This window comes from Scyliorhinus torazame, chromosome 22 (genome assembly GCF_047496885.1).
Source record: "Scyliorhinus torazame isolate Kashiwa2021f chromosome 22, sScyTor2.1, whole genome shotgun sequence".
Taxonomy (NCBI): domain Eukaryota; kingdom Metazoa; phylum Chordata; class Chondrichthyes; order Carcharhiniformes; family Scyliorhinidae; genus Scyliorhinus; species Scyliorhinus torazame.
The window spans coordinates 82,393,673-82,465,761 of NC_092728.1; the positions used below are offsets into that span (position 1 = coordinate 82,393,673).

Consider the following 72,089-nt stretch of genomic DNA (forward strand, 5'->3'; position numbering starts at 1 on the left):
GGATGAGTGTGTGGGGGGGAGTGAAGTGTGTCTTTGCGGCTGCAGCTTGTCAGCCTCCCGAGTGTCACTCACAAATCCGGTGAATCCGGCGCCGTTTCTGATTGGAATCGATTGTGGTCCACGTGGCGCCGTTTTAGCCACTTGACAATCGCGGAATTGGTCGGCACTAGTTTTGCTGCCACAAATCCTGCCCCTGCGTCAACACTTAGTCTCAGGAACGGTTAATCCCGCTTCTTGTCTCACTTCATAACATAACTTAAATTGAACAACATGGGTGACATCACATCTTCTTGTATCACAGTTTAAAAAGCAATGTTATATTCCCCCTTAAATGTAGAACTACAGTGTAAATACGCCAGGAAGTTTGATTTGGCTTGGTGATTTGTAAATCCAACAACTTTGGCTCAACACCAATACGCTCTTAAATTAGGAGACCTGGATACAAAGTATCACATGATATTCAAAGCACTGAAATGGGCCACTCATCCCAAAAGTTCCATTCTGATATCTATGCTCCACATGGGCCTCCCCCTACCCTTCATACCTTTCCCCTTCATCTAGCTTCCCCTTTAAATATATCTCCACTATTCATCTCAACTACTGCCTGCGGCAGTGAGTTCAACATTCCAATCACTCGCTTGGAAAAGAGGTCCATCATGAATTCCTTGTAGGACTCATTAGCGTCCAGTGTTTGTAGCTCTTAGTTCTGGTCTCCCAACAAGTGGGAATTGTGGTGGTATGTATTAGGGGTAATGTTGTACCTGTGAAGCCGAGAGGCTATTGGCTGACAGGTCCCGAGCCCTGTTTGGATCTGCCGACTTCTGGCTCCGCCCTGAAGGCGGAGTATAAGAGCCCGAGCTTCTCCCCGCAGCCTCATTCTGTTGCTGAGCTGCTGGGGACAAGTCTCGCTTAATAAAACCTAGATCGACTTCATCGCCTCTCGTCTCGCGTAAGTCATTGTGCGCTACAATTTATTAAGCGAGCTTAAAAGACTATGGAGCTCCGGATCGCCCCGGAATGCCTGCGGATCAGCCCTCACGCAGCGAATTCGGCAGCCGTATTCAAACACTGGCAAGCATGCTTTGAAGGCTACCTCCAAACGGCCTCTGGCCGGATCATGGAAGAGCAGAAAATGCAGGTCCTGCATTCGAGGGTAAGCCCGGAGATTTACTCGCTTATAGAAGATGCAGAGGATTTCCCGACGGCGCTTGCATTGCTGAAGGGCATCTACGTTCGGCCCGTAAACCAGGTCTACGCGCGCCACCAACTCGCGACGAGGCGGCAAATTCCCGGAGAATCGCTCGAGGAGTTCTACGGCGCGCCTCTAATTTTGGGACGAGGCTGCAACTGCCCGCCGGTGAACGCGATCGAACACACGGACCTGCTAATTCGTGATGCATTCGTGGCAGGTATGAACTATCCCCAAATCCATCAGAGACTTTTAGAAAGAGAGTCGCTAGGACTCTCAGAGGCACGGGCCCTTGCAGCCTCCCTTGATGTGGCCTCCCAAAACGCCCGCGCCTACGGCCCCGACCGCGCGGCAGCCCCTTGGGCTCCGTGGACCCCCGTCGCGACCAACTCCCCGGCACCCCCCCGGCAAGCTTGCGCGGTTAAAGCACCAGACCATCCCGGGGGGGCCCGCTGCTATTTTTGCAGACAAATGAAACACCCCCGGCAGCGCTGCCCGGCCCGCGCAGCTACTTGTCAAAGCTGCGGCAAAAAGGGCCATTTCGCGGCAGTGTGCCGGTCCCGGGGGGGTTGCCGCAATCCCCGGAGAAGAACGAGGACAACAGATCCTGAACACCCCCCAGCGCCCCATGTGCGACCCGCGGGCGCTGCCATTTTGGGACCCGGGCACCACGAGGGGAGGATGGGCGCCGCCATCTTGTGACCCCCCCAGCCACGTGCGATTCATGGGGGCGGCCATTTTGTCCACCCCCCGGCTGCGTGCGATTCACGGACACCACCATCTTGGTTGACAACAAAGGACCCCAGCGTCGACGGCTCCACGGGGTCCAAAGAAGACGCGCGACACTACTACCATGACTGGCTTCGGTGACACTGGATCAATCGCAGCCCCGGACGCTCCAGTCGACGACAACAACGGTGCTGGTCAACGGATACGAGACGCCGTGCCTGATCGGCTCCGGGAGCACTGAAAGTTTTATTCACCCAGACACGGTAAAACGCTGTTTTCTGACCATCCATCCAAGCACGCAAAAGATTTCCCTAGCTGCAGGATCCCACTCAGTGGAGATCAAAGGGTTCTGCATCGCAAACCTAACGGTGCAAGGGAGGGAGTTTAAAAACTACAGGCTCTATGTCCTGCCCCAACTCTGCGCGCCCACACTACTGGGATTAGACTTCCAATGTAACCTTCAGAGCCTAACATTCCAATTCGGCGGCCCAATACCCCCACTCACTATCTGCGGCCTCGCAACTCTCAAGGTTGAACCGCCGTCCTTGTTTGCAAACCTCACCCCGGATTGCAAACCCGTCGCCACTAGGAGCAGACGGTACAGCGCCCAGGACCGGACATTTATTCGGTCTGAAGTCCAGTGGTTGCTGAAGGAAGGCATAATCCAGACCAGCAATAGTCCCTGGAGAGCCCAGGTGGTAGTCGTGAAGACCGAGGAGAAGCAAAGGATGGTCGTAGACTATAGTCAGACCATCAACAGGTACACGCAGCTAGATGCGTACCCTCTCCCCCTCATATCCGACATGGTCAATCGGATTGCTCAGTATAAGGTCTTTTCCACCGTGGACCTCAAGTCCGCCTACCACCAGCTCCCCATCCGCCCAGATGACCGCAAGTACACCGCCTTCGAGGCAGACGGGCGGCTATACCACTTCCTAAGGGTCCCATTTGGCGTCACGAACGGGGTCTCGGTCTTCCAACGGGAGATGGACCGAATGGTTGACCAGCACGGGTTGCAGGCCATGTTCCCGCATCTCGACAACGTAACCATCTGCGGCCACGATCAGCAGGACCACGACGCCAACCTCCAAAAGTTCCTCCAGACCGCTAACGCCCTGAACCTCACATATAACGAGGAAAAATGCGTTTTTAGCACAAACTGTTTGGCCATCCTGGGATACGTAGTGCGCAATGGAGTAATAGGCCCCGACCCCGAACGCATGCGCCCCCTTATGGAATTTCCCCTCCCCCACTGCTCCAAAGCCCTGAAACGTTGCCTAGGCTTCTTCTCATATTACGCCCAATGGGTCCCCCAGTACGCAGACAAGGCCCGCCCGCTAATACAGTCCACTACCTTCCCCCTGTCGACAGAGGCTCGCCAGGCCTTCAGCCGCATCAAAGCGGATATCGCAAAGGCCACGATGCGCGCCATCGACGAGTCCCTCCCCTTCCAGGTCGAGAGCGACGCATCCGATGTAGCTCTGGCGGCCACCCTTAACCAAGCGGGCAGACCTGTGGCCTTTTTCTCCCGGACCGTCCACGCCTCAGATATCCGCCACTCCTCAGTGGAAAAGGAAGCCCAAGCCATAGTGGAAGCTGTGCGACATTGGAGGCATTACCTGGCCGGCAGGAGATTCACTCTCCTCACCGACCAACGGTCGGCAGCCTTTATGTTCGATAATGCACAGCGGGGCAAAATTAAGAATGACAAGATCTTAAGGTGGAGGATCGAACTCTCCGCCTACAATTATGAGATCTTGTATCGTCCCGGAAAGCTGAACGAGCCGTCCGGTGCCCTATCCTGCGGCACCTGTGCCAACGCACAAATAGACCGCCTCCAAGCCCTCCACGAGGACCTCTGCCACCCGGGGGTCACTCGATTCGACCATTTCGTAAAGTCCCGCAACCTCCCCTACTCTGTGGAGGAGGTCCGTACAGTCACCAGGAGCTGCCACATCTGCGCAGAGTGCAAACCGCACTTTTTCAGGCAGGATAGAGCCTGATCAAGGCTTCCCGCCCCTTTGAACGCCTCAGTTTGGATTTCAAAGGGCCCCTCCCCTCCACCGACCGCAACGCGTACTTCCTGAACGTGGTGGACGAGTACTCCCGTTTCCCCTTCGCCATCCGCTGCCCCGACATGACAGCGGCCACAGTCATTAAAGCCCTTGGCACCATATTCACACTGTTCGGTTTCCCTGCGTATATCCATAGCGACAGGGGGTCCTCCTTCATGAGTGACGAGCTGCGCCAGTTCCTGCTCAGCAAGGGCATAGCTTCGAGCAGGAAGACCAGCTACAACCCCCGGGGGAACGGGCAAGTAGAGAGGGAGAACTGCACGGTCTGGAAGACCGACCTACTGGCCCTACGGTCCAGGGACCTCCCAGTTTCCCGGGGGCAGGAGGTCCTCCCGGACGCCCTCCACTCCATCCGGTCGCTGCTGTGTACCACCACTAACCAAACGCCTCATGAGCGCCTCCTTGTCTTCCCCAGGAAGTCCTCCTCCGGAACGTCGCTGCCGACCTGGCTGGCGGCCCCAGGACCCATCTTGCTCCGGAAACATGTGCGGGCGCACAAATCGTTGGTCGAGAGGGTCCACCTTCTCCACGCGAACCCGCAGTACGCCGGCGTACCCCGACGGCCGACAGGACACGGTCTCCCTGCGGGACCTGGCGCCCGCCGGCAACACACACACACCCCCGACACTGATCACCCCCTCCCTGCCACCGGCGCACCCCACGACCGCCCCCTTCCCGGGGGGATCGGTCCTCCTCCCGTGCCCGCCCAGGAGTAAAACAGGAACAAACAGCGAAACGCTCCCGGAGATGACAACGCCGGAGCAAGCACCTGCACCACCACCGGGGCTGAGGCAATTGACGAGAAAGACCAGACCGCCCGCTCGACTCGTGGAATCCGCATGACACCAAGAAAAGCAAGAATGTTGTTGTAACAAAATTTGTTTTTGCTCGTATTGTAAATAGTTCTCACAAACTTGTACATAGCCCAGTGTAGGGCTAAAGCTGTATTAACACAGTCCGAAATTTGTTCCAGGGCCAGCCTTGTAAACCCTTACCACCATGCGAACCACCACCCCGCCGGGTTCTTTTTTAACAAGGGGTGAATGTGGTGGTATGCATTAGGGGTAATGTGGTACCTGTGAAGCCGAGAGGCTATTGGCTGACAGGTCCCGGGTCCTGGTTGGATCTGCCGACTTCTGGCTCCGCCCTGAAGGCGGAGTATAAGAGCCCGAGCTTCTCCCCGCAGCCTCATTCTGTTGCTGAGCTGCTGGGGACAAGTCTCGCTTAATAAAGCCTAGATCGACTTCATCGCTTCTCGTCTCGCGTAAGTCATTGTGCGCTACAGGAATTCTAAGCCAACCCGATCACAATCTTAAAGAGCTCGATCACTCTTCTCGATTCTAGTGGAAAGAGTGCCAGCTGTTCAGTCTTTCCTGAGAGGTGAAACCTCACAGCTTGATAAAACGGTCAAACTAATAAGGGTACCAATGAGATTGAAAAAGTGATCAGGGGAATAAAAATCAAGAAATAATGAGGTGTTGCCTGGCAGAGCTTTAAAAGGCAAAATTTAAAAAAAGGAAACCCACAGTTTTGCAAATAAAATAACCATTGGCGTTTAATGTCAAAGAAAAGGTTTGCACACAATTGATTGTTATGGGTGACAAGGTGGTTAGTACTGCTGTCTCGCAGCACCAGGGACCTGGGTTCAATTCCGGCCTTGGGGGATTGTCTGTGTGGAGTTTACACTTTCTCCCAGTGTCAGCATGGTGTTCTCCGGGTGCTCTGGTGTCCTCCCACAGTCCCAAGCTTAGTTTAGGGGGATTGGACATGCTAAATTGCCCCTTGATGTCCAGAAATGTTAGGTGGGGTTATGGGGGTTGGGCGGGCTGGGGTGGGTGGGCTGCAACAGGGTGCTCTTTCGGAGGGTGGGTACAGACCTAATGGGCCAAATGGCCTCCTTCTGCACTTTAGTGACTGTAAATAAATTATGGGCGCGATTTATAAAATTTAAAAAACATTTTTAAATATTTTTCCAATTAAGGGGCAATTTAACGTGGCCAACCCACCTACCCTGCACATCTTTTGGGTTGTGGAGGTGGGCCCCATGCATACATGGGGAGAATGTGCAAATTCCACACATACAGTGACCCGGGTTGTGATGACCCAGATCCTCTGTGCCGTGAGGCAGCAGTGCTAACCATTGTGCCACCGTGCCGCCCTCCGGGCGCAATTTAACTGGAAAAAAAATCTATGTCCGGTTTTGGCCACTTTTAGCGGGGTGTTTTCTCGTTGGTTGGAGTGTCAAGAAACACCCCGCTACTCAACGGTACATTGCCATTTTTTTGGCCTCGGGGAGTTTCTCTCCACTGAGGCCACACTTAGATTCATTTCCTGTAGGCGCGCCCAGCAGGAAACGCACCTCGCTGTGACCATTTTGGGGTAATTGGTCAGTCAGTGAGAGGGGATCATGTGAGGTGACAACAAACTCTCTTTTGTGTCTTGTGTGACTGCTTTTCTCCAGGCCAGACAGAACAGAATAAGTAAAGAGCCTGAGTGGGCAGGCTCCATCTCTATCTCTCTCTCCATCCATCCTGCAAGCTTAAGTCTTGCATGTTGTTTAACCAGCTACCCATCATGGGATACAGCTACTGACTCCAAGAGACCAGATGGATATCGTCTGTCAGCATCTTTAAGTTGTCCTGACACAGTTTTCGGATACTCCATTGAGCCCAGTCTGAGACCACCCAAGGCATCAATCTACCAGATCCATATACAACTGATTACTTTTTACTCTCAAAACTAATTAACCTACCTCCTTCTTTGTAACTTACTCATGTGTGTTTGCGAACTCTTGAATGCATGCGTGTGAGAGAATTAGAGCATTTTTATTTAGATTGCATGTTAACGACTATAAATACCATTCTCTTTCCTACTAAAAACTTACAGATGTGCTTGCATGCATCTTTTACAGTCACAGCACTTAAAACAGTTAAACATTTACTGAATTGGCAAGGATATTTTTGTTTAATCTGTTGTAGTTAAATGAGGGGTGGAAATAGGAAGGAGCCATTCTACCACCTCATATAATCATAGAATCCTTACAGTGCAGAAGGAGACCATTCAGCCCATTGAGTCTGCACCGACCCTCTGAAGGAGCACCCTACCTTGGCCCATGACCCCACCCTACCCCTGTAACCCCACCTAGCATTTTGTAGACACTAACGGACAATCTAGCATGTCCAGGTCACCTAACCTGCACATCTTTGGACCGTGGGAGGAAACCCACGCAGACATAGGGAGAAAGTGCAAACTCCACGCAAACCCCCAAGGCTGGAATTGAACCCCAGTACCTGCCGCCGTGAGGCAGAAGGGCCACCCACTGTGCCGCCAGGATATCTCACTGACTGTAACAGATAAGTATTAGCCAGGGGAGTGAGGATTTAAGAAACAAACATCCTATGAAAGGTGTATAATTTTCTTGACATGGAACTTGTTTCAAATAATCTTTTATTAAAACCACAAATATTACTAACTACTCAGGTAGTTGGATCAAACATAGTACCTGCAGACTATTACACTGCCATTTCTCTTTATTTGAAGGTAAATGAAAGGCAAGGACATTGTTAGTTTATGTCAATGATGAATTCTGCAATATATCTCTCGTATTTCAATCTTAGGGGCAGTCTTGATACAACCAGGTAACAGACAAACCAATAGCTAGCCTGTATAATGCTTGCTGCCTGAAGTCCTGTATAATGCCTGTATAATGCTTGCTGCCTGAAGTCCTGGGTGCTGCACTTAGCTCTGAAATCCATTCAGTCCTCTCACACCAATCTATTGTAATTTATGGCTGTTGGGGCAAATGGAAACATTATGGAGGAGCAGAGTCACGCCACAGTGACCTGATAGCCTATAACAACATTCACTGTTTGTCTTCAGGGAAACACTGAGAAGAAAAGCACTGGCGCGTGTTGTTATAGTAAATGCTTTAAAACAGCAGTGCTCAATGGTCAGGAAGCACACTGAACGATTTCTCCTTTTAGATACAACCGATAATATACATTGCAGAAAAATACATTGATAATTGCCACACAATGTAAGGATATTTTATCATTACCATCAAATTGTTCCACCCAACACATCTGATAAAAGTTTGCCAGGTTTGTGTTTTTTAAATTTATTTTACCTGTCCTCCCAATCAACACTGGGACGCTGCTTACATCCGTGACCCGGTGAGTAAATTAACTTTTCAAAACTATATACTTACATTACCAGGATAGTAATGGCTGTAAAATGCCAAGTCTGTAGAAAATGATCAGAGGGTAAGAATGTTACTTGAAACAATGAGGCGACTAACTATCTAATGTGTAATATATTGCAAGACAGACCCTCAGCGCATGACTGAGGTCTCCCGAGTAGAAAGAATGCCCACAAGTGCCCAGCGATTCATGATTCAATTCTCCACTGCACTCCAAGTATTTGAATTTGTCACATATTTTCTTTGTATTCTGCAGTCCAGCAATGATGAGTTATATTTTGGATTGTGATGCCGCAGTTACGATGCAAGGCAACGCGTGCATAATTCTGGCACATGGATGTTGTGGAGAAGCAGCTGTGAATGATAGAGACAATCAGATTGGCAAAGGAGGCAGGAGGGCATGGTCCGCAAGGCCCGACAGCCTCAGGGTAGTATCACATTCACAGGAGTCCCGGGAAGGCTTAAACACACAGGCAAAGAAAAACAAGGCCGCAACGTGGCCTGCAGTGCATCGTGCCAAGCCGGGAACAGCGAAGATGCTGATACCAATCCTGGTCGGCTTCTAACTGCCCGGTTCAATGTGCCCCGAGGGGGCGGAGGGGGCTCGTATTCCACAAGCCCCATGGGGAGATAAATCGGGTCATTCACGTGGGTCTCATGAGGTTTATTATAGGTCAGATAGATGCTGCTGCTAGGACAACAGAGTTGTCTAAGATGCATGCAAATTATGTATCATTCTATAGTCCAATCTAACTCTGCAAAGACGAATTTGAATCCATTTTCGAAAAGGCACATTTCTATAAATTTCTCCCATTAAAAACTATTTTTCTTTAATTGTGAGCTGCGTCATTGCTGAACAGTTGGATCAATAACAATGCATCTTGCTGTTGGCTTTATTGTGAACAGTATCCATGAACTACAGTGGGATGACTATGTGAGGTTCTTGATTGGTACTCTTGTCAATCCAGGATTCCCGGAGACATTCCACTCAAATGTCAGATCAAGACCCAGAAGAGGTGCAAAGCCTTTTCTTGTCAGCTTGGATCTTGTATGTCTCTCTTGTGGAGACCGTGAACCGGATTCAAATTGAATTTGTTTTTGGAGCAAGGAATGTGATGGATTAAGGGTTTGCCTTGTCCACTCTGCACATTGGCTTTGCAACAAGGGGTTTACAAAATGTAAAACATACCTCCCCAAACTCCCACCTCTACTGGGATTTGTCCTGCCTCTGTAAAACCTCTTGGCATGGTTTTTACGTTAATAAATCAATCACCTAAGATGTGTGGGGTCGGTGGATTAGTCATGCTAAATTGCCCCTTAGTGGCAATGGGTTGGGTGGGGTTGTGGGCAAGTGAGCCTAGGCAGGGTGCACTTTCAGAGGGCTGGCACAGGCTCGATGGGCCAAATGGCCTCCTTCTGCATAGTCGGGATTCTATGATTGTCTGAGTCAATATTGTGCTGTACATCTCCTGTTACTGCCTCATGCTCAACCCTTCTAAACCCTCAACACTTTTGAATCTACCCTCTTGAAGACTTGCGATTTATAAACTTTAATGTCAGCATAGGAGCCAAGAGTTTTATGGTTTGACCAGTTTATTATGGGCCTGTATTTCTGCCAAATATAGTTAGAGTATTCAGCCAATCTGGAAATCATTCACCCATTTGCACCATCTTACCCATCTGAAAAAGCTCCCCACAGCCTGACAATGCTCAGTTTAGAGTTTAAACCACTGATGGAATTTTTTTTAAAATTTAGAGTACCCAATTATTTTTTCCAATTAAGGGACAATTCACCTACCCTGCACATCATTGGGTTGTGGGGGTGAAGCCCACGCAGATACGGGGAGAATGTGCAAACTCCACATGGACAGTGACCCAGGGCCGGGATTCGAACCAAGGTCCTCAGTGTCGTAGGAAGCAGTGCTAACCACTGTGCCACGTGCCACCCTCAACCACTGATAGAATTTGTATTATTCTGAAGGCCACAGATTTGTCTCACCTGCGCAATGTGTGCCCCAGGTAGAGAGAGGAGTATATTACATAACCCACTTTTCTTTAGCCACGGCTGTCCTTAGCGCAGTTGAGGCTGTACTGTCTGTAAACCATCATCCCCTCTCTGCCCTTCCATTTTCTCAATTCTCCATTTAACCAAGACAATGGAATGGGCTGAGTCCTGACCTTCTCCATATCGAGTGACGTTGATCTTGGTAACACCTCTCTTTTTCCCTCTGTGTTTGTCTGTCTTGTGTGTGTGTGTGTGTATATAGAGGGTGGGGCGAGTTTACGTGGGGAGGGGGTTAAGAATTAGGGTTAACCTATTGTATCTGCTGCATATTTAATGATAGTTCTTGTTATTAATAAAATTAATTATGTGTAAATTTACAAACCTGGTGACTGTAGTTATTGGGCATCCAAGGGGTTTGTGTGTTTTCTAATAATTGTTTATTAATTTCAATTGTGTTGGGACTTTGGGCCAAGTGGGGCTGGAATTGACTGTGCAGTAGCCCAGGGGGTGGTAACAAAATGACTGGATAGTGCGTTTTTGTGATGTTGATTGAGGAATAATTATTCAACAGGACACTGGGAGAATTCTTCCCTCCCCTCTTTCCACTCGTGCCATGGGACATCTCATCCTACAGAAGGGCAGCGCTTCCTCAGAATTTCATCGAGGTGGCAGCCTAGGATATGGGCTTAAGTGTCTGGATGTTGGAGTGGAAGCCACAATCCTCTGACTCAGCGTTGAGACACTGAAAAACAAAATCACGTGACACAATCTGACATGAAAGTGTGGCCAAAAGTTGTAACAACATCAGGTAAGATTTCTGATTAGAGATGGTGGCACGCACAAGAGTTTTTCCATATGTGAGAGATGCATAAAATGATCTCTAATTTTCCTGGCCTGTCTGCGCTTCTTCACGGTAACAATATGAAATCCCAAATTTCTCCTGTAAGGAGTTAAAAGCTTGCTTTGATATCCTCCAAAGACAGTAAGAGTATTACGCCTATAGTCGAATCGCTTTACACAAAATATATTTTAATTCTACCATCAGCATAAATATTGCATCTTTAACAATTGTTTGCTGGAATAATTATTACAATATTATTTAAGACTAATTGGATTTCCTTCTGAAACTTCTTGATGTTGGATGGGATTGCATCATCTATGCTGATAACAGATTCAGTGTGTCGTTGTCATTGTCAGTAGAAAATCAGAGCTTCCTGCAGTCAGGAGAGTATCATTAGGAGAAAATTGACAACTGTGGACAATATCCAACTCACACTATGAAAAGAAAGAAAAAAAAGATAATCAATCTTCAAAGTTGAAAGTTCACTGGTCAGATCAGAGTTGAGTGCTAGCGTAATTAGAAACACACCTGTTCTGTACAGATTTCCTGATTCAAGATTAACTTATTTTGGAGATGGGGGGGAAGGAAAATGAGAATTATTAAATATTGATGATTCTATCGTAACACAGTCTCAAAGCAAGAAACCAGATTACATTTCAAAGGTTTTCCCAAAAATTCATTTGTAATCAGTTTAAACTGGCCTTTAAATATCCAGGGGAGTGAAACTGCTCATATCAACTAGACACAATGAAGATTTTCAGGTGTATCACCTTAAGGATCTTCTTGCATTCCCCATCTTCACAATCCCACACACGAATCTAGGAGAACAGATGAGAATGAGTCGCCTGGCAGGCTCTGGAAAACTAGAATTCCAGTTTAAATGAATCCCTTCCTCATTCACCGTTTCATCTCCTGCCGCTGTCACCAGCAGAATTGAATCCAGAGAGAACGACAGGGCCATCACCCGACCTGTGTGCTCCTTCAGAAGGAAGATCAGGCGCCCATTTCTCGAATCCCACACACGTACAGTCTTATCCCAGGAACCCGAAGCCTGTGAAACATAGAACATAGAACATAGAAAATACAGCACAGAACAGGCCCTTCGGCCCACGATGTTGTGCCGAACCTTTGTCCTAGATTAATCATAGATTATCATTGAATTTACAGTGCAGAAGGAGGCCACTCGGCCCCCCGAGTCCGCACCAGCCCCCGGAAAGAGCACCCCACCCAAACTCAACACCTCCACCCAACACCAAGGGCAATTTGGACATTAAGGGCAATTTATCATTGGCCAATTCACCTAACCCGCACATCTTTGGACTGTGGGAGGAAACCGGAGCACCCGGAGGAAACCCACGCAGACACGGGGAGGACGTGCAGACTCCGCACAGACAATGACCCAAGCCGGAATCGAACCTGGGACCATGGATCTGTGAAGCAATTGTGCTATCCACAATGCTACCGTGCTGCCCTTAAGAACAAATAAATCTACACTATATCATTTTCCCATAATCCATGTACCTATCCAACAGCTGCATGAAGGTCCCTAATGTTTCCGACTCAACTACTTCCACAGGCAGTGCATTCCATGCCCCCACTACTCTCTGGGTAAAGAACCTACCTCTGATATCCCTCCTATATCTTCCACCTTTCACCTTAAATTTATGTCCCCTTGTAATGGTGTGTACCACCTGGGGAAAAAGTCTCTGACTGTCTACTCTATCTATTCCCCTGATCATCTTATAAACCTCTATCAAGTCGCCCCTCATCCTTCTCCGCTCTAATGAGAAAAGGCCTAGCACCCTCAACCTTTCCTCGTAAGACCTACTCTCCATTCCAGGCAACATCCTGGTAAATCTTCTTTGCACCTTTTCCAGAGCTTCCACATCCTTCCTAAAATGAGGCGACCAGAACTGTACACAGTACTCCAAATGTGGCCTTACCAACGTTTTGTACAGCTGCATCATCACCTCACGGCTCTTAAATTCAATCCCTCTGTTAATGAACGCGAGCACACCATAGGCCTTCTTCACAACTCTATCCACTTGAGTGGCAACTTTCAAAGATGTATGAACATAGACCCCAAGGTCTCTCTGCTCCTCCACAATGCCAAGAACTCTACCGTTAACCCTGTATTCCGCATTCATATTTGTCCTTCCAAAATGGACAACCTCACACTTTTCAGGGTTAAACTCCATCTGCCACTTCTCAGCCCAGCTCTGCATCCTACCTATGTCTCTTTGCAGCCGACAACTGCCCTCCTTACTATCCACAACTCCACCAATCTTCGTATCGTCTGCAAATTTACTGACCCACCCTTCAACTCCCTCATCCAAGTCATTAATGAAAATCACAAACAGCAGAGGACCCAGAACTGATCCCTGCGGTACACCACTGGTAACTGGGATCCAGGCTGAATATTTGCCATCCACCACCACTCTCTGACTTCTATCGGTTAGCCAGTACGTTATCCAACTGGCCAAATTTCCCACTATCCCATGCCTCCTTACTTTGTGCAGAAGCCTACCATGGGGAACTTTATCAAATGCCTTACTAAAATCCATGTACACTACATCCACTGCTTTACCTTCATCCACATGCTTGGTCACCTCCTCAAAGAATTCAATAAGATTTGTAATGCAAGACCTACCCCTCACAAATCCGTGCTGACTATCCCTAATCAAGCAGTGTCTTTCCAGATGCTCAGAAATCCTATCCTTCAGTACCCTTTCCATTACTTTGCCTACCACCGAAGTAAGACTAACTGGCCTGTAATTCCCAGGGTTATCCCTAGTTCCTTTTTTGAACAGGGGCACGACATTCGCCACTCTCCAATCCCCTGGTACCACCCCTGTTGACAGTGAGGACGAAAAGATAATTGCCAACGGCTCTGCAATTTCATCTCTTGCTTCCCATAGAATCCTTGGATATATCCCGTCAGGCCCGGGGGACTTGTCTATCCTCAAGTTTTTCAAATGCCCAACACATCTTCCTTCCTAACAAGTATTTCCTCGAGCTTACCAATCTGTTTCACACTGTCCTCTCCAACAATACCGCCCCTCTCATTTGTAAATACAGAAGAAAAGTACTCATTCAAGACCTCTCCTATCTCTTCAGACTCAATACACAATCTCCCGCTACTGTCCTTGATCGGACCTACCCTCACAATCAGAGAAACTTGCATCAGGCAGAACTGGTCTTGTGAATACTAATTTGTTTATTCAAATTGACAAATAATGTTTTGGATGTTGTAATATGATTTTCTAGTGATTCTCTTAAAAAAGAAGCACCCCACTGATTGCAGAGATTAAGTTTACCAGGGCGAACAAATCAGAGGCAATCAGCCACGAGTGTGCCGTGAATCACGGGGGCGGGAAAAAAAATGTTGCGAAAAGAGGTTCGATATTCGGTGAGTTTTCCCGCCGATTCTCACCTGAACCGACACTTTGAGAAAAAAAATGTTCAGATTCCGGGACCTATTTGGGAACGCTACAATTCACTGCAAGGTGAGTGAGGTTACGTTCACACCACAGATCTCTCAGCGAGGCTTCAATGTCAACAGCGAATGTCCTTCCTTCACTGCTGACCACAAAATCAATGTTCTAGTCCCTGTGCGTTAACATCGCATCACAGACTAATCCAGTGACAAGGCCTGTCCATTCTCCCAGTTTCTATTTCATTTCACCATTCAGCTTACCAGCATTCCAAATCTAGAAAACGCCACACAGCTCACATTGCCCTCGTGGCCACGCAAAACTAAATTTCTTCGAACCTTCCGTAATCTCCACACCCTGATTGTATAATCCCAGGATCCGGTGGCCTGTACAACGAGAACAACAGCTGATTCAGGGGAATCTCTAAGACCATTAAAAAACAGATCACAAATATTACCATTCTGTCTTTCAGGTGCATTTTTCAATGTATCGAATTGTATCCTTTTTCCTGTTTCAATATATTTGCTTTTGTCGCCTGCCAGTTCCCTGCCTGGATCTGGGGCGTCATTCTCCGACCCCCCGCCGGGGTCGGAGAATGGCCGTTGGCCGCCGTGAATCCCGCCCCCGCCCCCGCCGAAGTCTCCGAAGGGAGGAAAAGTCGGCGGGGGCGTTAATGGCGCCGCTGCCGCGGAGAATGTCACGGGTCTGCGCAAGGCAGCCGATTTCGGCCTGCCGATATTCTCCTTCCGGATGGGCCGAAGTCCCGTCGGCGTGATGACCGTTCACTGTCGACATGAATCAAACCTCCTTTTCATCGGCGTGACCCGGTGCTCCAGGCTCACGCCGACCAGCGAGGAGGTGAGTGACGGCCTGGGGGGTTGGCTCTGGGCAGGAAATGGCGTGGCCGCAGACTGATTGCGTGAGGAGAGGTGTGTCTCGGCTTGTGTGTGTGTGTGTGTGGCGGGGGGTGGGGGGGGTGGTTAGAGTAGGCTGGGCTCCGGGGGAGTGCCGGGAGGGGGTCCGTGCTGGGGTGGAGGTTGTGGGGGGGTCCGTGCCGGGGTGGAGGTTGGGGGCTGGGGGGGGGTCCGTGCTGGGGTGGAGGTTGGGGGTTGGGGGAGGGCGTCCGTGCCGGGGTGGAGGTTGGGTGGGGGGTCCGTGCTGGGGTGAGGTTGGGGGTTGGGGAGGGGGTCCGTGCCGGGGTAGAGGTTGGGGGGGGGGTCCGTGCTGGGGTGGAGGTTGGGGAGGGGGTCCGTGCTGGGGTGGAGGTTGGGGGGGGGGTCCGTGCCGGGGTGGAGGTTGGGGTTGGGGGGGGTCCGTGCTGGGGTGGAGGTTGGGGGTTGGGGAGGGGGGTCCGTGCCGGGGTGGAGGTTGGGGGGGGTCCGTGCTGGGGTGGAGGTTGGGGGTTGGGGAGGGGGTCCGTGCCGGGGTGGAGGTTGAGGGGGGGTCCGTGCTGGGGTGGAGGTTGGGGAGGGGGTCCGTGCTGGGGTGGAGGTTGGGGGGGGGTCCGTGCCGGGGTGGAGGTTGGGGGTTGGGGGGGGTCCGTGCCGGGGTGGAGGTTGGGGGGGGGGTCCGTGCTGGGTGGAGGTTGGGGGGGGGGGGTCCGTGCCGGGGTGGAGGTTGGGGGTTGGGGGGGGGTCCGTGCTGGGGTGGAGGTTAGGGGAGGGGGTCCGTGCCGGGGTGGGTGATGGGAGGGCAAATGAGTTGGTCCACCTCGCCAGGTGCCAGCCTCCAACAGTTGGACCCATGCTAATGTCTATGTTGCCCTGGATGAGGAGGAGGAGGAGGAGGAGGAAGAGCGTGCCAGAGAGGCGGCGCAGGCTGCCGCAGAGGGGCAGGCGGCAGCCGCCCAGGCTGGAGGGACACCTGACCGACAGGACGAGGAGGGGGAGGAGGACGTCGCGGCCCCACGGCAACGGAGGCACCCGAGGGCGCCCCGTGTGTACCGGCCCCCGGCAGTCATACCAGGACCTCACGGACCGGGAATGCAGGAGGAGACTCCGGATGAGCCGGGAAACCGTGGCACACATCTGCCACCTGCTGGCACACCTGTCACCGCGTGGCACTGGCGGGGGACACCCTCTCCCCGTGTCCGTCAAGGTTACGGTGGCCCTGAACTTTTATGCAACGGGGTCATTCCAGGCACCGAGTGGGGACCTGTCCGGCATATCGCAGACATCGGTGCATCGGTGCATCCGGGCAGTGACAGATGCCCTTTATGCCATGGCGCACCGCTACATCCGCTTCCCCGTGGACCGGGCCAGCCAAGGTGCCCGGGCCGTGGGCTTCTCTGCCGTTGCCGGGTTCCCCATGGCCCAGAGCGCGATCGATGGGATGCACGTCGCCGTGCGGCCACCTGCAGAGAACAGGGCCGTGTTCACTAATAGGAAGGGGACCTATTCAATGAACGTACAGATGGTCTGCGACCACCGCATGATGATCCTGCACGTCTGCGCCCATCACCCAGGCAGTGTACACGACTCATTCGTGTTGTCGCGGTCATCCATCCCCGGCATGTACGAGGGACGCCATCCCCGGCTGAGGGGCTGGTTGCTGGGCGACAGGGGCTACCCATTGCGATCGTGGCTGATGACGCCTATACGGAGGCCACGCAATGAGGCGGAGAACCGCTACAATGATGCCCATGTAGCGACAAGGGGAGTGATCGAGAGGTGCTTTGGCGTGCTGAAGATGCGTTTCAGGTGCCTGGACCTCTCTGGGGGCGCCCCTCCAGTATCGGTCAGATAGGGGTCGGCCGCATCATTGTGGTGTGCTGCGTCCTGCACAACATAGCCCAGCAGAGGGGCGATGTGCTGCAGGCAGAGGAGGGCGGAGTGGAGGAGCAGCAGGAAGAGGCCCAGTCCTCCCCAGATGAGGGGGATGGGGGCAATGGTCAGGGCAGACGGGGTAGACACAGGCGGGTGGCTGTCCACCGTTACCGGCTGGCCCAGCGGGCACGGGACAGACTGATAGACGCCCGCTTCACTGACTAGATGGGCGTGGGAATCGGGTAGTATGGCCACAGACCGCACACCATGACAACAGCCGACCACCCACACCCCCCACCCATCCACCCACCCAGCACCCTCACCCCCCTCCCCAACCCCACACACCCCACCCGCATGCACCCCCCCCCCCCCCCCCCCCCCCCCCCATTGCCGATCCACCTGCGGCACAACGGACCGGGCTCACACAGTTGCGGGTGGACGCGTGTCTATCGCAGGCCATGGAGGATGATGACAACCCACCTCCGATGAGCTCCTGGCTCTACATCGTTGGACTATGTCTGACCCATGGCCACAGTACCACCATCCACCCGGACCATCCCTGCATGCGGCTGTGACACTGCAGCGCACGGTCCCGTCCTCTGCCCGGGGGATGTTGATGGCGGCCCAGGGGGAAGGGGGCAGACTCACCTGGGGCTGAGGTAAGACCACCCGTCACACACACACTTGCGCTCAACGTACATGACACGCCCGCACACTTTGGACAGAGCACAAAGGCAGCTTCGGTAGGTGTAACATTGACTTTAATAACCAAAGGAGTTCATGCACGTGCCCTAGCCCCTAAAACTCATCTGTGCCCTGCACCCGTGCCAACTTACTCAGTGTCTAATTGTTTGGCCTTACGGGCCCTTTGACTACGTCTACGTGGTTCCCCAGACGGTACAGCAGAACTGGAGGTGGACTCCTGTGATTCCTGCCCTCTGACACTGGATCCCTTTGGCGGCCGTTTCCTGGGGGCCTCCTGGCCTAGATGGGCCAGGCTGCGGCCCGGGCGACTGGGATGGCGAGCTGCCAGCCTGTCCTGCCCGTTGCCCACCCGATGCACCTGGGACGGAAGGGGGGGAGTCTGAGGTGTAGCGGTGTACCGGGAACTCCCCTACAGAGGGAGCCGGGACGGACCACACCACCTCCTCCTCCCTCGGGGTGCCCGATGGCCCCCAGGCCTCTACATGGGTGGGGGATGCGAACGGACTGGCCATCCGACGCGCCCCCGACATCTGGCGCTGCCAGTCCTGGAGGCCCGTGCTGGTATCGACAGGGGTCTGCAGGTTTGCAGCCATGGAGCCCAGGGGGTTGTCGAACCCTGTCTGTGACAGTGCGACGCCGGCTCGCACATGGCCACTGGCGCCGATGCCCTCAGCGATGGCCTGCTGAGACTAGGCCATGGCCTGCAGAGACTGGGCCATGGCCTGCAGAGACTGGGCTATGCCTGCTGAGACTGGGCTATGGCCTGCTGAGACTGGGCCATGGCCTGCTGAGACTGGGCCATGGCCTGCTGAGACTGGGCTATGGCGTTGAGCGCCTCTGCCATCTGGCACTGGCACTGGCTCATGGCCTCCTGTGAGAGGGCAGCCATTTCCTGGGCCACAGACGCCGCCTGCACGGAAGGCCCCAGGCCTCGCAAACCGTTCCCCATGTCTGACACCGTCGCACCCATTGCCTCCACCGCGGACGCCACCCGTGCGGTGTCAGCCTGGGTGGCACGCATGACCGGGACCACTCCCAGCTCCTGGACGCGGGTGGACTCCTCCACCTGCGACTGCAGCCGCCACAAGCCACCCGTCACCCTATTCGCTCGTCTCCGTGTCGGTGGTTGCATCGGACCTATGTGTGGGTGTGGTAACTGCAGGAACCCGGGATCCATCTGGGCGGCAGATGTTCGCTTGGCCTGGGCTGCCCTCCGACCGCCCGGTCCCTCTGCTACTCCTACCTCCACCTGCTGTACCGGACGGCTGTGCTGTGCGCACCAGTGAGTGTACCAGACGCCTCATCACTAAAGTGCCCAACCGTGGTGAGTGTTTCTGCGATGGTGGAGGGTGTTGGTGACAGCAGTGGCGTTGTGTTGTGCTCTTCGTCCCACTCTGAGTCCATGGCACTTTGGGGTGGGGGTTCGTCTCCACCCATCCACTCTGAGTCACTGTCCGGTATTTCGTCTTCCCGGGTAGGGGTGTCCTGGGTCGTGCTGTCCCGGGTAGTGCTGTCCCGGTAGTGCTGTCCCGGGTAGTGCTGTCCCGGGTAGTGCTGTCCCGGGTAGTGCTGTCCCGGTAGTGCTGTCCCGGGTAGTGCTGTCCCGGGTAGTGCTGTCCCGGGTAGTGCTGTCCCGGGTAGTGCTGTCCCGGGTAGTGCTGTCCCGGGTAGTGCTGTCCCGGGTAGTGCTGTCCCGGGTAGTGCTGTCCCGGGTAGTGCTGTCCCGGGTAGTGCTGTCCCGGGTAGGGGTGTCCTGGGTAGTGGTGTCCCGGGTAGGGGTGTCCTGGATAGTGGTGTCCTGGGTAGTGGTGTCCTGGCTCGGATGTGACGGGGGCCTGTGGCTGCCCCCCTCATCGCTGGTGGTCGCTCTCGCACGTGACAGGGGTGTCGTCTCCCTGTTGCTCCAGGTCTCTCCGTCTCCCGTGGTGTGCGAGGGGCATCCTGCGGGCGTCGCATGCTGGAGGGTCCAGGTCTCTCCGTCTCCGTGGTCTCCGAGGGGCATCCTGCGGGCGTCGCATGCTGGAGGGTCCGGGTCTCTCCGTCTCCGTGGTGTGCGAGGGGCATCCTGCGGGCGTCGCATGCTGGAGGGTGCGGGTCTCTCCGTCTCCCGTGGCCTCCGAGGGGCATCCTGCGGGCGGTCTGCATCTGCGGGGATGGGTGCCTGGACGTTTGGTCTGCGATACACAATGAAGCATGCATGGTTAGACATCAGGCAGTGATCAGGTGATACGGGGGAGGGGGATATAGGGGAGGGGGGGATATGGGGACGGGCTGTTGGTGGCTCACTTGCTCGTGGGGCCCCGACCTCTGCATCAGCAACCTCCCGGTCCTCAGGTCCGCCAGCCAGTTCCAGGGCCCTTTCCTCGTGTACGGTCAGTGGCCTCTCATCAGCGGGCCCTCCTCCAGTCCTCGCATGCTCCCTATTGTTGTGTGCGCGCTTCTCCTGTGGGGGGGGGGGGGGGTGGTGGCAGGGGTAAAAGGCAACAGTGTTAGGCAGGTATATGAATGCACGCCATCGGTTGCGCGTGCATTGTAGAGGTTAAGGTTAGGGCTGGATTCACTTGGGGATATGGGGGATATGGGGGAGGGGGGATATGGGGGAGGGGGGGATATGGGGGAGGGGGGGATATGGGGGATATGGGGGAGGGGGGATATGGGGGAGGGGGATATGGGGGAGGGGGGATATGGGGGAGGGGGGTATGGGGAGGGGGATATGGGGGAGGGGGGATATGGGGGAGGGGGGATATGGGGGAGGGGGGGATATGGGGGATATGGGGGAGGGGGGATATGGGGGAGGGGGGATATGGGGAGGGGGCTATGGGGGAGGGGGGATATGGGGGAGGGGGGATATGGGGGAGGGGGGATATGGGGGATATGGGGGAGGGGGGATATGGGGGAGGGGGGATATGGGGGAGGGGGGATATGGGGGAGGGGGAGATATGGGGGAGGGGGGGATATGGGGGAGGGGGGATATGGGGGATATGGGGAGGGGGGATATGGGGAGGGGGGGATATGGGGGATATGGGGGAGGCTCACCCTGCCTGCTCTGACGAGGTCGTTCACCTTCTTGTGGCACTGGGTGCCTGTCCGTGGTGTTAGGGCCACAGCGGTGACGGCCTCTGCCACTTCCCTCCACAGACGCCGGCTGTGGCGTGGGGCAACTCTGCGGCCGTGCCCGGGATACAGGGCGTCCCTCCTCTGCTCCACCGCGTCCAGGAGCGCCTCCACATCGCGTGACTCGAACCTCGGGGCTGAGCGACGGCCAGCCATCCAGTCGGTGTTGCGGTCGGGTGTTCCGGTCGGGTGGGGGGGAGCTGCGCGGCCTTATGAGCCATCACGCCGTGCAGCGCGTATGACGCTGCACGGCGTGAACCATTGCGCAAGCGCGGATCCCGTCACGTCGCTGCTAGCCCATTTCGGGGCGGAGACTATCGGCCCATTTTTATGACGTGACGCAAGTGGGATTTGCGCCGTTTTTGCGCCGGTCGGCGGACTTTCCGCCGATAACGGAGAATTTCGCCCCTGGTTCCTGAGGTTCAGTCACCCTCCACTACCTCACCCTTTCTTCATGGGTAGGTAAAGACAGTGAGTGTTGTTTGACCCTTTGATTGGGGTGAATTATAGCCAAACGCAATTCTGTCCGTATCGGAAATCCTCACACTTTCCAGCTGTGGTCAGTGGAGAACATTGATGGGTGGGAAATCTGACTCAATAGCCAATAGCTTCACCACGTCCACTAAACCGTAATTCATCCCTCCACCTTTAAACACTTTGGAACTAACCTGCTGGACAAAGCTTGCATACTCCTTTCCTAATTCCCGCATCATAGTTCAGCGTCTACACTTCTTTAACTTTTTTTCTTTTCATTCTCCTCCCACTTTCCACCACTAATTAAAATGCTTTTTTTTTTACATTTGTTTATGGGAATTGGGCATTGCTAGCAATGTCAGCAGTTATTACCCATCCCTAATTGCCCTTGAACAGACGATAGTAAGCAGCCTTCATGAACTGCTGCAGTCCCAGTGACAGTGAAGGATCAGCAATACACTTCCTAGTCTGGTTGATGTGCGACTCAGAGTAGGTTTGCATACGATGGTCTTCCTGTGCATCTGCGCTGCTTATTTTTCTCGGTTGTAGTGGTCACGGGTTTGGAAGGTGGTGCCAAAAGAGCTTTAACGAATTGCTGCAGTGCTTCCTGTGAATGTTGGTGGTGGAGGGACTGAATGCTCAAAATGGTGGATGGTGTGCCAGTCAAATGTGCCACTTTGTCCTGGATAGTGTTGAGCTTCTTGAGTGCTGTTTGAGCTGCACCTCATCCAGGCAAATGAAGAGTATTCCCTCACACTCTTGTGCCTTGTATGTGATGGGCAGGCCAATGAGAGTCAGGAGAAGAGTTATTCTCAATCTCTGACCTATGTCGTAGCCAAAACATTTATGTGGCTAGAACTTGTAGGACTGCTTCTATATTAAAGGTGTTTTATAAATGTAAGTATTAAATATGCTGCATGAGGTGAACTGGGGATAATTGGAGCTACAAAAAAATGAATAGTCGTGAAAACAAAACAAGTTACCAATTGTTCTCCATCAAGTGAAAAGCTGCAGGTTTTGATGACATTCCGATGTCCAGAGAAAGACTTCACAATGTGACCACTCTGCTGACACAAAAATATGACTTTAGTTGGTTTAGAGATGGTTGTATATCAACTGGGACAGGTACAGTGTAATGATGCACTTTCACAGACTTCATTCGAAACACAGAAGCATTTATTAATAAGAAGAATTGTACAGCAGATGCATAGCTGCACCTAGCGCCCTATATGTCTTTTGCCTAAGAGGACTGGGGTGATTACCCCACTCTGAGCCCCAATTGGTCACCCAAGCCAAGTGGTCCTTAATATGTTGTATTGCCCTTAAAGGGGCAAACAGTGAAATAATCAGACTCCAGAAGTGTTTTTATTCTGTGCTTTACCAGTCTTGAATAGTCTTAAATATATGCAACGATGGAGCACTGACAGCCAGCTGGGATAGGGAAATACAAAGATTCACAACCCTTTTTAGAAATCTCTCCTCTTCTCAAGCTCTTTTTCTTGAAATGTGTCCCATGTTCTAGAATCCCCAGCCAAGGAAAATTACCTCTCAATGTCCAGCCCCTTTTAAATCTTGTTTGTTTGTTTTAAAGAGATCACTTCTCACTCTTCTAAAACCCAGAGAATATAGGCAATTTATTCAGCCTCTCATTCCAGGAACCTTCGCTTTACCGCTGCCAGTGCAAGTATATTGTTACGATCTCCGTAGAGAAATAAGTTTAGGAAGAGATTCAAACTTCCAGCTATCAGCTAAAGAAAGGCACATCACGATTTCACATTTGAAAACATTTACTATAACAAAAGACTAAAATAACACGATTGACTAAACATTATTTTCTTTTTAGCAATTGAAACTTTGAACTACCAAAATAAATTTCCATTTAACTTTTAGCATGACTGAAAATCTCCCACTATGGTTAAACATTACAATGTCCCTCAAGTGGACACTTATTCCTCTAAGAACTAGTCAAAAATTTTCAGCTCCTGTAGACATCTTTCTTTTTTACATTCCCAGCCAGGTAACTTTGGATCCCAGAACTGACTTTCACTATGAGGGTTGCACTAAAGATGCCTTTCCTCTAGCCCAAGCTAGGCAAATATTCCAGCCACATTTAAATCCTCACTAACTCAGTCTCTTTAATATGAGCACAAGCTCCAACTTGTATTATGTGTGGTGAATAATAGAAACATAATTTTCTCTGCTTCAGGTGCAGGATGGGCTGCCTCTATCTCCTGCTCCCTGCCTTTCAGATTGCTGCTAATACTCATTCCACTCCCCCAAACAAACTGCTCTCTGTATATGATATTTATGGATTTGTAGGGAAGCCTGTAACCGGACATCAAAATGGCTTCCTCTGCTCTCTTCCCTATGGCAATGCAAAACATATTAACCAATCAAAATATAATTGTTAATTAGCTATCTTAGAAGTAGACGGACAGTTTATATCACAACTTTTTACAACCGGATACCAACATCATCTTTCTGGGACTTTGGAAGATTCAAAGTCTACTCATGGTATACTCAGAGACTGCTGCCATTGTCTTCAAGCATAAGTTCCTTGCACTTTCATAGATTATCATAGAATTTACAGTGCAGAAGGAGGCCATTCGGCCCATCGAGTCTGCACCGGCTCTTGGAAAGAGCACCCTACCCAAGGTCAACACCTCCACCCTATCCTCATAACTCAGTAACCCCACCCACACTAAGGGCAATTTTGGACACTAAGTGCAATTTATCATGGCCAATCCACCTAACCTGCACATCTTTGGACTGTGGGAGGAAACCGGAGCACTCGGGGGAAACTCACGCACACACGGGGAGGATGTGCAGACTCTGCACAGACAGTGACCCAAGCTGGAATCGAACCTGGGACCCCGGAGCCTGTGAAGCAATTGTGCTATCCACAATGCTACTGTGCTGCCCCATTCACCTTAGAAAAATGACCTGATCCCTCATTTCATCACTTTGAAATCAGACCACCCAGCAGTAGTTCAGGGGGACTTCAAAACGGGTCACATGAACTCTTCAGTAAGCCTAATTTAAAGATACAGTCCCAAAATATAATAATCTTATAAACCTGATAATTGTAACACCACGCTTTCTTAAATGTGAAGACCAAAACAGAGCACAATATTCCAGGCATAGTTTCATAATTATAGCAAGACTTCTTTATTCTTGTACTCCAATTCCCCTGCAATAAAGGCCAACATGCTATTTCCCTTGATAATTGCCTTCTGTTACCGACATACTAAATTTCTATGTACCACGGATGCCTACATGTAAGTCCCTCTGAACATCAGCATTTACAATTTCCATACCGTTTGGAAAATATTCTACTTCTCTATTCTTCCAACCAAGTTACTGAGCTCGTACTTCCCACGTTATACTCCATCTTGCTGCGCACCCACTTAACCTATCTATATGCCTTTGCAGTCGCTTTGTGTCCTCCTCACAGCTTACCTTTCCACCTAGATATGCACTATCAGTAATTAGTAGAGATTAAAATGAATGATAATTATTAGAGAGTAAAATGAGTGATAATGTGGAACATATTGGGCGGGATTCTCCGACTGCCCAACGGATCGGAGAATGCCCGGTGGGAGACCCGGGGCATCATTCTCCGACCCCCCTGCTGGGGGGGTCCACCATGGCGGAGGCGGAAGAGACTCTCCCCACTGCGCATGCGCGGGAAACTGTCGGCGCCCGCTGACGCTCCCGCGCATGCGCCGCATTTCCGCGCCAGCTGGCGAGGCAACAAACGCCATTTCCGCCAGCTGGCGGGCGGAAATCCCCCCGGCGTCGGCCTAGCCCCTCAATGTTGGGGCTAGGCCACCAAAGTTGCGGAGCATTCCGCACCTTTGGGCCGGCGCGATGCCCGTCTGATTGGTGCCGTTTTTGGCGCCAGTCGGCGGACATCGCGCCGTTGGTGGAGAATTTTGCCCCTGATTCCCACCCCGCCGCCGGCTGCCGTATTCTCCGGCGCCGTTTATCGGGCGGGGGTAGGATCGCCGCCACGCTGGTCAGGGGCTGTTGACAGCGCACCCCCCCTCTCCCCGCCGATTCTCCGGGCCCCGATGATCCGAGTGGCCATTCATTTGTGGCCAGTCTCGCTGGCGTGAATCACTCACCTCATGCACCGGCGGGACCTCGCAGGTGAGTATGCATGGGCGGTCCTTGGGGGGGACACAGGGGGATCCAACCCCGGGGGGGGGCGGGCCCATGGCGGCCTGGCCCACGATCGGGGCCCACCGATCTGCGGGCGGGCTTGTTCCGTGGGGGCACTTCAACCTTCCGCGCCGGGGCCAGGTAGGGCTCCGCCATATTGCCCGAAGGCCGGCGCAAGAAGAGAACACCCCGCGCATGCGCGAGAATACACCGGCCGCTCCGCGCATGCACGGAATCACGCCTGCCGTTCCGCGCATGCGCGAACACGCGCCGTCCCTTCGCCGCCGGCTGGAGCGCCGCCAACCCCTCCGGCGTCAGCCTAGCACCCGAGAAAGGTGAGAAATCCTCACCTTGGGGGGGCTGTTGACGCCGGCGTTGTTGCCGCCGGTTTTGCCGCCAGTTTTCCCACCGGCGTGGGGACTTAGTTCCCAGAAGGGAGGATCCCTGCCATTTAGTGTAGCAAAAGCCTTGGGTTTATGTCTTCGACAATGCTGTAGTCCTAAATGTTTCTGCTTGGTACCTGAAATATTGAAAAGTTTTAACTTATTCTTCACAGATATATTTAATTCTCTTGTGAAATTTACGATTGAATCTGCTTCCACCGCCCTTTGAGGCAGTGCCTTCAGATCACAACAACTTTCTGTGTGACTAAATTCTTACCCCTCCTCTGGTTCTTTTGTCAATTATCTTTAATCTGTGCCTTCTATTTCTCCTGGTTTCAGAACACTTTATCAAATCTCCTGCTAAAGAATTCTGCTCTATACACATTAAGATGGAATTTTAAAGAAAATTGTAACATTTAATTCGAAGATAAATTTTTAATCAGGTGACCAGCATCTGTCAAAACAAAAACAATAGATGGCCCGAGTCCTGACTGGTAGCGTTAAGAAGATTGGATAGTAGACAGACCAGGAAGTGACAGGGATCGCATTGATGCTGGTTCGGGGGGGGGGGACAGTGGAGGGGAGGGTGAGTTAAGAATACATTGATGGGAAATCCAACCAGTTTACAAGATCTTCAACTGACCTTTGGATCCCATAGAATAGCTTTACAGTCCCAACTTCCAGATAGGAGCAGCCTTGAGTCAGAACTGAAGCATAGAGTCTCCACACTCCTCGAGTGTCCTAAAAATAACAATAACGCAGTTTGTTGGACCATGTTAGAGAATAGTGTTAGAACCATCGAGCCCCTACAGTGCAGAAGGAGGCCATTCGGCCCATTGAGTCTGCATTGATTCTCTGAAAGATCACCCTACCTAGGCCCATTCCCTGACCAAACCCACACATCTCATTCATTGGAGTTTAGGAGGTTGAGGGGAGATCTAATAGAAACTTACAAGATAATGAATGGCTTAGATAGGGTGGATGTAGGGAAGTTGTTTCCATTAGCAGGGGAGACTAGGACCCGGGGGCACAGCCTTAGAATAAAAGGGAGTCACTTTAGAACAGAGATGAGGAGAAATTTCTTCAGCCAGAGAGTGGTGGGTCTGTGGAATTCATTGCCACAGAGGGCGATGGAGTCCGGGACGTTGAGTGTCTTTAAGACAGAAGTTGATAAATTCTTGATTTCTCGAGGAATTAAGGGCTATGGAGAGAGAGCGGGTAAATGGAGTTGAAATCAGCCATGATTGAATGGTGGAGTGGACTCGATGGGCCGAATGGCCTTACTTCCACTCCTATGTCTTATGGTCTTATCTTTGGACACTAATTGACACTATAGCGGTGTGAGGAAACCGGAGCACCCGGAGGAAACCCACGCAGACACAGGGAGAAAGTGCAAACTCTACACAGACATTCACCCAAGGCCGGAATTGAACCCGGGTTCCTGGTGCTGAGGCAACAGTGCTAACCGCTGTGCCATCCTGCAACACCCCTGATACTGAAGAAAGATGCAGAGAATGTGTGATTATTTGCAGGAGAATGTTTTAAAATAGTTTACAAGGGAGGGCGTGGAAATCTTCCTTTATCCATTATCACTGCCTGAGTCTGATATAATTTCTGGAGAGCGTGAGTTGATGGGAAATGGTTTGTTAATTTGTGATCTATTCATTCCTTTATCCACTGGAATTCTGTATGAATGGCTGGAAAATGATCCAGCTGGTTAAATGTTGGGGTTGGAATTGTCACATCTTCATCTTCACTCTAGACGAGAAGGAGATGATAAAATGTTTTCAGACTGGACCAAAATACAGGCCTTAATCTTAAGCTGTCGATCCTGTTTCCATAGCATTAAAAACTCTCCCGGTGTTCACCCGGCGATCGGAGAATCCCGCCTGAGATCAATGGATTTTTCCTTTGTCGCAATCCTCCACAACATATGTAAAATGTACCAAGAGCTTTGTTATGCAGCCCAAGGGACACATGAAAGTTTAAATGAATGTTTCCATTAATCAGTATACATGGCAAGCTGCTAATATTAACAAGTGAATGTGTTGGATTCAGGGTTTATAAGCCACCCTCAGACTCAAAAACTTCTAGCAGAATAAATTTCAAATCTAATTTTGAATGGTACAAACCAGTTTTGGAAATGTCAGGCCCATCATTTCAATATTTAAAAACAGAGTTTGTAGCAGTTTAGTTTGATTCCCGTTTCACACAAACCAATAGTATCTTGTTGATGCAGCAAATTCCAAATCCTGCCCCAGACTGAGTCCAGGGGCAAAATTCTCCCATGCTCCCGCCAGCGGTGGGTGTGAGGGGGGGGAGGCAGAACTTTGGCAGGAGTCCATAAATTGGTTTTATGTCAGCGTTTGTTTCCCGTGGGAATTACGGCTGGTGCACACCATAGCGGATCGGGAAACCTGCTGGTGACTGGCATGAAATTGATTGCATCTCGCTAATGGGATGCAGGTGAAGGTCTGACCGGACTCTTCCCCCCCCCTCCCTCCCAATTCTCCACGCGTCAGCGGGAAAGCACATTGGTCCAGAACGTGCCTGGAACAAGGTGGCAGGCAGAACTCGGAATTTACCTGAAGAATGCCAGAGTTCGGGAATGACCCTGGACCTTGGAACCCCAGAGCAGTGGGCGGAGGGAGCATCTATCAGATAGATCTTTCAGCTTCAATGTCATCGAGGAGGTCTATCTTCCAACCACAGGGTGTTCCTGGAAGACCATCTCCTTTTTCAGAAGGCCCATCTTCTTTCTTCAACGGTGGGTCAGTGATGTTGGGCTCCTTTTCAATATGGCACCCAGATATGATGCCGAGACACATGAAATCAAGCCCACCCCCGCTACGGAATACTTTGCAAAACCCCCAGATCCATCATTAATGAGGTTGGGGCCAGAAGGTGTGGCATTGTTGCCTTTTGGCCTCTGCAGTGGGACTAAGTCCCAGGTGGGAGAATCTCGCCCCAGTTCTCTGTCCTGCCCCCTATCATGTTTTAGTTTGGGCAAAGAGAGTAACCCTGGTGACCGCCAAGCTGGGGAAGAGCATTTTTGCCTCTGTTATGATCAGGTTATTTTCTCACACCAATACCTTGTAGAACACGGAGACACTCTCCTGTTTGCAGCTTCCACACCCTTATGGTACAATCAAAGGATCCACTAGCGAAGAGCTTAGAGTCGGCAGAGAACACACACGCCTTCACTGCTCCTGTTGGGGTAGAAGCAAGGTCCAGAATCTGTTCACACTCTATTATTACACAACATTTAAACATTACACTGCAAAGCAAACACAACTTTAATTCTGACACATTTGCCGCACAAGAAAGATGGACCCCTTCTCGGGAGTAATGCATTGGTCAACAGATTCATATAATGAGCATTATTCTCAGGCCTCACTGATCAGCTGTAACTATGATGACTGTAAACTGTAATGTATTCTATTATTGATACCTGGTTAAAAAATGTTATTATATGGGTTCGTTTTCACGCTCTCTTTTGAAAGATCCTAGCATGATAACATTGCAAAAGACATTGGGCTGAATGAAAATGTTTTCGCATCTGGAATAAATTTCAATCTTCATCTGTTCAACAAACTTAATAATCTTCCAGCCACATCATTCCTTTCAACTGAACATATAATGTACATTTTCCTTATCAGTGGAAATGAAATCATGCAGGTGCCACTATAGTTAACTGTCCAGAATGTGATGGTTCTACCATATCCAGTGGCTTCGACTGTAATGATTTCCATTCCTTTTTTTTAATTAAATATTTTATTGAAAATTTTTGGTCAACCAACACAGTACATTGTGCATCCTTTACACAATATTATAACAACACAAATAACAATGACCTATTTTATAAACAAAAAATGAATAAATAATAAATAACAAAAATGAAAACTAGCCCTAATTGGCAACTGCCTTGTCACAAGTAACACTCTCCAAAAATATAATTTAACAGTCCAATATATAATTATCTGTAGCAACGACCTATACATATTATACAGTATATATTAACAACCCTGAGAGTCCTTCTGGTTCCTCCTCCCCCCCCCCCCCCCCCCCCCCCCCCCCCCCCGATCCTGGGCTGCTGCTGCTGCCTTCTTTTTCCCAATCCGTCTATCTTTCTGCGAGGTATTCGACGAACGGTTGCCACCGCCTGGTGAACCCTTGAGCCGACCCCCTTAGGACGAACTTATTCCGCTCTAGCTTTATAAACCACGCCATGTCATTTATCCAGGTCTCCACCCCCGGGGGCTTGGCTTCTTTCCACATTAGCAATATCCTGCGCCGGGCTACTAGGGACACAAAGGCCAAAACATCGGCCTCTCTCGCCTCCTGCACTCCCGGCTCTTGTGCAACCCCAAATATAGCCAACCCCCAGCTTGGTTCGACCCGGACTCCTACTACTTTTGAAAGCACCTTTGTCACCCCCATCCAAAACCCCTGTAGTGCCGGGCATGACCAAAACATATGGGTATGATTCGCTGGGCTTCTCGAGCACCTCGCACACCTATCCTCCACCCCCAAAAATTTACTGAGCCGTGCTCCAGTCATATGTGCCCTGTGTAATACCTTAAACTGAATCAGGCTTAGCCTGGCACACGAGGACGACGAGTTTACCCTGCTTAGGGCATCTGCCCACAGCCCCTCCTCGATCTCCTCCCCCAGCTCTTCTTCCCATTTCCCTTTTAGTTCACCTACCAGAGTCTCCCCTTCATCCCTCATTTCCCTATATATATCTGACACCTTACCATCCCCCACCCATGTCTTTGAGATCACTCTGTCCTGCACCTCTTGTGTCGGGAGCTGCGGGAATTCCCTCACCTGTTGCCTCGCAAAAGCCCTCAGTTGCATATACCTGAATGCATTCCCTTGGGGCAACCCATATTTCTCGGTCAGCGCTCCCAGACTCGCGAACTTCCCATCCACAAACAGATCTTTCAGTTGCGTTATTCCTGCTCTTTGCCACATTCCATATCCCCCATCCATTCCCCCCGGGGCAAACCTATGGTTGTTTCTTATCGGGGACCCCCCCAAGGCTCCAGTCTTTCCCCTATGCCGTCTCCACTGTCCCCAAATCTTCAGTGTAGCCACCACCACCGGGCTTGTGGTGTAGTTCCTCGGTGAGAACGGCAATGGGGCTGTCACCATAGCCTGTAGGCTAGTCCCCCTACAGGACGCCCTCTCTAATCTCTTCCACGCCGCTCCCTCCTCCTCTCCCATCCACTTACTCACCATTGAAATATTAGCGGCCCAATAATACTCACTTAGGCTCGGTAGTGCCAGCGCCCCCCTATCCCTGCTACGCTGTAAGAATCCCTTCCTCACTCTCGGGGTCTTCCTGGCCCACACAAAACCCATGATGCTCTTTTCTATCCTTTTAAAAAAAGCCTTCGTGATCACCACCGGGAGGCACTGAAACACAAAGAGGAATCTCGGGAGGACCACCATCTTAACCGCCTGCACCCTCCCTGCCATTGACAGGGATACCATATCCCATCTCTTGAAATCCTCCTCCATCTGTTCCACCAACCGCGTTAAATTTAACCTATGCAATGTGCCCCAATTCTTAGCTATCTGGATCCCCAGGTAACGAAAGTCCCTTGTTACCTTCCTCAACGGTAGGTCCTCTATTTCTCTACTCTGCTCCCCTGGATGCACCACAAACAACTCACTTTTCCCCATGTTCAATTTATACCCTGAAAAATCCCCAAACTCCCCAAGTATCCGCATTATTTCTGGCATCCCCTCCGCCGGGTCCGCCACGTATAGTAGCAAATCGTCCGCATACAAAGATACCCGGTGCTCTTCTCCTCCCCTAAGTACTCCCCTACACTTCTTGGAACCCCTCAACGCTATCGCCAGGGGCTCAATCGCCAGTGCAAACAATAATGGGGACAGAGGGCATCCCTGCCTTGTCCCTCTATGGAGCCGAAAATATGCAGATCCCCGTCCATTCGTGACCACGCTCGCCACTGGGGCCCTATACAACAGCTGCACCCATCTAACATACCCCTCTCCAAAACCAAATCTCCTCAACACCTCCCACAAATAATCCCACTCCACTCTATCAAATGCTTTCTCGGCATCCATCGCCACTACTATCTCCGTTTCTCCCTCTGGTGGGGCCATCATCATTACCCCTAACAACCTCCGTATATTCGTGTTCAGCTGTCTCCCCTTCACAAACCCAGTTTGGTCCTCGTGGACCACCCCCGGGACACATTCCTCTATTCTCATTGCCATTACCTTGGCCAGGACCTTGGCATCTACATTTAGGAGGGAAATAGGTCGATAGGACCCGCATTGTAGCGGGTCCTTTTCCTTCTTTAAGAGAAGCGATATCGTTGCTTCAGACATAGTCGGGGGCAGTTGTCCCCTTTCTTTTGCCTCATTAAAGGTCCTCGTCAGTACCGGGGCGAGCAAGTCCACATATTTTCCATAGAATTCGACTGGGAATCCATCCGGTCCCGGGGCCTTTCCCGCCTGCATGCTCCTAATTCCTTTCACCACTTCTTCTACCTCGATCTGTGCTCCCAGTCCCACTCTTTCCTGCTCTTCCACCTTGGGAAATTCCAGCCGATCCAAGAAGCCCATCATTCTCTCCCTCCCATCCGGGGGTTGAGCTTCATATAATTTTTTATAAAATGTCTTGAACACTCCATTCACTCTCTCCGCTCCCCGCTCCATCTCTCCTTCCTCATCCCTCACTCCCCCTATTTCCCTCGCTGCTCCCCTTTTCCTCAATTGGTGTGCCAGCAACCTGCTCGCCTTCTCCCCATATTCGTACTGTACACCCTGTGCCTTCCTCCATTGTGCCTCTGCAGTGCCTGTAGTCAGCAAGTCAAATTCTACATGTAGCCTTTGCCTTTCCCTGTACAGTCCCTCCTCCGGTGCTTCCGCATATTGTCTGTCCACCCTCAAAAGTTCTTGCAGCAACCGCTCCCGTTCCTTACTCTCCTGCTTCCCTTTATGTGCCCTTATTGATATCAGCTCCCCTCTAACCACCGCCTTCAACGCCTCCCAGACCACTCCCACCTGGACCTCCCCATTATCATTGAGTTCCAAGTACTTTTCAATGCACCCCCTCACCCTTAGACACACCCCCTCATCTGCCATTAGTCCCATGTCCATTCTCCAGGGTGGGCGCCCTCCTGTTTCCTCCCCTATCTCCAAGTCCACCCAGTGTGGAGCGTGATCCGAAATGGCTATAGCCGTATACTCCGTTCCCCTCACCTTCGGGATCAATGCCCTACCCAGCACAAAAAAGTCTATTCGCGAGTAGACTTTATGGACATAGGAGAAAAATGAGAACTCCTTACTCCTAGGTCTGCTAAATCTCCACGGGTCTACACCTCCCATCTGCTCCATAAAATCTTTAAGTACCTTGGCTGCTGCCGGCCTCCTTCCAGTCCTGGACTTCGACCTATCCAGCCCTGGTTCCAACACCGTATTAAAATCTCCCCCCATTATCAGCTTTCCCATCTCTAGGTCCGGAATGCGTCCTAGCATCCGCCTCATAAAATTGGCATCATCCCAGTTCGGGGCATATACGTTTACCAAAACCACCGTCTCCCCCTGTAGTTTGCCACTCACCATCACGTATCTGCCCCCGTTATCCGCCACTATAGTCTTTGCCTCGAACATTACCCGCTTCCCCACTAATAGAACATAGAAAATACAGCACAGAACAGGCCCTTCGGCCCACGATGTTGTGCCCGACCTTTGTCCTAGATTAATCATAGATTATCATTGAATTTACAGTGCAGAAGGAGGCCATTCGGCCCTTTGAGTCTGCACCAGCTCTTGGAAAGAGCACCCTACCCAAACTCAACACCTCCACCCAACACGAAGGGCAATTTGGACATTAAGGGCAATTTATCATTAGCCAATTCACCTAACCCGCACATCTTTGGACTGTGGGAGGAAACCGGAGCACCCGGAGGAAACCCACGCAGACACGGGGAGGACGTGCAGACTCTGCACAGACAATGACCCAAGCCGGAATCGAACCTGGGACCATGGATCTGTGAAGCAATTGTGCTATCCACAATGCTACCGTGCTGCCCTTAAGAACAAATAAATCTACACTATATCATTTTCCCGTAATCCATGTACCTATCCAACAGCTGCTTGAAGGTCCCTAATGTTTCCGACTCAACTACTTCCACAGGCAGTGCATTCCATGCCCCCACTACTCTCTGGGTAAAGAACCTACCTCTGATATCCCTCCTATATCTTCCACCTTTCACCTTAAATTTATGTCCCCTTGTAATGGTGTGTTCCACCTGGGGAAAAAGTCTCTGACTGTCTACTCTATCTATTCCCCTGATCATCTTATAAATCTCTGTCAAGTCGCCCCTCATCCTTCTCCGCTCTAATGAGAAAAGGCCTAGCACCCTCAACCTTTCCTCGTAAGACCTACTCTCCATTCCAGGCAACATCCTGGTAAATCTTCTTTGCACCTTTTCCAGAGCTTCCACATCCTTCCTAAAACGAGGCGACCAGAACTGTACACAGTACTCCAAATGTGGCCTTACCAAAGTTTTGTACAGCTGCATCATCACCTCACGGCTCTTAAATTCAATCCCTCTGTTAATGAACGCGAGCACACCATAGGCCTTCTTCACAGCTCTATCCACTTGAGTGGCAACTTTCAAAGATGTATGAACATAGACCCCAAGGTCTCTCTGCTCCTCCACAATGCCAAGAACTCTACCGTTAACCCTGTATTCCGCATTCATATTTGTCCTTCCAAAATGGACAACCTCACACTTTTCAGGGTTAAACTCCATCTGCCACTTCTCAGCCCAGCTCTGCATCCTATCTATGTCTCTTTGCAGCCGACAACAGCCCTCCTTACTATCCACAACTCCACCAATCTTCGTATCGTCTGCAAATTTACTGACCCACCCTTCAACTCCCTCATCCAAGTCATTAATGAAAATCACAAACAGCAGAGGACCCAGAACTGATCCCTGTGGTACACCACTGGTAACTGGGATCCAGGCTGAATATTTGCCATCCACCACCACTCTCTGACTTCTATCGGTTAGCCAGTTCGTTATCCAACTGGCCAAATTTCCCACTATCCCATGCCTCCTTACTTTGTGCAGAAGCCTACCATGGGGAACTTTATCAAATGCCTTACTAAAATCCATGTACACTACATCCACTGCTTTACCTTCATCCACATGCTTGGTCACCTCCTCAAAGAATTCAATAAGATTGGTAAGGCAAGACCTACCCCTCACAAATCCGTGCTGACTATCCCTAATCAAGCAGTGTCTTTCCAGATGCTCAGAAATCCTATCCTTCAGTACCCTTTCCATTACTTTGCCTACCACCGAAGTAAGACTAACTGGCCTGTAATTCCCAGGGTTATCCCTAGTTCCTTTTTTGAACAGGGGCACGACATTCGCCACTCTCCAATCCCCTGGTACCACCCCTGTTGACAGTGAGGACGAAAAGATAATTGCCAACGGCTCTGCAATTTCATCTCTTGCTTCCCATAGAATCCTTGGATATATCCCGTCAGGCCCGGGGGACTTGTCTATCCTCAAGTTTTTCAAAATGGCCAACACATCTTCCTTCCTAACAAGTATTTCCTCGAGCTTACCAATCTGTTTCACACTGTCCTCTCCAACAATATCACCCCTCTCATTTGTAAATACAGAAGAAAAGTACTCATTCAAGACCTCTCCTATCTCTTCAGACTCAATACACAATCTCCCGCTACTGTCCTTGATCGGACCTACCCTCGCTCTAGTCATTCTCATATTTCTCACATATGTGTAAAAGGCCTTGGGGTTTTCCTTGATCCTACCTGCCAAAGATTGTTCATGCCCTCTTTTAGCTCTCCTAATCCCTTTCTTCAGTTCCCTCCTGGCTATCTTGTATCCCTCCAATGCCCTGTCTGAACCTTGTTTCCTCAGCCTTACATAAGTCACCTTTTTCCTCTTAACAAGACATTCAACCTCTCTTGTCAACCATGGTTCCCTCACTCGACCATCTCTTCCCTGCCTGACAGAGACATACATATCAAGGACACGTAGCACCTGTTCCTTGAACAAGTTCCACATTTCACTTGTGTCCTTCCCTGCCAGCCTATGTTCCCAACTTATGCACTTCAATTCTTGTCTGACAACATCGTATTTACCCTTCCCCCAATTGTAAACCTTGCCCTGTTGCACGTACCTATCCCTCTCCATTACTAAAGTGAAAGTCACAGAATTGTGGTCACTATCTCCAAAATGCTCCCCCACTAACAAATCTACCACTTGCCCTGGTTCATTACCCAGTACTAAATCCAATATTGCCCCTCCTCTGGTCGGACAATCTACATACTGTGTTAGAAAAGCTTCCTGGACACACTGCACAAACACCACCCCATCCAAACTATTTGATCTAAAGAGTTTCCACTCAATATTTGGGAAGTTAAAGTCGCCCATGACTACTACCCTATGACTTCTGCACCTTTCCAAAATCTGTTTCCCAATCTGTTCCTCCACATCTCTGCTACTATTGGGGGGCCTATAGAAAACTCCTAACAAGGTGACTGCTCCTTTCCTATTTCTGACTTCAACCCATACTACCTCAATAGGGTGATACTCCTCGAACTGCCTTTCTGCAGCTGTTATACTATCTCTAATTAATAATGCCACCCCCCCACCTCTTTTACCACCCTCCCTAATCTTATTGAAACATCTATAACCAGGGACCTCCAACAACCATTTCTGCCCCTCTTCTATCCACGTTTCCGTGAAGGCCACCACATCGTAGTCCCAAGTACCGATCCATGCCTTAAGTTCACCCACCTTATTCCTGATGCTTCTTGCGTTGAAGTATACACACTTCAACCCATCTCCGTGCCTGCAAATACTCTCCTTTGTCAGTGTTCCCTTCCCCACTGCCTCATTACATGCTTTGGCGTCCTGAATATCGGCTACCTTAGTTGCTGGACTATAAATCCGGTTCCCATTCCCCTGCCAAATTAGTTTAAACCCTCCCGAAGAGTACTAGCAAACCTCCCTCCCAGGATATTGGTGCCCCTCTGGTTCAGATGCAACCCGTCCTGCTTGTACAGGTCCCACCTTCCCCAGAATGCGCTCCAATTATCCAAATACCTGAAGCCTCCCTCCTACACCATTCCTGCAGCCACGTGTTCAACTGCACTCTCTCCCTATTCCTAGCCTCGCTATCACGTGGCACCGGCAACAAACCAGAGATGACAACTCTGTCTGTCCTGGCTTTCAACTTCCAGCCTAACTCCCTAAACTTGTTTATTACCTCCACACCCCTTTTCCTACCTATGTCGTTGGTACCAATGTGCACCACGACTTCTGGCTGCTCCCTCTCCCCCTTAAGGATCCTGAAGACACGATCCAAGACATCCCTGGCCCTGGCACCCGGGAGGCAACATACCTTCCGGGAGTCTCGCTCGCGACCACAGAATCTCCTATCTATTCCCCTAACCATTGAATCTCCTACAACTATTGCTTTTCTATTCTCCCCCCTTCCCTTCTGAGCCCCAGAGCCAGACTCAGTGCCAGAGACCTGGCCGCTAGGGCCTTCCCCCGGTAGGTCATCCCCCCCAACAGCATCCAAAACGGTATACTTGTTTTGGATAATATAGCCAGCTCCCTGTTTTTCGCATCTAGCCCCGAATGGAACACCTGCCCCACCCATCCTTTGCGTAGCCTAACCTGGTCTATCAGTTTCAGGTGCGTTGACTGTAACATAACCACATCTGCCTTAAGTTTCTTAAGGTGTGCGAGTACCCGTGCCCTCGTTATCGGCCCGTTCAGCCCTCTCACGTTCCACGTGGTCAGCCGAGTTGGGGGGCTTCCTACCCCCCCCCCCCCCCCACCCTTGTCGATTAGCCATCACCTTTTTCCAGCTCCTCACCCGGTTCCCACGCAGCTGTATCTCCCCCAGGTGGTGCCCCCCCGCCCATCCTCTCCCATACCAGCTCCCCCCTCTCCCCAGCAGCAGCAACCCAGTAATTCCCCCCTCCCACCACCCCCCGCTAGATCCCCCGCTAGCGTAGTTACTCCCCCCATGTTGCTCCCAGAAGTCAGCAAACTCTGGCTGACCTCGGCTTCCCCCCGTGACCTCGGCTCGCACCGTGCGACGCCCCCTCCTTCCTGCTTCTCTATTCCCGCCATGATTATCATAGCGCGGGAACCAAGCCCGCGCTTCTCCCTTGGCCCCGCCCCCAATGGCCAACGCCCCATCTCCTCCACCTCCCCTCCTCCCCCCATCACCACCTGTGGGAGAGAGAAAAGTTACCACGTCGCAGGATTAGTACATAAAACCCCTCTTTGTGCCCCACATTCGCCCCACCACTTTGTTCGAACGTTCTTTTTAATAACCCGCTCATTCCAGTTTTTCTTCCACAATAAAAGTCCACGCTTCATCCGCCGTCTCAAAGTAGTGGTGCCTCCCTCGATATGTGAACCACAGTCTTGCCGGTTGCAGCATTCCAAATTTTATCTTCTTTTTATGAAGCACCGCCTTGGCCCGATTAAAGCTCGCCCTCCTTCTCGCCACCTCCGCACTCCAGTCTTGATAAACGCGGATCACCGCGTTCTCCCATTTACTGCTCCGAGTTTTCTTCGCCCATCTAAGGACCATTTCTCTATCCTTAAAACGGAGGAATCTCACCACTATGGCTCTGGGAATTTCTCCTGCTCTCGGTCCTCGCGCCATCACTCGGTATGCTCCCTCCACCTCCAACGGACCCGCCGGGGCCTCCGCTCCCATTAACGAGTGCAGCATCGTGCTCACATATGCCCCGACGTCCGCTCCCTCCACACCTTCAGGAAGACCAAGAATCCTCAGGTTGTTCCTCCTTGCGTTGTTTTCCAGTGCCTCCAACCTTTCCACACATCGTTTCTGATGTGCCTCCTGCGTCTCCGTCTTCACCACCAGGCCCTGTATATCGTCCTCATTCTCGGCTGCCTTTGCCTTCACGACCCGAAGCTCCCGCTCCTGGGTCTTTTGTTCCTCCTTTAGCCCTTCGATCGCCTGTAGTATCGGGGCCAACAGCTCTTTCTTCATTTCCTTTTTGATCTCTTCCACACAGCATTTCAAGAACTCTTGTTGTTCAGGGCCCCATGTTAAACTGCCACCTTCCGACGCCATCTTGGTTTTTGCTTGCCTTCCTTGCCGCTGTTCTAAAGGATCCACTGCAATCTGGCCACTCTCTCCTCCTTTTTCCATCCGTATCCAGGGGGGATTCCCTTCTGGTTTACCGCACAGTGTTTTTAGCCGTCAAAATTGCCGTTGGGGCTCCTATCAAGAGCCCAACAGTCCGTTTCACAGGGAGCTGCCGAAACGTGCGACTCAGCTGGTCATCGCCGCACCCGGAAGTCTGATTTCCATTCCTAACCGTCCATGTGTGGATGCACTGCCTGATGTTGGCTTCTCTCATGATGTAATCCCCAGTGGAGATCCCTGGGAAATTGTTGGCAGCTGTGCACTTCTGAGAGAACCTTGTGATTAAGATAGTCCTTGAACTGGTGTTTGAGGCGGCTAGAATATCGGTGTTTGAGGCGGCTAGAATATCGGTGATTGAGGCGGGTAGAATAGTCAGTGTTTGAGGCGGGTAGAATAGTCAGTGTTTGAGGCGGGTAGAATAGTCAGTGTTTGAGGCGGGTAGAATAGTCGGTGTTTGAGGCGGATAGAATAGTCGGTGTTTGAGGCTGGTAGAATAGTCGGTGTTTGAGGCGGGTAGAATAGTCGGTGTTTGAGGCGGGTAGAATAGTCGGTGTTTGAGGCGGGTAGAATAGTCAGTGTTTGAGGCGGGTAGAATAGTCGGTGTTTGAGGCGGGTAGAATAGTCGGTGTTTGAGGCGGGAAGAATAGTCGGTGTTTGAGGCAGGTAGAATAGTCAGTGTTTGAGGCGGGTAGAATAGTCGGTGTTTGAGGCGGGTAGAATAGTCGGTGTTTGAGGCGGGTAGAATAGTCGGTGTTTGAGGCGGGTAAATAGTCGGTGTTTGAGGAAGGTAGAATAGTCTGTGTTTGAGGCGGGTAGAATAGTCGGTGTTTGAGGCGGGTAGAATAGTCGGTGTTTGAGGCGGGTAGAATAGTCAGTGTTTGAGGCGGGTAGAATAGTCAGTGTTTGAGGCGGGTAGAATAGTCAGTGTTTGAGGCGGGTAGAATAGTCAGTGTTTGAGGCGGGTAGAATAGTCGGTGTTTGAGGCGGGTAGAATAGTCGGTGTTTGAGGCGGGTAGAATAGTCAGTGTTTGAGGCGGGTAGAATAGTCGGTGTTTGAGGCGGGTAGAATAGTCGGTGTTTGAGGCGGGTAGAATAGTCAGTGTTTGAGGCGGGTAGAATAGTCGGTGTTTGAGGCGGGTAGAATAGTCGGTGTTTGAGGCGGGTAGAATAGTCAGTGTTTGAGGCGGGTAGAATAGTCAGTGTTTGAGGCGGGTAGAATAGTCAGTGTTTGAGGCGGGTAGAATAGTCAGTGTTTGAGGCGGGTAGAATAGTCGGTGTTTGAGGCGGGTAGAATAGTCGGTGTTTGAGGCGGGTAGAATAGTCAGTGTTTGAGGCGGGTAGAATAGTCGGTGTTTGAGGCGGGTAGAATAGTCGGTGTTTGAGGCGGGTAGAATAGTCGGTGTTTGAGGCGGGTAGAATAGTCAGTGTTTGAGGCGGGTAGAATAGTCGGTGTTTGAGGCGGGTAGAATAGTCAGTGTTTGAGGCGGGTAGAATAGTCAGTGTTTGAGGCGGGTAGAATAGTCGGTGTTTGAGGCGGGTTGAATAGTCGGTGTTTGAGGCGGGTAGAATAGTCAGTGTTTGAGGCGGGTAGAATAGTCGGTGTTTGAGGCGGGTAGAATAGTCGGTGTTTGAGGCGGGTAGAATAGTCGGTGTTTGAGGCGGGTAGAATAGTCGGTGTTTGAGGCGGGTAGAATAGTCAGTGTTTGAGGCGGGTAGAATAGTCGGTGTTTGAGGCGGGTAGAATAGTCAGTGTTTGAGGCGGGTAGAATAGTCAGTGTTTGAGGTGGGTAGAATAGTCAGTGTTTGAGGCGGGTAGAATAGTCAGTGTTTGAGGCAGGTAGAATAGTCGGTGTTTGAGGCGGGAAGAATAGTCAGTGTTTGAGGCGGGTAGAATAGTCAGTGTTTGAGGCGGGTAGAATAGTCGGTGTTTGAGGCGGGTACAATAGTCAGTGTTTGAGGCGGGTAGAATAGTCAGTGCTGGAGGCGGGTAGAATAGTCAGTGTTTGAGGCGGGTAGAATAGTCAGTGTTTGAGGCGGGTAGAATAGTCGGTGTTTGAGGCGGGTAGAATAGTCGGTGTTTGAGGCAGATAGAATAGTCGGTGTTTGAGGCGGGTAGAATAGTCGGTGTTTGAGGCGGATAGAATAGTCGGTGTTTGAGGCGGGTAGAATGGTCAGTGTTTGAGGCGGGTAGAATAGTCAGTGTTTGAGGCGGGTAGAATAGTCGGTGTTTGAGGCGGGTAGAATGGTCAGTGTTTGAGGCGGGTAGAATGGTCAGTGTTTGAGGCGGGTAGAGTAGTCGGTGTTTGAGGCGAGTAGAATAGTCGGTGTTTGAGGCGGGTAGAATAGTCGGTGTTTGAGGCGGGTAGAATAGTCGGTGTTTGAGGCGGGTAGAATAGTCAGTGTTTGAGGCGGGTAGAATAGTCAGTGTTTGAGGCGGGTAGAATAGTCGGTGTTTGAGGCGGGTAGAATAGTCGGTGTTTGAGGCAGATAGAATAGTCGGTGTTTGAGGCGGGTAGAATAGTCGGTGTTTGAGGCGGATAGAATAGTCGGTGTTTGAGGCGGGTAGAATGGTCAGTGTTTGAGGCGGGTAGAATAGTCAGTGTTTGAGGCGGGTAGAATAGTCGGTGTTTGAGGCGGGTAGAATGGTCAGTGTTTGAGGCGGGTAGAATGGTCAGTGTTTGAGGCGGGTAGAGTAGTCGGTGTTTGAGGCGAGTAGAATAGTCGGTGTTTGAGGCGGGTAGAATAGTCGGTGTTTGAGGCGGGTAGAATAGTCGGTGTTTGAGGCGGGTAGAATAGTCAGTGTTTGAGGCGGGTAGAATAGTCGGTGTTTGAGGCGGGTAGAATAGTCGGTGTTTGAGGCGGGTAGAATAGTCGGTGTTTGAGGCGGATAGAATAGTCAGTGTTTGAGGCGGGCAGAATAGTCGGTGTTTGAGGCGGGTAGAATAGTCAGTGTTTGAGGCGGGTAGAATAGTCAGTGTTTGAGGCGGGTAGAATAGTCGGTGTTTGAGGCGGGTAGAATAGTCGGTGTTTGAGGCGGGTAGAATAGTCAGTGTTTGAGGCGGGTAGAATAGTCGGTGTTTGAGGCGGGTAGAATAGTCGGTGTTTGAGGCGGGTAGAATAGTCGGTGTTTGAGGCGGGTAGAATAGTCGGTGTTTGAGGCGGGTAGAATAGTCGGTGTTTGAGGCGGGTCGAATAGTCGGTGTTTGAGGCGGGTAGAATAGTCGGTGTTTGAGGCGGGTAGAATAGTCGGTGTTTGAGGCGGGTAGAATAGTCGGTGTTTGAGGCGGGTAGAATAGACGGAGTTTGAGGCGGGTAGAATAGTCGGTGTTTGAGGCGGGTAGAATAGTCGGTGTTTGAGGCGGGTAGAATAGTCGGTGTTTGACGCGGGTAGAATAGTCGGTGTTTGAGGCGGGTAGAATAGTCGGTGTTTGAGGCGGGTAGAATAGTCGGTGTTTGAGGCGGGTAGAATAGTCGGTGTTTGAGGCGGGTAGAATAGTCGGTGTTTGAGGCGGGTAGAATAGTCGGTGTTTGAGGCGGGTAGAATAGTCGGTGTTTGAGGCAGGTAGAATAGTCAGTGTTTGAGGCGGGCAGAATAGTCAGTGTTTGAGGCGGGTAGAATAGTCAGTGTTTGAGGCGGGTAGAATAGTCAGTGTTTGAGGCGGGTAGAATAGTCGGTGTTTGAGGCGGGTAGAATATTCAGTGTTTGAGGCGGGTAGAATAGTCGGTGTTTGAGGCGGGTAGAATATTCAGTGTTTGAGGCGGGTAGAATAGTCGGTGTTTGAGGCGGGTAGAATAGTCGGTGTTTGAGGCAGATAGAATAGTCGGTGTTTGAGGCGGGTAGAATAGTCGGTGTTTGAGACGGGTAGAATAGTCGGTGTTTGAGGCGGGTAGAATAGTCGGTGTTTGAGGCGGATAGAATAGTCGGTGTTTGAGGCGGATAGAATAGTCGGTGTTTGAGGCAGATAGAATAGTCGGTGTTTGAGGCGGGTAGAATAGTCGGTGTTTGAGGCGGGTAGAATAGTCGGTGTTTGAGGCGGGTAGAATAGTCGCTGTTTGAGGCGGGTAGAATAGTCAGTGTTTGAGGCGGGTAGAATAGTCGGTGTTTGAGGCGGGTAGAATAGGCGGTGTTTGAGGCGGGTAGAATAGTCAGTGTTTGAGGCGGGTAGGATAGTCGGTGTTTGAGGCGGGTAGAATAGTCGGTGTTTGAGGCGGGTAGAATAGTCAGTGTTTGAGGCGGGTAGAATAGTCAGTGTTTGAGGCGGGTAGAATAGTCGGTGTTTGAGGTGGGGAGAATAGTCGGTGTTTGAGGCGGGTAGAATATCGGTGTTTGAGGCGGGTAGAATAGTCGGTGTTTGAGGCGGGTAGAATAGTCAGTGTTTGAGGCGGGTAGAATAGTCGGTGTTTGAGGCAGATAGAATAGTCGGTGTTTGAGGCAAGTAGAATAGTCGGTGTTTGAGGCGGGTAGAATAGTCGGTGTTTGAGGCGGGTAGAATAGTCGGTGTTTGAGGCGGGTAGAATAGTCGGTGTTTGAGGCGGGTAGAATAGTCGGTGTTTAAGGCGGGTAGAATAGTCGGTGTTTGAGGCGGGTAGAATAGTCGGTGTTTGAGGCAGGTAGAATAGTCGGTGTTTGAGGCGGGTAGAATAGTCGGTGTTTGAGACGGGTAGAATAGTCAGTGTTTGAGGCGGGTAGAATAGTCGGTGTTTGAGGCGGGTAGAATAGTCAGTGTTTGAGGCGGGTAGAATAATGTGGGAGGTCGGGACATTATGGATCAGTGGGAAACTGGAGGGGTGCAGGTGGTATTAGTAAATGTGTATGCGCCAAATTGGGACCATGTGGAGTTTATAAAGAGGATGCTGGGGAAGGCACCGGACCTGGTCTCGCACATGTTGGTCATGGGAGGGGACTTCAACACAGTTATTGACCCTGGCTTGGACCGGTCCAGCTCAAAAACGGGCAGCGTGCCAGCAATGGCAAAGGGACTGTGGTATTATCAGGTATTGCAGTACCCGAGAGGCTGAAGACCATTGGTTAAACCTAAGAGTTTACCATTGGCTGTTTGGTATGTAGCTCCGCCCTGACAGGCGGGGTATAAGAACCGGTGCCATCCCAGCAGCCTTCATTCTGTACCGAAGCTGCTGGGGAACAGTTCTAGTCTATTAAAGCCTTCAGTTATGTTAGTACATCGTTTTTGATTGTAATTGATCGTGCATCAGGGACTAAAAGGGTTCATGGAGCTGATCGGGGGGGGGGGGGTGGGCGGGGAGGTGGATCCATGGAGATTTGGGCAGCCGAGGATAAAGGCGTTCTCCTTCTACTCACACTGTGCATAAAGTGTACTCCCGGATTGATTTCTTTATTTTGTGCAGGGCCTTACTGGCAGGGGTGGCGGACACGGGGTACTCGGCGATTACAATCTCAGACCATGCTCCGCACTGGGTTGACCTGCAGGTTAGTAAAGACAGTAACCAGCGCCCGCACTGGAGGTTGGATGTGGCACTTTTGGCGGATGAAGGGGTGTGCGAGCGGCTGAGGAAATGTATTCAGAACTACCTGCAGGTCAACGACACGGGGGAAATTTCAGCAGCGATGGTCTGGGAAGCACTGAAGGCGGTGGTCAGGGGGGAGTTGATCTCGATACGGGCCCATAAGGAGAAGGTGGACAGGGCAGAGACGGACCAGTAAAGGAGATACTACAGATCGATAGGAGGTATGCGGAGACCCCAGAGGCAGGGCTTTTAAGGGAACGGCGGAGACTACAGGCGGAGTTCGGCTTGTTAACCACAGGGAGGGCGGTGGAGCAGCTGAGAAAGGCGAAGGGGGCGATCTACGAGTATGGAGAGAAGGCCAGCAGAATGCTTGCACAGCAGCTTAGAAAGAGGGAGGCAGCAGGGAGATAGGGAAAGTAAATGATGGAGATGGGAACCTGGTTGGAGATTCAGCAGGGGTGAATAAGGCGTTTAGGGATTTCTACAGTAGGCTGTATAGGTCGGAACCCCCTACGGGGCAGAGGGGATGAGGCACTTCTTGGGGGGGCTGGATTTCCCAAAGGTGGACGGGGAGCTGGTTGAAGGGGTGGGGGCCCCGATCGGGTTGGAAGAGATAGTGGAGGGTCTGAAGTCCATGAAGTCGGGTAAATCCCCGGGGCCGGACAGGTACCCAGTGGAGTTTTATAAAAAGTTCTCTGGGATATTGGGGCCGGTGTTGATGAGGATGTTCGATGAGGCAAGGGAAAGAGGGGTGCTGTCCCCGACAATGTCACAGGCCATGATTTCACTGATCCTGAAGCGGGACAAGAACCCGGAGCTGTGTGGGTCCTACGGCCGATATCCCTGTTGAATGTGGACGCCAAACTGTGGCCAAAATTTTGTCCTCCAAGATTGAGGATTGTGTTCCGGACGTTATTGGAGAGGACCAGACGTTATTGGAGAGGACCACACGGGATTTGTTAAGGGTAGGCTGGTGGCCAATGTAAGAAGATTGTTAAAACGTGATCATGATGCCCCCGGAAGGTAGGGAGGTTGAGGTAGTGATCGCAATGGATGCAGAAACGGCTTTTGATCGGGTAGAATGGGATTATCTGTGGGAGGTGCTGGGACGGTTCGGATTTGGGCTGGGCTTTATTGACTGGGTCAGTTGCTGTATCAGGCTCCTTTGGCAAGCATATGGATGAATAGGACAACATCGGACTATTTTAGACTGCACCGGGGGACGAGACAGGGATGCCCCCTCTCCCCACTGTTGTTCGCACTTGCTATAGAGCCGTTGGCAATTGCTCCGAGAGCCTCAAGGGGCTGGAAGGGGCTGGTCTGGGGGGGGGGGGGGGGGGGGGGGGGGGGGGGGGGGAGCACAGCATCTCGCTCTATGCAGACGACCTGCTTCTGTATGTATCAGACCCAACAGAGGGGATGGAAGAAATCATGAATATTCAAGAGGAATTTGGCTGGTTTTCAGAGTATAAGCTAAATATGGGGAAAAGTGAGATGTTTGCGGTCCAGGCGAGGGGACGGAAAGGCGATTGGCGGAGCTGCCGTTTAGATTAGTAGGGGGAAGCTTTAGGTACCTAGGCATTCAAGTGGCATGGGAATGGGACCGGTTGCATAAATTAAATCTGGCCCGATTAGTAGACCAAATAAAGGACGATTTTCGGAGATGGGACACGCTCCCGTTGTCACTGGCTGGGAGGGTGCAGACGGTGAAGGTGACGGTCCTCCCGAGATTCCTGTTCGTATTCCAATTCTCCCCATCTTTATTCCGCGGTCCTTTTTTAAACGGGTCAACAAAGTGGCTTTGTTTCGGCGGGCAAGACCCCGCGGGTAAGGAAGGTAATGCTTGAGCGGAGTCGGGGGGAGGGCGGGCTGGCGCTGCCAAATTTTAGTAACTATTACTGGGCGGCGAATATAGCCATGATCAGGAAGTGGGTGGTGGGGGAGGGGTCGGCATGGGAGCATATTGAGGTGGCTTCACACAAGGGCACCAGTCTGGGGGCGTTGGTAATTGCGCCTCTGCCGTTCCCGCTGGCACGGTACTGCACCAGCCCCGTGGTGGTGGCGGCCCTGAGAGTCTGGGGGCAATGCAGGAGACAAGTGGGCGCAGAGGGAGCATCGGTCTGGTCCCCAATATGTAATATTCACCGGTTTGCCCCGGGAAGTATGGATGGAGGGTTCCGGATATGGCGGAGAGCAGGGATTGAGAGAATCAGGGATATGTTTATCGAGGGGAGCTTTCCGAGTATGAGGGCGTTGGAGGAAAAGTTTGGGCTGGCGAGGGGAAACAAATTCAGGTATCTGCAGGTGCGTGACTTCCTTCGTAAACAGGTGTCAACCTTCCCGTTCCTACCGCTAAGGGGGATTCAGGACAGGGTAGTTTCCAGAGGGTGGGTAGGAGAAGGGAGCGTCTCTGACATTTACAAGGAACTTATGGGGTCAGAGAAGACGCAGACCGAGGAGCTGAAGCGCAAATGGGAGGAGGAGCTGGGAGGAGAAATAGAGGATGGTCTATGGGTGGACGCATTGAATAGAGTCAATGCGTCTGCAACATGTCCCAGGCTCAGCCTGGTACAATTCAAGATCGTTCACAGGGCTCATATGACACGGCCCGGATGAGCAGATTCTTTGGGGTGGAAGACAGGTGTTCAAAATGTGCGGGAGGACCAGCGAACCATGTCCACGTGTTCTGGGCATATCCGAAGCTTCGGGGATTTTGGCAGGGGTTTGCGGATGTCATGTCCACAGTGTTAAAAACAAGGGTGGCGCTGAGTCCAGAGGTGGCGATTTTCAGGGTGTCGGAAGACCCGGGAATCCAGGAGGAGAAAGAGGCAGACGTTCTGGCCTTTGCTTCCCTGGTAGCCCGGAGACGCATACTATTAGCTTGGAGGGACTCAAAGCCCCCAAAGTCGGAGACCTGGCTATCGGACATGGAGAAAATCAAGTTCTCCTTGAGATGGTCACTGTTCGGGTTCGCCCGGAGGTGGCAACCGTTCGTCGACTTCTTCGCGGAAAATTAATCATCAGCAGAAGGAGGGGGGGGGGGTTAGTTTAGCTTACAGTAGGGTATTAATAAAGGTGGGACCTGTAAGGGAGGGAGACGGCTTTTGCACTATGTTTATAGTTTCATGTACATTGTTTATTTTGTTGCTGTGATAATACCAAAAATACCTCAATAAAATGTTTATTAAACAAAAAAAAAGATAGTCCTTGAACTCTATGTGACCAGGAGTCCTGGTTTTCATGGGGCAGTCCTGGGTTTTTCACAAAATGTCTTGGCGTCTCAATAATTTACTAACGATAGTTCAACTGTTTTGCTTTTCACCTTTCCCATTTTTTGTCAAATATAAACTGTGCCTGGGCAGAGAAAAATCAGCGTGAACTTTCACCCTTCTACCTGTAAATACCTACTGCAGTATATTGCTTTGCTTGCAGTTGAACTGTATTCCTTCTCACATTACCCCCTGGACGTCTCAAAGGGAGTTGGCGCCATCCTTTCGGCACCAATGGCATTATCGCTGATGATGCCTTTTTAAACAATCTACAGAATAGGATTGCAAACTCTGGCTGGACACATTTCTGGAGCTGTTTTCACAAGACCTCTCACTTTCAACTGCCCCTCCGGCAGACTCCTGCCATTGGTCACCCAACGTGTCAATCGTCAAGGAACCCCCCTGCCTTCCCTTGGCTTTTCAATAAATGACTATTTCCCAGTTTTAACTTTTGAAAATCTGATCACCTTACCTCAGTGGAATAGGTCTGATATGGGCAAGCTGCAGTGCCTCTGGCAAAAGGGAAGCCATTGGAGAGGGGGTCATGGTGCGAATTTGTTGTCATCATGAGAGACAACATCACCATTGCCAATTTCTTCCTACCCCTGCTTCTGGGCTCATTGTAAATGTGCCTGCTGAGCTGCAGATGAACTGACCAATAACAGGGACAACATCATTGTAGTTCCCAGTAAGTGCTGCTAACATTGATATGATCATATAACTCCTGTCAAACACTCTGATCCATGTCACGATATGCAGACACACACAATGATATACAGACAAGCAGCTAGTGGACACAGAGAACAGGACATGACCAATAAGCAGGCAGTACACTCAGGGGTGGGATCTGACTATAAAAGAGACGAGGCACTCACACTCCGCCTCTTTCCACTGATGAACATCTAGGGAGTCAGTCAAGGGTGTTGTTACAATCTCACTCCTCCACCACGTGGCTAAGAGCTAGTCTGGTTCAGTCAGACAGAGTAACCACACTTAAGTCAGCAGAGTCGAACTCACAGAGAACTGTGCTAACTGTGCTATTAGTTCAATCAACCTGATTGAACTAACTTCAAGGTCTGGAGTACCTTTCTGATCTAAACTGCATCCAGTTGCAGCTAGTGTTAGACCAGTGTACCTAACACGATAATCCATATTTCAGTTATTGCAATGCCTCACCAGGGATAGGGGACAAGAAATCCCTCTAGTGTTACGCCTACTTCCAGTCGCTTCCTATGACCTCCTTCTTGAGTTGTGCTGCCACACTTTCTCACAGCTACTTTCCAAAGCTTGTAGAAGCCCATCAGCAGCTGAATCCCCTGAGAGACCTGGCACAAGTTGTGCACAAACACCTAACCCTGGACGTCAGTCATTAAAGTACAAAATGTTTATCACACATTGCCCTTGATGCCGGGTGCTGAACTACGGATGTGCCAGGACCAGTAGTGTGCTAGTCTGGAATGTTCAAGCTACACACCCCACTGGTGCCGAGATGAAAATCAATTCCAAAGGGCAGGATTTTCCGGCCGTCCTTCTGGCAGGATCTTCCGGCCCCACCCCAGCCATGGGCTCCCCGTCAGCGGAGGGACCAGACCATCCCTCCACCAGCCAGTGGGAGGCCGCCTCTGCTGCCACAAAACCCACTGGCGGTAATCGAGAGAAAGTAGTTATTTATTGAGTTAATAATAATTCATTACAAACACCCGCTCTGGCCCTGTGCTACTCAGCAGCTGAAGAATGCCCGCCCAGCCTAGGAACGCCATCCTCATATTAAGAAGTTGGTTCCCATCCTCAGGGCAGCTTGCAGAGCTTTTACTGGCTGTCTCAAACCTTGATCTGTATCTGCTCTCTGTCTTGCTCCACCATCAAGGAAGGCAAGTTACACAAGAGTACCATGGAACTATAGAAAGGGCCATTCAGCCCTATCATGTCTGGACTGGCCAAAAGAGAGAGAAAAAATAAACCAGCCGTTCATTTTAACCCCACTTTATAGCACCGGGTTGGAGAATCGCCGGGGGCTGGCGTGAATCCCGCCCCCGCTGGTTGCCGAAGTCTCCGGCACCGGATATTCGGCGGGGGCGGGAATCGCGCCGCGCCGGTTGGCGGGGCCCCCCCCCCGCTCGATTCTCCGGCCCAGATGGGCCGAAGTCCCGCCGATAAATTGCCTGTCCCGCCGGCGTAAATTAAATCACCTACCTTACCGGTGGAACAAGGCGGCGTGGGCGGGCTCCGGGGTCCTGGGGGGGGCACAGGGCGATCTGGCCCCGGGGGGTGCCCCCACGGTGGCCTGGCCCGCGATCGGGGCCCACCGATCTGCGGGCGGGCCTGTGCCGTGGGGGCACTCTTTCCCTTCCGCCTCCGCCACGGTCTCCACCATGGCGGAGGTGGAAGAGACTCCCTCCACTGCGCATGCATGGGAAACTGTCAGCGGCCGCTGACGCTCCCGCGCATGCGCCGCCCGGAGATGTCATTTCCACGCCAGCTGGCGGGGCAACAAAGGCCGTTTCCGCCAGCTGGCGGGGCGGAAATTCCTCCGGCGTCGGCCTAGCCTCTCAATGTTGGGGCTCGGCCCCCAAAGATGCGGAGCATTCCGCACCTTTGGGGCGGCGCGATGCCCGTCTGATTGGCGCCGTTTGGGGCGCCTGTCGGTGGACATCGCGCCGTTTCCAGAGAATTTCCCCTCCAGGTCCGTATAAGCAGTCTTGCGGGTTTACAGTACTTTAGAGGCAGATGCAGGTGCCTTTTAAATTAGATGAGCATTTTACCCTCAATCCAAGCAGCGAATTCCAGACACCCGCCACTCTCTGGGTGAAGAAGGTTTTCCTCTCCAATCCTTCTACCGATTACCTTCAATTCATGCCCTTAATAATTGACACCTCAACTCGGGGAAATAACCCTTTCCTGTCTATCCGGTCCAGGTCCCTAATAATTTTTCACACCTCAGTTAGGTCATCCCCTAATCCTCCTCTGTTCTGAGGAAAACAACCTTAGCCTATCCAATCTCTCCTCTTGGCTGCAATTTTCAAGCCTTGGCAACATTCTTGCTCTCTTAAAACCAATTATGTCCTTCCTGTAATGTAGTGACCAAAACTGTACACAAAATTCAGCTGTGGCCTAACCAGTGCTTTATACAGTTCCACCATTATATCCCTGCTTTTGTATTCAATACCTTGACCAGTAAACAAAATAATTCCATATGCTTTCCTTCCCACCTTATCCTCCTGTCCTGACACCTTCAGGGACCTGTGGACATGCACTCCAAGGTCTGTCACTTCCTCAACAGCTCTCAATAGCCTCCCATTTATTGAATATTCTCTTGCTTTGCTTTCCCTCCCTAAATTCATTACGTCACACTTCTCCAGATTGAATTCCATTTGCCACTTTTCCGCCCACTCAACCAAACCGTTGATCTTATTCTGCAGATAAGAGCTACCCTCTTAACTATCAACGACAGTCAGGTTTCATATCATCTGCAAATTTCCCAATTATGTTTCCCGCATTTAAGTCCAAATCATTAATATATACAACAACAGCAAGGGCCCCAACACTGAACCTTTTGGAACGCCACTGGAAACTGCTTTCCGTTTACAAAAACATCCATCGACCATTACCTTTGTTTCCTGTCACTGAGTGAATTTTGGATCCAACTCACCACCTTCCTTTGTGTCCCAGGGGGTTTCACTTTATTTACCAGTCTGCCATGTGAGACCTCGTCAAATGTCTTACTGGAACCCACATAGACAACATCCACTGCACTACCCTCATCAATCCTCCTTGTTACTTCCTCAAAAAATCTGATTAAGTTAGTAAGACACGATCTTCTCCTAACAAAACTATATTGACTATCCCTGGTTAATCTGTGCCTTTCTAAGTGACAGTTTATCCTGTCTCTCAGAATTGATTCCAATAATTTGCCCACCAATATAGTTAATTGGCCTATCCCTGGTGCCCTTATTAAATAATAGTACAATGTTCGCTGACCTCCAATCCTCTGGTACCTCACCTGTATTTTTTGAGGATTGGAAAATTATCCTCAGAATATCCATTATTTCCTCTCTGGCTTCTTTTAGTAGCCTGGGATACAATCCATCCAGCCCTGGCAATTTAGCCACCTTCAAGGTTGTCAGTCCCTCCAGGACTTCCTCTCTCATTATGATTTTTTTGTATCTAAAATTTCACTCAACAGGTGGAATTTTCCGCTTGTGATATTTTCCGCGCCCGTCAAAGTCAATGGAATTTTGAATGGCTTGCCGTATTTTCCAACCCCATCCCCTCTATGATGGCCCCATAAAATTCGGCCCATCCTCTTTAACGAATGTCTGCATCACCCTGTCCTGAGTTAAAATAGAGACAATGGGACGGGATTCTCGGTCCCACCACACCCGTTTTCTGGTGTGGCGCCCCCCCATCCTGGCTGCCGGCCAATGGGGTTTCCCATTGTAGGCGTCCCCACGCCGTCGGGAAATCCGCGGGCGTGAGTGCGCTGCCAGCGAAGCGGAGGAACCCGCCAACGGAGAATCAGGCCCGATGTATTCACTGAGAAAGCTGTCCACATCTTCTGCATCAACTAATAAGTTACCAAGTATTTATTCTCTTGCTCTTAATGTACTGGTAAAACATTTTTGGTTTTTCTTTGATTATACCTTATCAATATTTTCTGTATCCTCTCTTTGCTCTCCTAATTTCCTTTTTTACTTCGCCCAGTACTTTCTATACTCCTCTAGGTTTTTGACAGTATTAAGCTTTTTGTGACTGTCATAAGCTTTCTTTTTTTGTTTTATCTTACTACTTTTGCTTTGGGATAACCGGGGGCTTCTAGATTTAGCAGCACCGCCCTTTTTCTTTGTGGGGGCATGTCCATACATGTTTCTTGCTTTTGAATGCCTCTCATTGATTTGACACAGTTTTCCCTTCTAGTGACTGTTTCCAGTCCATGTTCACCAGATCACCTCTCAGCGTTGAAAAATGTGTCTTCCCCCAATTTAGAACTTTTATTCCCGTTCTACCTTTGTCCTTTTCCATAATGCTAAATCTAAATGTGTTATGGTCACTATCCCCAAAATGGTCCTCCACTGCTACTTAACCCTCTTACCCAGCTTCATTTCCGAAGACTACATCTAGAATTGCGCTTCCTTTAACGAGGCAAGAGAGGAGGGGACCCTGCCCCCGACAATGTCGGAGGCGACAATTTCCTTGATTCTGAAGCGAGACAAGGACCCACTGCAATGTGGATCGTACAGGCCGATTTTGCTCCTCAATGTGGACGCTAAGTTATTGGCAAAAGTGCTGGCCACGAGGATTGAGGACTGTGTCCCGGGGGTGATTCATGAGGACCAGACGGGATTCGTAAAGGGCAGGCAATTAAATACTAATGTGCGGCGGCTCTTAAACGTGATAATGATGACATCGGAGGAGGGAGAGGCGGAGATAGTGGCAGCTATGGACGCGGAAAAGGCCTTTGACCGAGTAGAGTGGGAGTACCTCTGGGAGATGTTGCGTAGGTTTGGGTTCGGGGGAGGGTTTATTAGCTGGGTTAAGCTCCTTTACAGAGCCCCGGTGGCGAGTGTGGTGACGAACCGGCAGAGGTCGGAGTACTTTCAGCTGTACCGAGGAACGAGGCAGGGGTGCATGTTTGCATTGGCGATCGAACCCTTGGCCATATCACTGAGGGAGTCTAATAAATGGAGGGGGGTGGTCCGCGGGGGAGAAGAGCATCGGGTGTCTCTATACGCGGATGACCTGCTGCTGTACGTGGCGGACCCAATGGAGGGGATGGTGGAGGTCATGCAGACTCTGAGGGAGTTTGGGGAGTTCTCGGGCTATAAGCTCAATGTAGGGAAGAGTGAGGTTTTGTATTACAGGCAGGGGACCAAGAAAGAGGGATAGGGGACCTACCGCTGAGGAGGGTGGTGGGGAGTTTTCGGTATCTGGGGATCCAGATAGCCAGGAGTTGGGGGGCCCTACACAAATTGAATCTGACGAGGTTGGTGGACCAAATGGAGGTGGACTTCAAAAGATGGGACATGTTGCCGCTTTCGTTGGCGGGTCGAGTGCAGTCGGTCAAAATGGTGGTCCTTCCGAGGTTTTTGTTTGTGTTTCAGTGCCTTCCCATCGTGATCACCAAGGGCTTTTTCAAGAGAGTAGGTAGGAGTTTTATGGGGTTTGTGTGGGCGAATAAGACCCCGAGGGTAAGGAGAGGGTTCCTGGAACGCAGTAGGGACAGAGGAGAGCTGGCGCTGCCAAACCTAGGGAGCTACTACTGGGCAACAAATGTGGCGATGATCCACAAGTGGGTTATGGAGGGAGAGGGGGCGGCATGGAAGAGGATGGAGATGGCGTCCTGTAAAGGAACGAGCTTGGGGGCATTGGTGACGGCACCGCTGCCATTCTCGCCATCAAAGTATACCACGAGCCCGGTGGTGGCGGCAACATTAAGGATCTGGGGCCAGTGGAGATGGCACAGGGGTGCAGTGGGAGCCTCGGTGTGGTCCCAAATCAGGGGTAACCACCGGTTTGTCCCGGGGAAGATGGACGTGGGGTTCCAGGGCTGGCATCGGGAGGGGATTAGAAGAATAGGGGACCTGTTCATTGACGGGACATTTGCGAGCCTAGGGGCACTGGAGGAGAAGTTTGAGTTACCCCCGGGAAATACATTTAGATATATGCAGGTGAGGGCTTTTGTGAGGTGACAGGTCAGGGAATTCCCATTGCTCCCGGCACAAGAAATTCAAGACAGGGTGATCTCGGGTGTATGGGTCGGGGAGGGCAAGGTGTCGGATGCCCTGGGTAGGGTTAATTCCTCCTCATGTGCCAGGCTCAGCCTGATACAATTTAAGGTGGTTCACAGAGCGCACTTGACGGGGGCGAGGTTGAGTAGGTTCTTTGGGGTAGAGGACAGATGTGGAAGGTGTTCAGGGAGTCCGGCGAACCATGTCCACATGTTTTGGTCATGCCCGGCACTGGAGGGGTTCTGGAGAGGAGTGGCGGGAGCAATATCCCAGGTGGTGAAAGTCCGGGTCAAGCCAAGCTGGGGGCTAGCAATATTCGGAGTAGTGGATGAGCCGGGAGTGCAGGAGGCGAAAGAGGCCGGAATTCTGGCCTTTGCGTCCCTAGTAGCCCGGCGAAGGATCTTGCCTATGTTGAAGGAGGCGAAGCCCCCCCAGCCTGGAGGCCTGGATAAACGACATGGCGAGGTTCATAAAGCTGGAGAGGATTAAGTTTGCCTTGAGAGGGTCTGCGCAGGGGTTCTACAGGCGGTGGCAACCGTTCCTAGACTATCTCGCGGAGCGTTAGAGGAAGGTCAGTCAGCAGCAACAGCAACCCTGGGGGGGGGGGGGGGGGACACGAGAGATTGTTTGAGGGGATGGATGAGCGGGAGATAACATGGAGGGTGGGGGAAACTGGCACGTGTGGGCGAGAGTCAGTGTATAAAGCTATGTAAATATACCATTTTGCCATGTATATATCTTGCTCAGTGCGATTTTGTGTTATTTTGTTACGGGGGGGGGGGGGGGGGTTATTGTTTGTAAGGGGGAAAAAATTGTGTTGTTAAAAAACTTTAATGAGTATATTTTTTAAAAAAGAATTGCGCTTCCTCTCATTGGGCTTGTTATGTGCTGTCTAAAAAATATTCTCCTGAACGCAGTTCAAGAATGTGCCCTTCACACTCTTTCTATCCCAATCGATATTAGGGTAGTTGAAGTCTCCCCAACTATTACTGCCCTATCGCTTTTGCACTCAGAAATGTGCTCTTCTAACTCTCTTCCATTATTTGGGGGTCTAGAGTACAGTCCCAGCAGTGTGGCTGCCCCTTTGTTATTTCTAACCTCAACCTATATGGCCTCATTTGATGATTCATTTGTATATCATTCCACCTCACAGCTGTAATTGATTCTTTAACACATGATGCTAGACCCCCAACTTTTTTAACCCCCTCCCTCTTCTGCCTGAACCTATATATCCAGGGATGTATAGTTGCCATTTTTGTCCCTCTTTAAGCTAGGTTTCCATGCTGCCATGTGCCGACCTGTGCGCAGAGCTCAGCAGCTTTATTTGCCGTGCTTCTTGTATTTACACATATACCTTTCCACACGGCCAATTTCCTGTGCCGTACGCTTTTTAAGCTGTGCTTCTTCTATCTTTGAGTCACCCATTAATTTTCCATCTCCCATTCCATGCTTTGAATTTGCCCTCTGGTTCCCATCCTCCTGCCGGTCCAGTTTCAGTCCCACCCAGCAGCACGAGCAAATCTCCCTGCGAGGATATTCGTCCCGGTCCTGTTCAGGCGTATGACCTCTGGTTTGTACAGGTCCCATTTTCCCAGAAGCAGTCCCAATGCCTCAGAAATCTGATGCCCTCCCTCCAACACCAGCTTTCCAGTCGTGTGCTCAATCTCTCAGATCCCCTATTTCCAGAATGGACCAGGCAGACCAGTGACCCTAGACATCGTCTTTTCTGAAGAGAACCATCAAAAAAAGAAGCTCATGTCAAGCAGCAGCTTCTTCCGTACTATCAGTCCTGAGTCTGTAACGCCCATAATTGCCACCTTGTAGTAAGGTGAACAAATCTACAGACAAAGGCACATTGTTGTCTCATGGTCCAGAGGAATCCTTCCCACTGGGAGCCAGCCTGCGTGACGTTGCCTACCTGGTTGTGACTCAGTCATCTCAGGACTGGTGTCAACCACGGCAAGACTCTCATTCAGAAGTTGAGATACAGCCAAACACGTTCTGTCAACTGTGACTACAGAGAGGCATCTCAAATGGTGAAACATGTCCTAGAATGCCCCCGAATACCAGATGTACTGCCAGGAGGTCTTCAACTCTCCAGCCAGAGAACAGTGGCACAGGGAGAGATTTTCCAGCCATTCCTGCTGGCGGGATCTTCCAGCCCCGCTGATATGACCCGCCCCCCCCCCCCCCCCACCATGGGTCCCCCGGCAGTAGTGGGTGCAAACAACGGGAAACCCGGTTGACAGCAACGCGACTGGAGGGTCCCATCGCCGGCCAATGGCGGGGCCATCGCTGCAAAACATGGGGTGCGGAAAATCCCATTTCCAAAATGACTAGAAAGATTTCCCTTTTGGCTTCATAATAGAAACTGCGAAACAAAATGACAGACTTTTCTTCCAGTAATTATTTTAGCATAATTATGAATACATTCTCAAGGAATGGATTTAGGATTTCATTACAAATAGCAACCAGAACAAATCTTCCACCCAATGGTGTTAATGGGGCTTGTGTTTTTTTTTAATGAAATAATTTGCGAGCAAAGGAAACAGATATGAACATCACTGAAAATGATCATCATTGCCTAAAAGAAATTCACAGAATGACAAAGTACGAGCAGGTCAGGCTGTATTAAATCATTGAAAAAACTAAAGATCACAAAAATACATTCAATAATATACAGGGTTGATAAATGATGTACAGCCACGTTTGCTGTCAAATTCTAGATCATAAGTCATGGTCAATCGTAAATATGTAACGAATACCTGCAAGCAAGTGAAAGATGTCACTGAAATCACGTACCTGTGTGACCTTTTACTTTATATACAAGCTCTTCGTTTTTAACTTTCCACACACAAACGTTACAGTCCTCTGAACCTGTTAGCAGGAGCTGACCATCCCGAGAGAACGAGCAATGGTTCACCTACACAAAACAAACCATCTCATAACAGGCGCCCTCAATCAGTTCTGCTTCATTTAGTCTCAGTGGATTTCCAAACACATAGATTTTTGATCGAGGCTTGTCATCAAACTAAACTCATTAGAATTGCATAAAATGTACAGCACAGAAGTAGACCATTCATCTCAAAAGGGGTCTCTATGCTTCCCGCAAACTCCTCCCACCCGATTTGATCACACTTTATTAGCATAACATTCTATTCCTTTCTCCCACATGTTTATTTAACTTCCGATTAAATCCATCCATACTTTTTGCCTCAATTACTCCTACAGTAGCGAGTTCCACATTCTAAACACTCTCTATATTACCGATTCCTGATGGACTGCCATATACTCAATGTGCTTTGTTCTGGACTACCACACATGTGGAAACATCCTTCTGTTTACCCTATCAAACCCAGTCAAAAAACAATAAATACAATGGGATTTATTGGTGGCGTTCAAGAGAATATGGCCAAGGCCATTAATATTTGTTATTTTATTTGTTCATGGGATGTGAGCATCGCTGGCGAGCGAGCATTTATTGCCAATCACTGAGGGCATTTAAGAATCAACCACATTGCTGAGGGTCTGGAGTCAATGAACCAGATGAGTTTTTACTCCAATGAACAATGGTTTCATGGTCATCATTAGATTTTTAATTCCAGATATTTTTGATTGGGTTCAATTCAAATTCCATCATCTGCTGTGGTGAGATTCAAACCCAGGTCCCCAGAGCATTACTCGGAGCCTCTGGTTTACTGGATTACTAGTACATTATGCCACCACCTACCCCGTTTATGATGGGACAAGGAGTAGTGAGCTGTTGCTTAGCAATCAGAGGCCCACACTGAAAAGCAAAAGCATTTTGAATTCAGTCCAGAATTAGGCAACCTGGAAGCAAGAGGTTTTTTCACAGAAGCTGCCAATTCAGGCAGGACAATTCAGAGGCACAGAATGCAAGCCCCAGAACCTAAAGAGCAGTCAGAAATCAGGGAATGAGAGTTTCAGGCAGGTAAAGGAACAGAAAACAGAAAAATGTTCAGTGAAGTCAGGAGCAGAGAGAGAAAGAGGCTCCCAGTTAACGGCAGAGCTGCAAGGTAGAGAAGTCAGCGAGCAAGAAGCTAGACAACTGAAGTAATCCTCAATTTGGTTACACCTTAATACAGCCTGCGAAGCAGTGGTGATTTGTTGGCATGGCTGGGTACCTGAGAGATTGTGTGGAAGCTAGAACTTAAAGGGTGTTTCGATGAATATCGAAAGAAGAGGTTGAAATCTTGGATGTGGATCCTTGGTGAAGGAGCCGAAAGAAAGTGTTGTTTGGGAAAAGGTTCCAAGTGTGTTCTTTAAGAATGGAGCATGGAAATCCTTGTGTGAAAATCATAGTTCCAATGTGACGGGTTGGCTCACAGTGTGACAAGCATCTAGGGGATTTGATGAGAAATCCACAGGAGTTGTTTTGGGTGACATCTGTCACTTGGTTTCAGAGTGTGATGTGTCTGACCACACTTTGCCTATTAGTTTATATGGGCTGTGTACTTACCGAGAACTTTAGAGTTTAAGATAAAGTTTGTAACTTGTGTTATCCTTATAAATCTGTATATATCTGCTGGGGTGAAGGGGTAGTGTATTATAGTTAAACTTCTCTTGTTTAATAAATGTTTTATTCTTTTTTAAAAGTTCATCGGCAGTCCTGCAACTCTATTTATCCAAGTCTCTCAACAAAAAAATAAAAGCTAGAATCCCGCCCATGATCTATCAAGCTGGGGTCCTGTTCTGGGACCTGACTCCTCAATAGTAACATCAGCTGAGATTGTAACAATAAGGAATTGACAAAAAAAAGACGTGGGTGGTAAGACTGTGGATAGCCCAGGGAGCTTGTATTCTAGCTGTGAATTTCTACAAATCAATGACTTATTATTCTACAATTATTATTCTGTATCAGTGCCATTTTAAAATGTTTAGCTGTAGATTTTGCTGTGATAACAATCGTGAGGCTATCAAAGTACTGTTAACATAAGAACATAGGAATAGGAGCGGGAGTAGACCACATGGATCATCGAGCCTACTCCACCATTCAATACGATCATGGCTGATCTGGTAAGACTGTCATCAACCTATTCCATCCACGTACACATAGATAATCACAGAAATCCAGAAATTGTTGTCAGAAGTAGTCTGCACTGTAGCAGTACTCACAGATAAACTCAGCATTGAAATCATTTTAATGGCATTAACTTAGATAACATACTCAGTCCTTCCATATTTAAACAGCTGAAACATGTTAGAGCTGGTGTATTTGGTGCAACTGAATTCTTGGAGCACGAGAGTAAAAACGGCTGTTAAACAACCACTGTGACAGTGAAAAAATAATTTTACAAATGTGGAGTTTCATTGCCTCTGGAAAAAATATGGCAACATTTTTTTTAAATAGAAATAATTTTCCCATGACTTTTCTGTTATCTGTCTCCCTTTAACCCCAGGTGTATGTCCCAATCTTTATTTTCCTTCTTGTGAAATTAATTGAATGTAATTTATATTTTTCTTTACTTCCGGGTTTGTAGTCTGCATGTCTCAGTGAGAATTATTTAAGTCTTATTGAAGAGCTTCACTGGTGCCTGTCCTTTTCAGAGATGCCACATGTATTGTGTAGAGGGTGCCATATAGAAACTGATGTCAGATTAGTAAAAATCTCCATTGACAAGCCAATGAAAATCTGTGCAAAAGGAAAATGGCAAAAACCATTCCTTCCAGGGAAAATCCAGGGTGGCATATATATTTCAGCTTATTCACCTGTATATGTTCCTGTATATGATATTAAGTACATGCTGTATGTGTTGTTATGTGAATACATTGCGTATGTGTCATTTATATGCAGAGTGTACTCGGTGCATGATGAATACCTGCATAATCCATATGTATATCATACAAATTGAATGCATTACTGCAAATCTACAGGCTATACATTTATGAATTACTGAGTAGATAGCATTAATGTACTTAAGCTAGCATGTATGCATTTCAATGTTGTCTATGCAGACATGTGTGATATGTTTGTGCTGGTGTTCATGCATGATGCATATGTGCATAAGTATGCCTTTTTATATTACATATTTGTGTGTATTCCTACTGTTACAAAGATGAGGTTGATACGGTTACTATATTTTGAGACTGCTTATTTAAATGCAGAATAAATTAAGGGATTATGTGACCTGTTTTGCTTGCTAACAGTAAACCTGAGTTATTTAATTAAATCAAAGGAAGGCTCAGTTTGCCTTTCTGAGAAGGTGTTTACACTTGGAGACAATGGTAGCAGTCTCATAAGTTGACTTTAAATCTCCTTAAGTCCCAGAAAGGCGTTATGAGTATTAAGTTGGAAACCGGTGTGTTCGGGGCTGGCCGTTTACTTCCCAGTTGAAAGGGAGTTGGGATCAACAGTAACCAAATAGCATTTCGAACTGGATGCAAAGTATGGTGTTTAATGATGTTTGTTTAGTCATATGTTGCAGTAAAAGTTTTTAAAAGTGAAATCTTGTTTTGTTATTCTTTCAGCTTTAAATGGAAGTTTTTAAACATTACCAATTTCTACGGAAGGTGTAAAACAGTGGGCGTATGTTTAGGTAGTACTGTGTTTCTACACCACTTTTGGGCATCCTGAATTATGGAATGTACACTAAATATATGTTCTTCCTCTTAACATTAAGCACATGTGCTTACTGTCATACTGTCAACATGAATTACACACCGACTCAGTCTCGTCACTCAGAAGTGAGTTGAAGTATAAAATGCATGGGCGGCATAGCCGCACAATGGTTAGCACTGCTGCCTCACGGCGCTGAGGTCCTAGATTCGATTCTGGCCCTGGGTCACTGTCCATGTGCAGTTTTCACAATCTCCCTGTGTCTACAGGGGCCTCACCCCCACAAACCCAAAAAGATGGGGCTGGTTTAGCATAGTGGGCTAAATAGCTGGCTTGCAATACCAAAAATGCCAGCAGCGCCGGTTCAATTCCCGTATTGACCTTCCCGAACAGGCGCCGGAATGTGGCGACTAGGGGCTTTTCACAGTAACTTCATTGAAGCCTACTTGTGACAATAAGCGATTATTATTATTAAGATGTGCAGGGTAGGTGGATTGGCCACACTAGACTGCCTCTTAATTGGAAAAAAAATTGGATACTCTAAATTTATTTTTAAAAAGAAGTATGAAATGTATGTATATATTGCTAAATATATATATATATATATATATATACACACACATATATAGGTATACAGGTATTAATGGAAATGTGATAATCTATTAGTGTGTGTGTAAATGGAATATGTATACTTATATACACTCTGTGCATACAGAAAATTATATATGCTCAGATTTATTACAATGTATATATTAGTGAGCACATCGCACTTCATAGTCCCATAATAAACAGTTGGCCATTTAGAACTGAGATGAGGAGAAACTTATACTCAGATGTAAGTGTGATGAAGCATTGGAATTCTCAATTCCAGAGAGCTGTGGGTGTTTAATCACAGAATAGATTCAAGACATTGATAGATGTTTAGATGCTAAAGGAATCAGAAACATGGGAATTGTGGGGTGGTGGAGTCAAGATAGAAGAATCACCACAATCTGATTGAAAGGAATTAAAGAGCTGAATGACTTACTCCTGTTCCTATGTCAGTGTATTTGTCATGTAAGGTGTACTTTATCTCATTCAGAGGCTGTAGCATGTATTCTTTGTTTTCTAACAATTTAATGTGGATATTTGGCATTGTAAATAGGGGCTTCAAAAATAAAAGAGGTTATGATAAACATTTATAAATTTATGGTTGGGTTTCAATATTGTGTGAAATTATGGGCATTCCACTATATAAATGATGCCAATGATCCATGGAGAGGATACAAAAGAGTTTTATCATGTTGATACAGAGATGAGCAACTTCAGCTATGTAAAGTTTCAAGAAGTTGGGATTGTGCTTTACATAACAGAGTAGGTTAAATGGAGACCTAAAAATGTATTCAAAATTATGAGAGACATTGATACAGCAAGTAGGGGGAAACTGTTTTTAAGTGGATCGATAGCCAAATCTCATTAATTTAAAATAATTGGAAAATGAACAAAATGGGAAATGAGAAATTTCACAACACATTTAGTACCACATAAAGCCAGATGGTGAAGGATATAAATGAACCCATCTATAAACTTTTATTTACAGATATAAACCTTACAAGCATATGCCTCCTAACCACAACAACTATAGTTTCAGTCTGTTCCTCTTTGTAAGGACATAAGAATCCCCAGTTTGTGTCCACCATCTACATGCAATTAACGACAATTCATATGCAATTAGTAACACACCGGGTTGTTAAGATCGGGAAGGCACTCTGAAAGAACGGTGCAATCAGGTTCCAAAGGAATCTTCAAAAGGCAATTGGGTACATGTTGAAAAGGACTAATTGTATGTGGGAAAATTTGGGATATGGACAGCTCAATCAAAGAGCTGCAATAGACATGATGGACAAAAAGCCCCCCCTTCTGTGTTGTAAGATTCTATGATCTTCAGTTTAATTCATACATACCCAACAGAACACTGTTATCACTGTTGCACAACTGCAAATAAATTATAATTTCGGATAAAGGTGAAGCACAGCTGACCACTTGAGGAAAGCACATAAAAGGGGTGAAATTTCTTGCCATTTGCGTCAATTCTACTGCGTAACCTCTTGTGGCAGGAAAATATCTAATAAATATTCCAAACATGCAATACATTTCACAAGTTCCTTTCCTACCCACCTCTGCTTTGTGTGAGGTAAAGTATTTCACAGTAATTCCATTGAAATAAGAGGTCAATTTCTTCCACATGATTAGTTGGTAAGCTGATTTCTTTTCACCGTTGTCTCTGGATGACAAGAAAGCCTTGGTGGATCTTTGTCACTTGTGTACGGTGGTTACCTGTCTGCTGTAAATTATGAAAAGCAACTTTTCAGTGGAGCATGGGGCCGCTGTTCAGGGAGGACAATTCGGAGTGGATTAAAAAAGTAAAATCTCCATTTGACCGGTGGTGATTTAACCTGAGGCTCACCACACCTCAGGCGATGTACAAGGTTGAGAAGGCCGGGCCTTCAGGAATAACCTCAGCCGGTGTGGAAATTGAACCCGCGCTGCTGGCCTCGCTCTGCATCGCCAACCAGCTGTCCAGCCAGCTGAGCAAAACCGGCCCCGAGTAGATTAAGTAGCTTGTGGGTTGGCACGCAAGCAAAGTAACAAGTGTGACTGCGGATGATATTTACATTCAATAACCTCTGCTTCCCTTTGTTTCATAGTATCAAAAGATCGTGAGCAAATGTCAAAATTTTTGTTAATCGACAGTTGGATCTAATTTGCCCTAATATATTCCATTCACAAAACTTTGATGGCTGAGTCCATAATGAGGGCAGAAGCAGAGATAGGGATGGGCAAAATTTCAAAGCTGGAACTCTGGGTAATGGAGAGAATGTAGGGTCAGAAAGTCAGTTCAGGATCAAATAGAATGACAAGGTTGTGAACATTCTGCTACAGTCGTGGGCATACAGGGCTGGGGAGCGGAGATGATAGCAAGGGAACAGAATTTGCAGCAAGATCAGAAAATCCCAGGCTGATTGTTGATCTGCACCAGGTTTTGTTAAATAGGAGCAGCTGTTCAGAGTAATCCATCAATGTCTGGGAAATACTTTGAGTCATAATCAGGCAATAAATATAGCCACACAAATCATTGTTTCCCCCTAGTCAGCTGCTTTCAGCTGGGGCAAATTGTCATCTTGATGTCCCTAGGCAAGGGAGCAGAGGCAAGAGCTAAGAATCTTTCGCCCCTGCTGGAGAACTGTTCTCATGTTAATAGCTGCTGACACACAGTAATCTGGATCACGTATCAAGAATGATGACCTGGATAAGGTAATAGAGGACACATCACATCGTAGCAATTATCTTGGTCTTCAAAAGCAAGAGGTCGGTGTGGGGTTGGGGGCGTAGAAGCAGAGGTTAGTAGATGTGGAATTAAATTCCCTCCATTGCACCCAATTTGGGGGGGGGGGCGTGGTTTGCATCAGATGAAAAGTCATTGACCTGAAATGCTAACTTTGTTTCTCTCGCAACAGGATGCTTCCTGACTCGCTACGTACTTCTAAAATCTTTAGTTTTTATTTCTGCGTCCTGAAGGTGAGTTGACAATGTTTTAATCACCGCACATTAATATTGTCATTAACATTAATTTTTATAAAGGTGCCACAATTTCTGTAGTCAACTTATATTACCTTGTTTCTTTGTTGTAGTACTTGAAGGACTGAGTTTCAAACTCAATATTTCAAGTTTCAAGATCAATAGTGATTATGATATCACAAGTGGTGGTGCCTGTGATAAGATACGATGTCACTGGGAGCCACTCATGTCACAGGTTTCTAACAAAATAAGAATGTGAACTCTCAAAGATGTTATAATCTTATGGCGTGAATCCAATGCTTCTGCTGGAGTAAAACATTGGGTGAGCTGCGAGTGACTGCCCTTGCTACCAAGGCACCATTTGGCTGAGAGCGGCATTAAAGAGGCTGACCAAAATGAAAATCAATGGGTATCAGGTGGCAAACTCCCCACTGGAGTCATGTCTGCTTCATTAATGACCTGCCCTCTATCATAAGATCGGGGCGAAATTCTCCCGAAACGCGCGATGTCTGCCGACTGGCACCCAAAACGGTGCCAATCAGACGGGCATCGCGCCGCCCCAAAGGTGCGGAATGCTCCGCATCTTTGGGGGCCGAGCCCCAACATTGAGGGGCTAGGCCGACGCCGGAGGAATTTCCGCCCCGCCAGCTGGCGTAAACGGCCTTTGTTGCCCCGCCAGCTGGCGCGGAAATGACATCTCCGGGCGGCGCATGCGCGGGAGCGTCAGCGGCTGCTGACAGTTTCCCACGCATGCACAGTGGAGGGAGTCTCTTCCGCCTCCGCCATGGTGGAGACCTTGGCGGAGGCGGAAGGGAAAGAGTGCCCCCACGGCACAGGCCCGCCCGCGGATCGGTGGGCCCCGATCGCGGGCCAGGCCACCGTGGGGGCACCCCCCGGAGCCCACCCGCGCCGCCTTGACCCGCCGTTCAAAAGGTGGTTTAATCCACGCCGGCGGGACAGGCAATTTATCGGCGGGACTTCGGCCCATCCGGGCCGGAGAATCGAGCGGGGAGTGGGGCCGCCAACCGGCGCGGCCTGATTCCCGCCCCCGCCGAATATCCGGTGCCGGAGACTTCGGCAACCGGCGGGGGCGGGATTCACGGCAGCCCCCGGCGATTCTCCAACCCGGCGGGGGGTCGGAGAATGACGCCCCAGAAGTGGGTGTTCATTCATGATTCGCAATTCGTCAGCTAATGAAGCAGACCATGCCCTCAGGCAGCAGGATCTCAGCAACATCCAGGCTTGGATTTATCAGTGGCAAGTAACTTTCATGTTGTGGTACATACAGCTTTGTGGCTGTGAATCCAATACACATCAGTATACTGGATGTGATGTGATTTCTGCAGGCTGGTATTCGGACCAGAAGACATAGGAGCAGAATTAGGCCATTCGGCCCATCAAGTCTGCTCTGCTATTCAATCATGGCTGATATTTTCTCATCCCCATTCTCCTGCCTTCTCCCCATAACCTCTTATTAATCAAAAAGCTATCTATCTTTGTCTTAAAGACTCTCAGTGATTTGCCTCCACAGCCTTCTGAGGCAAAGAGTTCACAGATTCACCAGCCTCCGGCTGAAGAAATTTCTCCTCATCTCTGTTTTGAAGGATATTGTCCCTTTAGTCTGAGATTGTGTCCTCTGGTTCTAGTTTTTCCTACAAGTGGAAACATCCTCTCCACTTCCACTCTATCCAGGCCTCTCAGTATCCTGTAAGTTTCAATAAGACCCCCCCTCATCCTTCTAAACTCCGACGAGTAGAAACCCAGAGTCCTCAACCGTTCCTCATACGACAAGTTCTTCATTCCTGGGAACATTCTTGTGAACCTCCTCTGGACCCTTCCCAAGGCCAGCACATCCTTCCTTGGATAGGGGGCCCAAAACTGCTCACGATACCCCAAATGGGGTCTGACCAAAGCCTTATACAGTGTCAGAAGTACATCCCCGCTCTTGTATTTTAGGCCTCTCAACAAGAATGCTAACATTGCCTTCCTAAATGGCGACTGAACCTACAAGTTAACCTTAAGAGAAATTGAACAAAGACTCCCAAATCCCTTTGTGCTTTTGTTTTGCTAAGTATTTTCCCATTTAGAAAATAGTCTATACTTCCAATCCTCTTTCCAAAGTGCATAACCTCCCACTTTTCCACATTTTATTCCATCTGCCACTTCTCTGCCCACTCTCCTAGCCTGTCCAAGCCTTCCCCACTGCTTCCTCAATACTACCTGTGCCTCTACAGATCTTTGGATCATCTGCTAAACTTAGCAACAGTGCCTTCTGTTCCTTCTTCCAGGTCATTAATGTATATTGTGAAAAGTTGTGGTCCCAGCACAGACCACTGAGGCACATCACCAGTCACCGGCTGCCATCCTGAAAAAGACCCCTTTATCCCCATTCTCTGCCTTCTGCCAATCAGCCATACCTCTATCCATGTCAGGTTCAATTCCAGCCTCGGGTGGCTGTCTGTGTGGAGTTTGCACTTTCTCCCCGTGTCTGTGTGGGTTTCCTCCGGGTGCTCCGGTTTCAAAGAACAAAGAACAAAGAAATGTACAGCACAGGAACAGGCCCTTCGGCCCTCCAAGCCCGTGCCGACCATGCTGCCCGACTAAACTACAATCTTCTACACTTCCTGGGTCCGTATCCCTCTATTCCCATCCTATTCATGTATTTGTCAAGATGCCCCTTAAATGTCACTATCGTCCCTGCTTCCACCACCTCCTCCGGTAGCGAGTTCCAGGCACCCATACCCTCTGCGTAAAAAAACTTGCCTCGTACATCTACTCTAAACCATGCCCCTCTCACCTTAAACCTATGCCCCCTAGTAATTGACCCCTCTACCCTGGGGAAAAGCCTCTGACTATCCACTCTGTCTATGCCCCTCATAATTTTGTAGATCTCTATCAGGTCACCCCTCAACCTCCGTTGTTCCAGTGAGAACAAACCAAGTTTATTCAACCGCTCCTCATAGCTGATGCCCTCCACACCAGGCAACATTCTGGTAAATCTCTTCTGCACCCTCTCTAAAGCCTCCACATCCTTCTGGTAGTGTGGCGACCAGAATTGAACACTATACTCCAAGTGTGGCCTAACTAAGGTTCTATACAGCTGCAACATGACTTGCCAATTCTTATACTCAATGCCCCGGCCAATGAAGGCATGCATGCCGTATGCCTTCTTGACTACCTTCTCCACCTGTGTTGCCCCTTTCAGTGACCTGTGGACCTGTACACCTAGATCTCTCTGACTTTCAATACTCTTGAGGGTTCTACCATTCACTGTATATTCCCTACCTGCGTTAGACCTTCCAAAATGCATTACCTCACATTTGTCCGGATTAAACTCCATCTGCCATCTCTCCGCCCAAGTCTCCAAACAATCTAAATCCTGCTGTATCCTCTGACAGTCCTCATCGCTATCCGCAATTCCACTAACCTTTGTGTCGTCTGCAAACTTACTAATCAGACCATTTTCCTCAATCATTTATATATACTACAAACAGCAAAGGTCCCAGCACTGATCCCTGCGGAACACCACTGATCACAGCCCTCCAATTAGAAAAGCATCCTTCCATTGCTACTCTCTGCCTTCTATGACCTAGCCAGTTCTGTATCCACCTTGCCAGCTCACCCCTGATCCCGTGTGACTTCACCTTTTGTACTAGTCTACCATGAGGGACCTTGTCAAAGACCTTACTGAAGTCCACATAGACAACATCCACTGCCCTACCGGCATCAATCATCTTAGTGACCGCCTCGAAAAACTCTATCAAGTTAGTGAGACACAACCTCCCCTTCACAAAACCATGCTGCCTCTCACTAATACGTCCATTTGCTTCCAAATGGGAGTAGATCCTGTCTCGAAGAATTCTCTCCAGTAACACTGAAGTAAGGCTCCGACCGGCCTGTAGTTCCCTGGATTATCCTTGCTACCCTTCTTAAACAGAGGAACAACATTGGCTATTCTCCAGTCCTCCGGGACATCACCTGAAGACAGTGAGAATCCAAAGATTTCTGTCAAGGCCTCAGCAATTTCCTCTCCAGCCTCCTTCAGTATTCTGGGGTAGATCCCATCAGGCCCTGGGGACTTATCTACCTTAATATTTTTTAAGACGCCCAACACCTCGTCTTTTTGGATCTCAGTGTGACCCAGGCTATCTACACACCCTTCTCCAGACTCAACATCTACCAATTTCTTCTCTTTGGTGAATACTGATGCAAAGTATTCATTAAGTACCTCGCCCATTTCCTCTGGCTCCACACATAGATTCCCTTGCCTATCCTTCAGTGGGCCAACCCTTTCCCTGGCTACCCTCTTGCTTTTTATGTACGTGTAAAAAGCCTTGGGATTTTCCTTAACCCTATTTGCCAATGACTTTTCGTGACCCCTGCTAGCCCTCCTGACTCCTTGCTTAAGTTCCTTCCTACTTTCCTTATATTCCACACAGGCTTCGTCTGTTTCCAGCCTTTTAGCCCTGACAAATGCCTCCTTTTTCTTTTTGACGAGGCCTACAATATCTCTCGTCATCCAAGGTTCCCGAAAATTGCCGTATTTATCCTTCTTCCTCACAGGAACATGCCGGTCCTGAATTCCTTTCAACTGACACTTGAAAGCCTCCCACATGTCAGACGTTGATTTGCCCTCAACCATCCGCCCCCAATCTATGTTCTTCAGTTCCCGCCGAAGATTGTTATAATTAGCCTTCCCCCAATTTAGCACATTCATCCTAGGACCACTCTTATCCTTGTCCACCAGCACTTTAAAACCTACTGAATTGTGGTCACTGTTCCCAAAATGCTCACCTACTGAAACATCTACCACCTGGCTGGGCTCATTCCACAATACCAGGTCCAGTACCGCCCCTTCCCTAGTTGGACTGTTTACATATTGTTTTAAGAAGCCCTCCTGGATGCTCCTTACAAACTCTGCCCCGTCTAAGCCCCTGGCACTAAGTGAGTCCCAGTCAATATTGGGGAAGTTGAAGTCTCCCATCACCACAACCCTGTTGTTTTTACTCTTTTCCAAAATCTGTCTACCTATCTGGTCCTCTATCTCCCGCTGGCTGTTGTGAGGCCTGTAGTAAACCCCCAACATTGTGACTGCACCCTTCTTATTCCTGATCTCTACCCATATAGCCTCACTGCCCTCTGAGGTGTCCTCCCGTAGTACAGCTGTGATATCCTCTGCCCCGGAAGAGCTCCCAGTGGTCCAGATAACGGAAACCCTCCATCCTACACCAGCTGTTTAGTCACATGTTTAGCTGCTCTATCTTCCTATTTCTAGCCTCACTGGCACGTGGCACAGGGAGTAATCCCGAGATCACAACCCTAGAGGTCCTGTCTTTTAACTTTCTGCCTAGCTGCCTGTTTGCCCTCCCCCTTCAGGATGCCCTCTACCCGTTCGGAGACATCCTGGACCCTGGCACCAGGGAGGCAACATACCATCCTGGAGTCTCCTTCACGTCCACAGAAGCGCCTATCTGTGCCCCTGACTATAGAGTCCCCTATTACGATTGCTCTTCTGCGCTTTGACCCTCCCTTCTGAACATCAGCCGTGGTGCCACTGCTCTGGCTGCTGCTGTTTCCCCCCGACAGTATCCAAAGGGGTATACCTGTTCAAGAGGGGGACAACCACAGGGGATTCCTGCACTGACTGCCTGCCCTTTCTGGTGGTCACCTATTTCTCTGCCTGCACCTTGGGTGTGACCACATTTGTATAACTGCTATCTATGACGCTTTCCGCCACCTGCATGCTCCTAAGTGCATCCAATTGCTGCTCCAACCGAATCATGCGGTCTGTGAGGAGCTCCAGTTGGGTGCACTTTCTGCAGATGAAGCCATCCGGGACGCTGGAAGCCTCCCGGACCTGCCACATCTCACAGTCAGAGCATTGCACCCGCCTAACTGACATTGCGTCAATTAATTAGTAAATTAAAGTTAAAAGTTTTTTTTTTTAAATTTTAAGTTACTGTTAACTATCTGTTTCCTAGCACTAGATTTCTACTATAAATGTGAAAGCTAAATATAGTACTCTCCGATCTCTGGCTTAGATACCCCTCTAAATTATAATTAAGTAATTATGTTTAATTAGTTACCAATGCTTAATTTTTTTAATTTACTGTAGATTCCCAACCAGCCACTCAGGTCACAGCTTTTCTGTGATGTCATTCCATTCCCCCCCCCCCCCCCCCCCCGCCCGCCACACACACACAATTTGAAAAGGTAATAAAAGTAAAAATGAGTAAAAATCACTTACTTACCTTCTGAGGCTCTCAGATGTTCTTAGGTTCTCTCCCTGCTGATTAAAAGTTACAGAAGAAAGAGAGAGAACAAAACAGTAGGGGAAAAGCACCTTCTCCCACTCTTCACCGAATTACCTCACTGCACCAAATTACCAAGTTACAAATTCTCACTCTGTCTGTGTCTCACTCACTCAGGCTGTGTCTCCTTGACCTGCGCAATGCTTATTTAGTGCGCTTTCTGTCTGTCTTTTATACAGACTTTAGGATGACTCGCACTACTTAAACTTCAAAGAGAAGAATACAATGTGTACCTTTGTGCCCCTAAACAGGCCTCAGATGACTGCCAGATACCTGCCTCTCAGCAATTGGGTGGGGGCAGCTTCAGCCAATCAGACACTAATCTACACTGCACTTTTAACTGAAAAACAACAGAATTAGATTCATCACTTACCTTTCCTGGTTACCTCACTGCACCAAATTACCAAGTTTCAAATTCTCACTCTGTCTGTGTCTCACTCGCTCAGGCTGTGTCTCTTTGACCTGCGCAATGCTTCTACTGTCCAAAGATGTGCAGGTTAGGTGGATTGGCCATGATAAAATTGCCCCTCAGTGTCCAACGGTTAGGTGGGTTACAGGAATGAGGTGGAGGCATGGGCTTAAGTAGGATGTTCTTCCCAAGGGTTCTTGATGGGCCAAATGGCCTCCTTCTGCACGGTAAATTCTATGATTCTAAGTACCAGGTGATCACCACCCAAGAAAGGAGAATGAGCAACTTGCCCCTAATTTTCAAACCACATTACCATCGCCAAATCCCATCAACCTCCTGGGGTGTCACCATCAGCCAGAAGCTTTGCTGGATTCATAAATATTGTAACTAAAAGAGAAGATCAGAGGCTGGGTATCCTGCAGCGAATAACTAACCTCTTGATTCCCCAAG

At 49.5% G+C, this 72,089-nt stretch overlaps 1 protein-coding gene across 1 annotated transcript; it reads right to left on the reverse strand.

Annotated features, from left to right (window-relative positions):
• Positions 1-11,258: 11,258 nt before the first annotated feature.
• LOC140398857 (uncharacterized) lies at positions 11,259-56,371 on the reverse strand. The gene is made up of 8 exons (XM_072487798.1): positions 56,139-56,371; positions 29,169-29,353; positions 26,720-26,817; positions 22,513-22,593; positions 14,735-14,857; positions 11,939-12,088; positions 11,808-11,855; positions 11,259-11,471 (listed from the first exon to the last, which is right to left on the reverse strand). The coding sequence occupies exons 1-8, from the start codon at positions 56,369-56,371 to the stop codon at positions 11,370-11,372; spliced, it is 1,020 nt and encodes a 339-aa protein (XP_072343899.1). The 3' UTR covers positions 11,259-11,369.
• Positions 56,372-72,089: the final 15,718 nt, after the last annotated feature.

Coding starts and splice junctions, on each gene's coding strand:
- LOC140398857 (XM_072487798.1), bottom strand. CDS start 56,371: ATGGGACCTGTACAAACCAGAGGTCATACGCCTGAACAGGACCGGGAC. Junction 22,594..26,719: donor CTATTCTATGGGATCCAAAG/GTCAGTTGAAGA, acceptor TTGTGTCAGCAG/AGTGGTCACATTGTGAAGTC. Junction 14,858..22,512: donor CACTTGATGGAGAACAATTG/GTAACTTGTTTT, acceptor CTCGTTGTACAG/GCCACCGGATCCTGGGATTA.